Source organism: Lactuca saligna, chromosome 7 (genome assembly GCF_052625555.1).
Source record: "Lactuca saligna cultivar CGN05327 chromosome 7, ASM5262555v1, whole genome shotgun sequence".
Lineage (NCBI taxonomy): Eukaryota > Viridiplantae > Streptophyta > Magnoliopsida > Asterales > Asteraceae > Lactuca > Lactuca saligna.
The window spans coordinates 25,832,297-25,904,385 of NC_136423.1; the positions used below are offsets into that span (position 1 = coordinate 25,832,297).

The 72,089-nt window shown below is 36.6% G+C and overlaps 3 protein-coding genes across 3 annotated transcripts; 2 read left to right on the top strand and 1 right to left on the bottom strand.

Moving 5' to 3' along the window:
* The first annotated feature begins 22,626 nt into the window (after positions 1-22,626).
* On the top strand, positions 22,627-23,577 carry LOC145006755 (uncharacterized). The gene is made up of 3 exons (XM_078965810.1): positions 22,627-22,666; positions 23,018-23,143; positions 23,339-23,577. Exons 1-3 carry the CDS (start codon positions 22,627-22,629, stop codon positions 23,575-23,577), a joined length of 405 nt encoding a protein of 134 aa, XP_078821936.1.
* A 26,681-nt stretch (positions 23,578-50,258) lies between these two features.
* Positions 50,259-52,057, bottom strand: LOC145006002 (uncharacterized). Its single transcript, XM_078965101.1, has 4 exons — positions 51,821-52,057; positions 50,930-51,061; positions 50,709-50,828; positions 50,259-50,479 (listed from the first exon to the last, which is right to left on the bottom strand). The coding sequence occupies exons 1-4, from the start codon at positions 51,855-51,857 to the stop codon at positions 50,418-50,420; spliced, it is 351 nt and encodes a 116-aa protein (XP_078821227.1). The 5' UTR covers positions 51,858-52,057; the 3' UTR covers positions 50,259-50,417.
* Positions 52,058-52,464: 407 nt separating this feature from the next.
* Positions 52,465-53,969, top strand: LOC145003905 (uncharacterized). Its single transcript, XM_078962810.1, has 4 exons — positions 52,465-52,658; positions 52,990-53,118; positions 53,226-53,345; positions 53,706-53,969. Exons 1-4 carry the CDS (start codon positions 52,622-52,624, stop codon positions 53,801-53,803), a joined length of 384 nt encoding a protein of 127 aa, XP_078818936.1. The 5' UTR covers positions 52,465-52,621; the 3' UTR covers positions 53,804-53,969.
* Positions 53,970-72,089: the final 18,120 nt, after the last annotated feature.

Below are 72,089 nucleotides of genomic sequence, written 5' to 3' on the forward strand. Positions count from 1 at the left end.
TTTCGAGAACTTGGCCTCTGGCCTAATAATAAGGTGCGTGGTTGTTCTTTATGGACATTGATTTTTTCTCCTTAGTCAATTTTTCCCTTCTCGGTTGTTCCATCTTCCTGTTTCATGTATCGACGGGATCTTTCCATCATATCTTTCCTGGACGTTGGTTGCTCACCGACTAGCTTTTTGAACAAAGGTCGCGGTCGTAACCCGTATGTGAAGGCAACGATCACCATGTTATATGATTTCTTCGGAGTATTAAGGGTGACTTTATTGAATCTACAAATGAAAGCACTTAGAGGCGCATCCTCCCGTCGTCGATATCTCAAAATAGCTTGGCATCCACTATATATCATCTTTGTTTGATAAAATGCCCAACGAACTCTTCTTTGAGATGGTTGAAATCGCGGATGCTCTCTGTTGGTAAGCTTTTATACGATAATATCAATGCTCCTGATAGGGTGGTTGGGAAGAAGATGCACCAATGCTTTTCATCTAAGTAATAGGCGTCCGTCTTCCACTTATAGCTTTCGATGAGATCATCGAGATCTCCTATCCCATCATACTTTGGGATTTCTGGTATATGCACTCCGACTGGTAACCGGTCCTCACATATACTCCTTACCAAAGGTGAGTTGTTCGATCTCAAAACCTGACCGTTGTTAGTGTTTCTAGTCGGGCTGTCTTGCCTATTGTTACTTACCGGATGCATGGTTTGATGGGGGTACGTCATTGGCTATCCCTTTGGCATGGTTTGCAGAGCATAGTTTGGGTGATGTTGTAACACCCGTTTATTTATTAGTTAAATAAATAAATAAATGATCGGATAGTACCCCTAAAATCGATAATTATTTAGCAAGGTGTTGATCTCGAGGAGTTATTTGTCACACTTTTAGAGATTGCGGGTTAAAAGTGTAAACCCGGATTTAAGTTGTAAATATTTATGAAGACAGGGGCTCCGTGGTAATTATTAGGAATTTATGGGACTTCAATTAAAGAGATTATGGGGATAGGGGCCATTCGGTACATTTTGTACCTAAGTTGTAATGGATTTTTAATGTTGGGGTTTAATGGGTAAATATAGGATTTGATTGGAAAAGGATCCTATGGGGAGGGACTAAACTTGTTTAATGAGAAAAGTTTTGAGTGGAGCGGGATTTAAACCCGATGAATCCTTCCTTTCCGTTTAATGCATCTCTACCAAAACCCTAAACCCTCTCGTATGTAGCAGCCGTCATCCCCCCCCCCCTTATGCCCCCTCACCGGAGCCGTCGCCACCATCACGTTCCCGAGCAGCCAACGACCACCAGGCGAGCGTCCTTTTTCCCCCATTCTCCTTCTTCAGTCACTGTTAGTTGAGGCTTCGCCCACTCGCTACTCAGTAGACCGAAGCTACCACCGCTGTGAGTTCAAGTTCGATCACCACCACCGTCGTTGAAGACAAAGGAGCCACGAGTCGATGAGTGTTAGTCGGAAGATCAAGGATTGTGCTGCTGCGGTTTGCTATTTGGGTCGCCAATTTCCTCCGTCTCTGTTTCTTTTCGCTATTGTGCCGCCATTTCACTTGGTCGATGTCTTGCCGGTGACTCGCTCTAGCCAAAACCATCGAGACCAGTCGAGCCACCACTGTGAATCGTTGCTACAACTTTTTGTGAGTTCGTGTGGGTGTGATCCTGCTTCAAGATTCGGGTGTGGGGGAGCTGTTCGACTGGGAACCCAAAGGAACCTCCGCCACCACCACGAGGTGGTGGCTGACGACGTAAAACTAGCTGTCATTGCCATGCGCCACCAAATGGATGGTTAGCTTCCCTCTCCAAGCTGAAGGCGTGATGATACGTGTGGGTGTTGATTGGATTGCTCAAAAAGGACATCACCACCACCTTAAGATGGTGGATACCACCTCAAGGATTGCCATAGTGGTTGTGTATGTTGATGTATGGGTTAATTATGTATGTGTGTTTATTTCATTAGTGTGTATTTGGCCAGAGTTCTAAGTACAAGCCACCACAGCCACCACCGTGGGGTGGTGGTTGCCACCATACACCACCATGTGTGTGTGTCTTAGTGGTTGTGTGTGTTTAGTCGAGATTAGCATTGTAAGATGTAATTGAAAATCGAAATAATGAAATGAACCTCTAACCACCACCGTGAGGTGGTGGCTACCGCCTCCTACCGCCACCGGCCGTCGTGTCGGGTGGCGGTGTGCTTAGTTGTGTTGGGATTGCTAGTTTGGGGATGTTTGGACAACGGACCAAAACCCTAATGGGCCTTGAAACCCTAATGGGCCCACTGAAGCTTAATGGACTCTAATGGACCCAATAAAGCCCTAATTGATCTAAAAGCCCAACAAATTAATAAATGGGCTAGTATTGGGTTGGAAAACCCTAATGCCATCAAAACCCTAATTTTGAGGAATTAATCGGGACACACGAGAATTAATTGTTAAATCTTAAATAATAATTAATAATCATTGGCAAACTAGCGTAAGACATAATGGACTTAATGGATTAAGTTCTTAATGGGTTAATAAAGAAACATTGAACCTTAATCATCATTTCATGTGAAAACTCTAATTTGGGATTATGGGCTTGGACTTGTTGGGACCCACATTTGGGCCATTGGAATGTAATTGTGTGATTAAGCCCAATCACACCGTATAACTTATTTAGAAGAATGGACTTAATGGATTAAATCCTTAGAGGAATAATTCCTTAATGGGTTAAGTAGGAAACTTAACCCTAATGGGCATTTTATGTGAAACTCTAACTTCACTTGGGTTTATTGTTGGGCCTTTCTTTTGGGCCTTAATGATTGGATTATTAATGGGCCATCCAAGAATAATTATATGGGCTAAAATAATTTAATGGGCCTAGGGTAAGTCCCATGTAAGGGGCTTGGGCCCAATTTGGAAAATTGGGCCATGTGTTGGGCTTTGATTCATAGTTGACTTTGGGCCTACGGATTGGGCCTTGGGCTTGAATAAGCCAAGATTGGGGTAATGTAATTATCCAAAGTAAGTGTTTATGGTTATGTATTAGGACCCAATTATTAATTGGGTGTTATTTTGGTGTTGACAGTTCGTGAATCTGTCAGCTAGCAGTTGGGGTCGAGTCTGTGGGACTTCAACAAGTGTGGGATTGTGTCTTCGGGACTTCAGCAGTGTGAGGTGAGTTACCTTCTAGTAGTAGTGGGTCTAAGGCCACAATGTCGGCCCACTAGTAGGAAGTATACGATTAGATGATTGTCTTTGTGATATTCATCTAGGGTTGCTACTACCTGTGTTATATTTATGTGTTTGTATGATATAATGTTATTTGCTAGTGATAGTAGGGGAGATAGTCCCTAGGTTACCGGTCGATAGGGCCGAAGGGGCAGTCAAGCCCAGCCATGTTAAATATATTATGTGATACGTGTTATGTGGTAGTGGTAGGGGTGAAATATTCCCCAGTATCCGGTCGAGAGGACCGAAGGGGAGACCAGCACCCAGATATGCTAGTCAGTATCCGGTCGAGAGGACTGAAGGGGAGACCAGCACCCAGATATGCTAGTCAGTATCCGGTCGAGAGGACCGAAGGGGTAGGTCGGGCACCCAGATATGCCTGACAATATATGTATGTTATGTGATTATATGGTATGTGGTATGATAGGGGAACTCTCTAAGCTTCGTGCTTACGGTTTTCAGTTTTGGTTTCAGGTACTTCGTGTCTAAAGGAAAGGAGTCGGTTTGATCGCAGCGCATCACACTATGGTTTTCCGTACATGGGATCTTTGGGATTACACTCTGATATTGTTTTATGATAACATGTTTAATTATTTCTACTTTGGTTTTGACATGACATGATATTACAAATGTTTTATTACACTATTGGTTTTATAATGACTTATTTAAAAATAATTTTTTTTAGCCTGTATTTTTGGGATGTTACAAGTTGGTATCAGAGCCTTGGTTTGAGGGATTCAGACATATTTCCGGATGTGTCTGAACTCAAACTAAGGGCTTGGTATGAAAATTTTCAAAAGTAAAACCATTTTATAAAAAGGAGTTTGAAAAGAATCTGAAAAGAGAAAGGTGATGGGTTTTGGTCATAAGACATCCTATGTGCTCATATAAACCCTAATGCTTGGATCTAGGTTTCTCTATTGTACATGCTTTGAATCCAAGACTATAAACCCTAATTCTATCATACATATAATCATATTAACATGAGAATAAGTTTATAGTGTTACCTTGATTGTTATGTAGCAATAACAATCCCAAATCTCCTTGTATTGACTTTGGAATGCTTAGAGTCACAAGTGTCACTCCTCTAATGGCTCACAAACACCATAAGCAAGAGGATGAAGAGGAGAGAGGATGGAGGCTGCCAAAAACGTGTAGAAACCCTTACAAGAAGCTTAGCCACGTTTTTGAGCCTTAAGGGGTCTTTATATAGTTGGGCTATTAGGGTTATCTAATAAGGAAACCCTAATTTGGATGCTTAAGCCCTAAGCAACCCATAGACTCCTTTTATTAAGCCCATGGACGATTTCCTTATGGGTTTCCCATTAGAATTCGTCCATCCCTTAATACAAGGCAATCCATGGCCCAAATTGCAATTATCTTATAATTACAATTCCAGTCCCTTAAGTTTAATTAATCTCTTTTAGTCATAAAACTAATTACCAATTAATTATTGACTAATATTAATTAAACAATATGATTTCTCCTTTAATATATTATTCCCATAATATATTAATAAATCATATTTAATCCTTACTCTCCATAATTCATCCTATCAAGTTGCTTTGGTGAAGGCAACCCAAAAGGACCATGCACCATCGGGTCAAGTACATACCAAAATACTTATGGACTTAGACACTAATCCAACAGTCTCCCACTTGAATAAGTCTAACAACTATTCTGCGTATGACTTCAGATCCCGATCTGCAATCGTAGCTTTCCAAAGCCGCTGTCAACTCTGATCATATCAGATACGCGTGTCCTTAGATAAAGGATCATATATTCCTCCATTCTTGATATCGTCTGAGATATGATTTCTAATCATTCTCTTTGTACTACTTCTCGATTTCTGATTTATGACGACAGACTAATTGAACAAATCAAATTAGCCCTAGCCCGGCCGAGCATTTACGTATGTCATCACTAAACCATCGAGGGGCCCAAAGATATCGCTTTTATCCTTCTTTGGATAAATGGAACGGATAAACTTTGATACAATGCTTGCTTGCACTCACTAACCAAATCACACACAACAATATGTTTTATAACACCAAGTTACTGGTGTGTTTACACATTATCAATGTGCAACCGATTAGCAAGATACAACTCACACATCTCGGTTTGAAGAATATAAGATGTTATCATCTCACTAATCACTCGAGATAGTGATCCAAGTGAGCGTGGGTTTAATCCAATGCTCAAATCATATTCATAAGCACTCATTAACGTTGCAGCAAACATTTGCTTATGTCTAATACTCTTTTAGACAATCCACACACCAATTCACGACAGTCTTCATTCATACCTACTTCCAACATATGAACGACTGTGGCCCGTTCGAATAATTCGATTATTCTTAATAAACTCAATTATTCTGGAGGTCAAAACATGCAAGGTGAAACACAAGAATAATACTAATCCTATATGGCCTCAAACCTTTGAGTATAAACAAAACACGTTTTATTTATCACCATATCGATTACTCATTATTTGTCGTTTCGGGTAATCAACTTCTTACTTGAATTCCAACACTTATCCCATGCTCCTAGCATGCACACAATGTTTACCTATGGTTCTTACTTTTGTGAAATAGACAAATTTAACACAGTTCCAATCATTCTCATTTTACAACTCCAAATCCATTTTCTTAAGTGTAAGAATATCAAATTCTTGTTACTTATAGAATATATTAGATTCTAACACTTTATGCAACGATCCTTTCGTAATGTCACTGCACCAAAGTCACAAAGACTATTGCCAATGATATTACAAAGTCCTCTATCGGAGATTGTTACAAGACAATTCCTTAGATATGATGTCTCTCTCTCAAAGTACATTCCTTTGAACATCCTTTTGCATAAAAGTTTCTAATCTAGTCATAGATTTTCAATATTTACTTCCCAATATGGACACGCTTCCATGTTTTCCATATGACAACTAATTTCTTAATAGAATCTTATCTATTCGTAATGATGTCGATATTGTCCATCCAATATGGAAACATTTCCATAATTTCCAATACTATACTTCCAACTACTCACAAGCGACCAATCCTCGTCGAACTTTGGATTGTCCTTTGATAGTTGTTTAATTATTTTAGTCAAAACCAATTCTAGTCCCTTTTCCCTCTAAATGCACTAGACATTTGGAAAATTTTAGAATGGTCAAACATTAAAGCATTTGCAATCGATCCTATACCCGAAGCGTATGGGACACGACGCACAATGTTTTATTTTCTATGTTCTCAAAATTCGAATTGTGAAGAGGAATGCCGTAATCATAATCGAAACTTTAAGAACACACTATGTACCTTTGACTAAATTTATCAACATTTCACAACCTAATCCTTTAGATTTGAAATGAAGCATAATATTCTCTCCCTTAATTATAGCAAAACAACCTTTCAACTCTTACAACTTTGCAAAGTATGACTCTTGTTTTCTATAATTAATATTGCCAACTATGCAATACTTGCCTTAATAATCATACAATCATAACATTTATGCTCCCACTATCATGATGATTATTATAAAACATAACACTTATGCTCCGACTAGCTTCGACATGTATTAATAAACATCTTAACTTTCAGAAAAACAATACTTATTGAATTTCTCAAGTTCATGTTTCTAATACTTAGTGCTTTGATAGTCTTTTATCAAGGCTTCTTGAACTTATACACTTTTGCCTTAGATAGTTCATATGTGTGTCTTAACAATTAAGACTAATTGCCAAACCTCACAATTCAAATTATGGAGAGGGATGCCGTAACCATGATTGAATTCGAGAATGCAATTTTACAATCACTATCTTTTAAAATCTTTCTTAGTGAAAGCATTTCCTCACAGTCATTTTCATGAAGGAGGAAATCTTATGACACTTAGATTTAAACGGTGTATGTGTTCCTATCCATGTGAATTTGTTAAAACTAAAGTTTACGACAAATTCAAACTCATATGGATCGAACTTCCTTAATCTTGATTTCTTGCCTTATGGTAGCACAGCTGCCCACCACGTCTTCCAATTAGTTAAGTAGCTCACCTTTTCCTATCAATGTACTTTCCATTGATCAAGGTCCTTGCCTTTTATGCATTCAAATGAGAACTCATAGGACTCACATGCATAATTAACTCGATTGGATTGGCACAAAAACAAAATAATGCCTTCACGATAGGTTGTAAACCTCAACTCGTGTGCTAGTGATGATTGATAAGGTTTATTTGATTTGTTCTTGAAACCTTTCAAGACCATTAAGACTCCCACTGACTCCTTGACATATAAGATCCTCTTGTCAATAAACATTTGTTGACAACCAAATATTCAAGAGTTACTGTAGCTTTTATCAAAACATTTCATAAATTTGTCTTAGTTGGTCTCTGTCTTATCCACGACATCACAACTTTCCACAATTGATGAATGTTATAAACCTTCTTAATACTATTCACTCAATGTCACAATCTTGACTTTAAGACTTGTTTTGGAACGAAGTATGATTGACTTCTTGATTTGACCATTTCTTCAATCTTTGATTCCTCTTCTTGGACATACAATTGTACCAAGACTCACTTAGAGGATCAATTGAGATATGGTTCTTAATCATTAAGACCTATCATAAAGCATAAAAGTTACTCTCCCTTCTTCTTAGAATGGAGAAACTCTTATCTTTCTGCCTACTTGATTCTTCTTATTCGTTTTGCTATTGATCTAAACCCTTTAATCAATTCAAAATTACACTTAATCTTGTAAGTGTAATCATATTTACTAAGCCTTTAGTAAATCATGACGAATATCTTTGTTACTCTTATGGTGAACTTGATCAACACACAACTTTGTGTACTCGATCTCCTAGTCCTTCACTTGACACTTTGTCAATGAATTAGTCCAATTTCCAAATACAAAATTTCTCATTTATTGTGCATCCACGTTGCATGATTCCAGGTTTCTGTCCAATTGAAACTTGGGCGATGAGAAACTCTCCCTATTTGGTAAATTCTTGACATTTCCATAAATAACATAACTAAGAATCACATCCATTCGTTGTAGAAATATTCAAACATCAATTTTCATAACGATTTCATTGCAAGGAAATAAACAAATAAATAAGTCAAACAAAATTTATTTTATTTATAAAAGCAGCGGAAAAACATTTGTCCTTACAATGCAAAATCTATTGAAAACTATGTAAAAAGAAAATTTCTAACAACTCTATCATAACTATCTAAGCTCAAAATCCAATCTTCAAGTCCATGAGATCGAGATCCATCACTTGTGATTAGATTCATCTTGCTCTCTTATCAAGCTTCCTTTCTTTTCACCGATCCTTCAAAACATTCAAATGCAATCTTATCACATCATGTATTAAGAATCAATGAATAGGAACTTAATGGAGTTAGATAGTGGATTCTTACCTAAAGCGTAGTCATACTTTTGACTCTCCCATCTCTTAGATCTCTTAGGTAAATAGGGCAACTTCGTCTCCAATGCCCCTTCTCTTGGCAATAAAAGCAAATTGACTTCTTTGGAACAATACATGGAACTACTTCAGACATCGCCTTTCTCAAACTTTTCGATCATTGCATGTCTTTCATTGCCATTATCTATATCCATAGAGGTCTTGAAGGCAGATTCACCAATCAACTTTGCTTTTCTATTGCGCCAAACCATTGCTGATTCAGCAGCAATAAGCATATAGGTGAGATCTATAAGGTCACGTCATAGCTCATCATATAGTACTCTCTTACGAACTCACTATACGAGTTAGGAAGTGACTGAAGAACCCAATCAACAGCCATCGCTTCACTGACAACGGATCCCATCATTCTTAATCTATTAATGTGTGACTTCATCCCTAAGACGTGTGCACACACCGACTTTCCTTCTTTATGTTCACTTGCCAAAAGGGCTTGAGTGATCTTGAACTTTTCAAGCCTTTGAACTTGTGGGTTAGGGAGAATAATTGGAGGAGGAGGAGGAAGTGAAGCATGATTTCTTGTTCCTCGATCGAATCATGGAATATCATCTTCATGTGGAATGCTTGTTCCACGGGATTGAGAAGACCATAGTTGTCGAACTTTGACATCGGGAGAAAAATGAATTCAAGTTAGTTGATTGATTGAGTCCTTGGTAAATCACCCAAATGAAATTCCAAGGCTAGGACCCAACACAATATCCTACAACTCGGGAGAGGGATGCCGTAACCCAAATGCAGAACATTTGAAGGTAAGTCAATGACGATTCACTAATTTCCACCATGAAAAACGAAAAAGAATTTTAAGTTTTAAATCTATGAAAACTCCTAGATCCATTGAGATTCATTGAACATTTCAATGGCATGTTTAAATCTCGATATGCCCCTCTAGTTTGTGACTGGGATGCCGAGGATCACAAAGCGGGTGTGAATAACCATGCAAACTACATGGTGCCCTCACATGTTACAATCACCTATTCGATGTGCCGGTAAACCACACACGCTCCACCGAACTATGACAAACATTGAGTCACCCTTTGCTACCTTTGCTTAGAACCATTTAGTGTGCCGGTAAACCACACACGCTCCACTAACGTCTTCGCAAGGGCACAAAGTGTAATTTCATGGAATTGCATCAATTCACTTTTGCCTAAGTAACTAAGATTGGGAATTTGAAAAACATTTAGTTACTTTGTATTTCATTATACTTATAATGGAAGGTTTCGTCCTATCCTACCCGTTCGGCTAACGACCCTCCACTAGTCAAGAGTGTGGTGGGTAAGAGTGGATACCCATTCAATCGCCATTTTATAGGCAATTTCCTTAAACACCCCTTATAGACCAGCTTCGTGAATGAGGCCTACTAACGGTAAGACTGACTTTTAGTTATACATATATATAATGTTAGACTTTTAATGTTATATATAGTATAGGGTGTATTTTATAACTTTTAAAATACTGTGTGGTTAACTTTAACAATTACACCTTTAATTCTATTAAATAGTTAACCTAAACTTTTATGGATTTATTAAACCTCTTTTAATTATACTCCTTAATTAATTAATAAAACCATAAGGGTGTGATTTGAACTTTTCAAAACATTACTAGAGTTTTAGAATTTAACATTTCTAATTAAACCTTTTAATCAACTTTTAAATTCCAAAACTTGAGGGCAAGTTTTGAAACCTTTTTCAAAACATTAGGGTTTTAACTATTTAAATTTCTAAACAACAAAACTTTTGGGGTTCAAATTTAAACTATAAAACCTAAAGGGATTAATTTGAAACTATTCCAAACTTTGTCAAGAATATTCTAGATCACATAATTCAAATAAGGCAATTAACTATAATTGGTGGTTATCTAATTTGATCTAGTTCAAATTCTTGCAAGATAATGATCAAATAATTTCCATAACTTCACATATATCAAATAAGGTAACAAGTATCTAATTAGATGACCAAAATCTTTTATTTTGACAAGGATAATCATAAGGGATTAATAAAATTCGAATTTTATTAAGTTTAAACAATTATGGTAATTATCCTAAGTCATAATAGGTAAAAATCCCGAAAATCCGCCTGTCTGACGAGTTGACTCGTCGAGTCAACCTTGGACTCGTCGAGTCTGCATGGACTCGGCAAGTTCAGCCATGGACTCGGCGAGTCCAGCCTCCAGAATCCAAAAAATCGAATTTTCCAGTTATATCAAGCATCAATACAATAGAAACCAATCTAGGCTTTGATACCACTGTTGGGTTTTGGTCATAAGACATCCTATGTGCTCATACAAACCCTAATGCTTGGATCTAGGTTTCTCTATTGTACATGCTTTGAATCCAAGACTATAAACCCTAATTCTATCATACATATAATCATATTAACATGAGAATAAGTTTATAGTGTTACCTTGATTGTTATGTAGCAATAACAATCCCAAATCTCCTTGTATTGACTTTGGAATGCTTAGAGTCACAAGTGTCACTCCTCTAATGGCTCACAAACACCATAAGCAAGAGGATGAAGAGGAGAGAGGATGGAGGCTGCCAAAAACGTGTAGAAACCCTTACAAGAAGCTTAGCCACGTTTTTGAGCCTTAAGGGGTCTTTATATAGTTGGGCTATTAGGGTTATCTAATAAGGAAACCCTAATTTGGATGCTTAAGCCCTAAGCAACCCATAGACTCCTTTTATTAAGCCCATGGACGATTTCCTTATGGGTTTCCCATTAGAATTCGTCCATCCCTTAATACAAGGCAATCCATGGCCCAAATTGCAATTATCTTATAATTACAATTCCAGTCCCTTAAGTTTAATTAATCTCTTTTAGTCATAAAACTAATTACCAATTAATTATTGACTAATATTAATTAAACAATATGATTTCTCCTTTAATATATTATTCCCATAATATATTAATAAATCATATTTAATCCTTACTCTCCATAATTCATCCTATCAAGTTGCTTTGGTGAAGGCAACCCAAAAGGACCATGCACCATCGGGTCAAGTACATACCAAAATACTTATGGACTTAGACACTAATCCAACAAAAGGAACTTTGAGAAGAACAAAGTGTGTGATGCGTGCAATCAGCCGAGCTCAAGTAAGTTTTCTCCAAGATACCCATACATGTAATGATATGTTATGTTACGATATGATTATGAGAATTGCATGCTAGATTAGGGCTAAGGACCTAAGAGGATGCCTTATATGCCTATTATATGTGCTTGTAGACTTGCATGCTAGTACTGATCAGTCAGTGATAGGATAGCATGTTTAGGTTATGTCTGATTGTATGAGCCTTTAATTGCATGTACAGATTCCTGATTAGAGGATAAAATGATTTGATTGGAATATGATGGTTAGATTTTCCACTGTCTGAATGTTTCTTGCTTTGTGCTTTGTGGGACCCTTAGTAACGTGAGTTAGCTATTAAGTGAATATGCTAAGTCACATGTGGCACAGGCTGGATAATCTCAGAGTGATAGATTTGACCCTATTGCGCAGCTCTCGTTTGAGTCTAACCGTTATAGGGATGAGTCTGTTACTTGAAGGATTATCTGATCTTTGTTGCATGTGGCTACATTCATGAGGTAGCTAGTTGACATTACTGGGAATCTTTCGGCAACTGAGGATTGGGTGAGTTCGGGAACCTAGGGAAGCCTAGGATATATCTCAGTGAGTTAGTAGTGAGGCTCAGTTAGACTTGGGTGTACCAGTTGAGGAAGTGACTTGGAGAATCCGGGAGGATTGCTGAGGAAAGTATGGATAGGTGTGGAAGGTAGTATTGGGCCCGTACTACTGAAAGCACAGAATCCATACATGAATCAGTGAGAGTCTTGGAGAATCTAAGAAGCTGCAGGGAAGATTTTGTGACCCAATTTGGGGACAAAGGATGTTCCAGTTGTTAAAGCTTAGCCATTGGCAAGCGAGCTAGTTCGCGTGATAGGGTGTCAGACCCTGAAGGATATGATTTCCAAGAGTTGCAGATGCGAGATTGATTTGGAGCACCCTAGAAAGAGAGGTGCATGTCAGGTGCGTATAGTAGAGGGTCCTGGGAAGAGACCCACGACTCCTGAACATCAGGTGAAAGGTCACCAGGGCCTGAGTCAGTGAAGCGCGTACGAGAAAGTACAGAAGGGAGTTTGTCACTCCAAGGGTTTAGGCTGCTACAGGGTAGCAGGATCGGTCATATCAGCAGAAGGTGACCAGTATTTCCCCAGACGTTGTGAGTATGTCATATTCTATCGCTACTAGATGGATGTTGGGGATACGTATCGCATTAGAATTGTGAGTGAGTTTGGATAAGGCAAACCTCGTGTCGGTTTTCTGTTAGTGTTTCGGTTACCAGGGATCATATATGCCATCCAGCATGCCGAAAGGTCCTTGATGAACCCAAAAAGGGATGCGTCTTGCGGAGTGGGTTCCGCACATACCGTTATCACTTCGGATCTTTGTCGGGATCTATGCAGGAGTATTATTTAGAGGATACTCGATCAGGGTTGGAGTGATTCTTATCCAATAAAGTCAGCGTTCAGAGGTTCTATCATTGTTCAGGTATGGTCAGTAATTTTTTTATGGATGAACTTTTGAGTTCAAGGCACTACCGTTGCTAGGATAGAACTGGTGACAGGAAGAGGGTAGTGTAAGTCACGGGTGTTAGATGCATAAGTGGTTGGTCACTGGATGTTCAAGAGAATTGTGTTTTCGCATGGGCTGTGTTTGATTAGAGTTCAGTGGTACTGCAAGATTGGCAGTGGGAACGAGGATTCATCAGCTAGAGTGAAGATTAAGGTCTTCAATTGATAGCATGTTAAATGGATTGAGGTGTTAGACTGGATCAGATTTCAAGAGTACTCATCGAGATTTCCGAGGATGTGAGATCTCAAGGTTTAATCGGTGATTAAAACGCTAGCATTGGCAGGCACAGGTTGTCATCAGTGGGATATTAGAAAGTGAGAAGGATTGGAAATCCTTCAATTCTTGCGTGCCGTGAAGACTTAGTCGAATCTAAGTAGGGAGAGACTTTTATAAAGTTCTCCAAATGTGAGTTCTGGTTGCGCGGGGTGCAATATCTTGGGCACCTTGTCAACTAGAAGGGGTATTCTAGTTGATCCGGCCAAGATAGAGGCTGTGATGCAGTGGGAGATTCCGAGGTCTCCATCTGAGATTCGGAGTTTCTTGGGTCTAGCAGGTTACTAGTGGAGATTTACATGGGGCTTCTCCGAGATTGCGGTTCCTTTGACCCAACTGATCAAGAAGTCAGTGGCCTTTCATTGAGGGCCTGAATAGCAGACAACCTTCAATACTCCCAGACAGCGGTTGTGCGAGGCACCGATTCTCACCCTGCCAGAGGGTGTAGATGATTTTGTGGTTTACGGTGATGCTTTGATCGGGCATGGGTACGGTACTGATTCAATGGGATCACGTGATAGCAGGTTCGGGAACCAGGTTAGAGTTCCAGTTAGGATTCAAGTTCAGTTCTTTGTTAGGTCGAGTGCATGTTCGATCGGTATGGAAAGTGTTGTAAGTCTGCGGGTGTAGCCATAGCATTCACTAGCAGCTAGATAGTGATAGAATGTTGTAAGTCTGCGGGTGTAGCCGTAGCATTCACTATGTTGATAGATGGCATGAGTGTGTTGTTAGAACGCGAAAGGAACAGTAGTACCCACCAGTTCGGGTGCGGCAGTGAGGATATGGAAATCCCCATATTGGATTTCGGTATTACCCAGATGGATTAGATCTGGTTGAACCAGTGATAGGACTGTAGGAGCGCCACTACAGTTATGGGATCAGGAAAGCAATGGATCGTATGAGATTGCTTGTGATGTAAGGCTACCATGGGTTAGGTAACAGTTACTTTTAGTCTTGGATTGGATGATGATAGGATGCGATGCATGGGCCCGATCGGGTAGATCAGGGAGTTGTTTGAGCCATTGCGTCATGATTTCTAGTGGCAACTAATTCCAGAGAAGGATTTCGTTCAGAAGTTGTGTGAGGCGACTAAGTAGTGAGTCCATTGGCTCCGCAGTCGGGTGTAAACCCACTATTTCAGAGGATTGGCAAGCGAATTGAGACCCAGGAGGTCTCGGTATCTTTTGGTAAGCAGTTATGTAGCAGCATATACTACTTCAGGCAGTTTAGTGTTCGGGCAGTTTCAGCGTTTGGGCATTGATAGTATGTGTGTTTTACTTGCATATGCGCACGGAATAGGTGGTTTATTGGGGAGTGACAAGTCACTTACAGCGGGATTAGTTGAGCCTTAGCCGAGAATAAGAGATATGCATAGGTAATAGGGTTTGTCACCTAGGTTTATGGCGGGAACCACATGTTATCAGAAGTTAAGTAGTCAGTTGAGGGATAAACAAACTGGATTCATCGATAATGATTCAGTATGAGTGGTCAGTTAGGGATACATATCAAATCGAGATAGCAGAATTCAGACGAAGTAGACGAGATCTTGTTGCGAGGAATTCATTCACCTGTGGATTTTAGGGCTTTATGACGATTGGTCATGGCTACACTGGGAGGGCTAGGGTGTGCCCTAGTTGGTGACCCTGCTACTAGAGTGGTTTGGCGAGTAAGGAATGGTAAGAAATGATTTCGAGGACGAAATCTAATTTAATTGGGGGAGAGTTGTAACACCCGTTTATTTATTAGTTAAATAAATAAATAAATGATCGGATAGTAACCCTAAAATCGATAATTATTTAGCAAGGTGTTGATCTCGAGGAGTTATTTGTCACACTTTTAGAGATTGGGGGTTAAAAGTGTAAACCCGGATTTAAGTTGTAAATATTTATGAAGACAGGGGCTCCGTGGTAATTATTAGGAATTTATGGGACTTCAATTAAAGAGATTATGGGGATAGGGGCCGTTCGGTACATTTCGTACCTAAGTTGTAATGGATTTTTAATGTTGGGGTTTAATGGGTAAATATAGGATTTGATTGGAAAAGGATCCTATGGGGAGGGACTAAACTTGTTTAATGAGAAAATTTTGAGTGGAGCGGGATTTAAACCCGATGACTCCTTCCTTCCCGTTTAATGCATCTCTACCAAAACCCTAAACCCTCTCGTATGTAGCAGCTGTCATCCCCCCCCCCCTTATGGCCCCCTCACCGGAGCCGTCGCCACCATCACGTTCCCGAGTAGCCAACGACCACCAGGCGAGCATCCTTTTTCCCCCATTCTCCTTCTTCAGTCACTGTCAGTTGAGGCTTCGCCCACTCGCTAATTAGTAGACCGAAGCTACCACCGTTGTGAGTTCAAGTTCGATCACCACCACCGCCGTTGAAGACAAAGGAGCCACGAGTCGATGCGGGTTAGTCGGAAGATCAAGGATTGTGCTGCTGCGGTTTGCTATTTGGGTCGCCAATTTCCTCCGTCTCTGTTTCTTTTCGCTATTGTGCCGCCATTGCACTTGGTCGATGTCTCGCCGGTGACTCGCTCTAGCCAAAACCACCGAGACCAGTCGAGCCACCACTGTGAATCGTTGCTACAACTTTTCGTGAGTTCGTGTGGGTGTGATCCTGCTTCAAGATCCGGGTGTGGGGGAGCTGTTCGACTGGGAACCCAAAGGAACCTCCACCACCACCACGAGGTGGTGGCTGACGACGTAAAACTAGCTGTCATTGCCATGCGCCACCAAATGGATGGTTGGCTTCCCTCTCCAAGCTGAAGGCGTGATGATACGTGTGGGTGTTGATTGGATTGCTCAAAAAGGACATCACCACCACCTTAAGATGGTGGCTGCCACCTCAAGGATTGCCATAGCGGTTGTGTATGCTGATGTATGGGTTAATTATGTATGTGTGTTTATTTCATTAGTGTGTATTTGGCCGGAGTTCTAATTACAAGCCACCACAGCCACCACCGTGGGGTGGTGGTTGCCACCATACACCACCATGTGTGTGTGTGTCTTAGTGGTTGTGTGTGTTTAGTCGAGATTAGCATTGTAAGATGTAATTGAAAATCGAAATAATGAAATGAACCTCTAACCACCACCGTGAGGTGGTGGCTACCACCTCCTACCACCACCGGCCGTCGTGTCGGGTGGCGGTGTGCTTAGTTGTGTTGGGATTGCTAGTTTGGGGATGTTTGGATAAGGAACCAAAACCCTAATGGGCCTTGAAACCCTAATGGGCCCACTGAAGCTTAATGGACTCTAATGGACCCAAGAAAGCCCTAATTGATCTAAAAGCCCAACAAATTAATAAATGGGCTAGTATTGGGTTGGAAAACCCTAATGCCATCAAAACCCTAATTTTGAGGAATTAATCGGGAACACACGAGAATTAATTGTTAAATCTTAAATAATAATTAATAATCATTGGCAAACTAGCGTAAGACATAATGGACTTAATGGATTAAGTTCTTAATGGGTTAAGAAAGAAACATTGAACCTTAATCATCATTTCATGTGAAAACTCTAATTTGGGATTATGGGCTTGGACTTGTTGGGACCCACATTTAGGCCATTGGAATGTAATTGTGTGATTAAGCCCAATCACACCGTATGACTTATTTAGAAGAATGGACTTAATGGATTAAGTCCTTAGAGGAATAATTCCTTAATGGGTTAAGTAGGAAACTTAACCCTAATCGGCATTTTATGTGAAACTCTAACTTCACTTGGGTTTATTGTTGGGCCTTTCTTTTGGGCCTTAATGATTGGATTATTAATGGGCCATCCAAGAATAATTATATGGGCTAAAATAATTTAATGGGCCTAGGGTAAGTCCCATGTAAGGGGCTTGGGCCCAATTTGGAAAATTGGGCCATGTGTTGGGCTTTGATTCATAGTTGACTTTGGGCCTACGAATTGGGCCTTGGGTTTGAATAAGCCAAGATTGGGGTAATGTAATTATCCAAAGTAAGTGTTTATGGTTATGTATTAGGACCCAATTATTAATTGGGTGTTATTTTGGTGTTGACAGTTCGTGAATCTGTCAGCTAGCAGCTGGGGTCGAGTCTGCGGGACTTCAACAAGTGTGGGATTGTGTCTTCGGAACTTCAGCAGTGTGAGGTGAGTTACCTTCTAGTAGTAGTGGGTCTAAGGCCACTATGCCGGCCCACTAGTAGGAAGTATATGATTAGATGATTGTCTTTGTGATATTCATCTAGGGTTGCTACTACCTGTGTTATATTTATGTGTTTGTATGATATAATGTTATTTGCTAGTGATAGTAGGGGATTTAGTCCCCAGGTTACCGGTCGATAGGGCCGAAGGGGCAGTCAAGCCCAGCCATGTTAAATATATTATGTGATACGTGTTATGTGGTAGTGGTAGGGGTGAAATATTCCCCAGTATCCGGTCGAGAGGACCGAAGGGGAGACCAGCACCCAGATATGCTAGTCAGTATCCGGTCGAGAGGACCGAAGGGGAGACCAGCACCCAGATATGCTAGTCAGTATCCGGTCGAGAGGACCGAAGGGGTAGGTCGGGCACCCAGATATGCCTGACAATATATATATATATATATATGTTATGTGATTATATGGTATGTGGTATGATGGGGGAACTCACTAAGCTTCGTGCTTACGGTTTTCAGTTTTGGTTTCAGGTACTTTGTGTCTAAAGGAAAGGAGTCGGTTTGATCGCAGCGCATCACACTATGGTTTTCCGCACATGGGATCTTTGGGATTACACTCTGATATTGTTTTATGATAACATGTTTAATTATTTTTACTTTGGTTTTGACATGACATGATATTACAAATGTTTTATTACACTATTGGTTTTATAATGACTTATTTAAAAATAATTTTTTTTAGCCTGTATTTTTGGGATGTTACAGATGTTGAGGGGGAAATATGCTTGGTAATGCGTGTATGGGAATGATGGAGGCAGTATTATGTATGGCGTTGTGGTTGGCTAGGTGGTTATAGTATTTGTAAAATGTTGTTGTAACAATGGTGACAGTGCTTGTAGTGCAAGATTGTCGTTTCTAGAGGTCCACCGGGTTGGTTTACCAAATATGTTTCACCCTGTTGTACTCGAACTGCTAGCTGTTTCCACTATGATTAAGATTGCCTTCCTGGCCTTTTTGGTTTTTTCTTCAGTCTGGTCATTCTCCTCTCATTTAGGTTGAGCATTCGGTTGAGTAGTGAGTAGCATAGGTTGTTTTGACGAAGATTCCATCACGAGCCTTGTAGTTAGTGTTGTTATGGTTCACGATTCTAGCTGATTTCGGTTTATGTAACATCCTAGGTTTCAGGTATTTTCAAATCCTCCCTTTGGTTTTAAATTATGTCATTTAGTTCCTTAGATTTTAAAGATGTAGCCCTGAGAAGCCCTAGTGGAAAAATAGTAATTTTGGAGCAGGAGTTGTACGCTGAGCGTACATGTGAGTACGCTAAGCGTACTAGGGCGTAGCCTAGTACGCTTGGCGTACTAATTTCCAAGTGAAACCCTGATTTTTAAGGTTTGAAGGGTATTTAAACACCTTTATGGATCATTTAGCCTCATCCTTTTAGCCTCCAAGCCCTTGTGTCGTTTTTAGCAAATCCTAACCCCATAAAAGAGTATTTTGAGCTAAAAGTGTGTTCTTTGTGTGCTTAAGGAGGAAGCGATTGCATCAAGGAGATTAGAAGTGGAAGCAAGCTTGTGGATCTTGGATCATAACCTTCTTAGGAAGCTGCAAAAGGTAAAAAGTTGCTACCTTTATGCTTTTTTGCTTGTATCTCATCTTGATAGCTTTATGTTTCTCTTCTTGTCCTAAAAGTCCCAATGTTATGCATGTTTGGTTTTGGACGTTTTGGGTTGTCCTTTTACACCCTAGGAAGGGTTATAAACCATAAAAATGAGGTCCCTTTAGCTAGTTTGGCTCCATGCTTCTTGTAGAAGGTCTTAATGGATTAAGACCATGTATTAAGGACTTTTTGGACGTTTAAAGTCACAAAGTTGGAGACTTTATGACTCTGTGGTGCATTTGGACCATGGATCTAATGTTTGGGCTTAAGTGCTTAATCCATTAAGCAATTAATGAGGTTTTGGGCTCTGTGAGGGTACGCCCCGCGTAAAACGGAGTATGCCCCGCATTCTCGATCAACGTCCCCATAATGCAGTCAATGCGATGCTTACGTATGTTGAGCGTACCTCCAGAGTACGCCCTGCGTACTCGCATGGTTCAACCATTTTCGTGTTAACTCGACTGGGTTGAAATTAGTGGGTTTATGGAGTTTGACCATGTTTGACCAAGTTTGACCATGATTGATCAAGTTTGACTTTTAAGGGTATTTTGGGTATTATTGGGTTTTGATGGAATTGGTCACTTGGTGGTTGTAGGCATTTGACTTGAGACCTGAGATTCGGAGTCGGGCCTTATCAGTTATGTGTTACTTGTGAGGTGAGTTTCCTCACTGTACTTTTAGGTTAAAGGCACCAGGGTCGGCTCATTGGTTTGATAATCTTATATGGTTGATATGTTGAGTATGGAATAGATATGCATGCTAGGTTGATATGATAGTTTGGTAGATCTGTAGGAGTACATGTGATACTGTCTGTTTATCTTTATATGATATTATCTGTTATATGTCGACATAGTGTGTGGGTTGGGTTGTTAGGTTTTGAGCATTCTAACACTCCTATGTTGTACATGAAACCCTATATACCTTGGATCTATGTTTTCTCTATTATACATGCAAATATCAATTTTTCCAAGGTATCATCCTAACTAGCATATTATGGACTATACACAATATAAAATATAGTTGAATGACATACCTTTTGTTGTAGCTTGATTCCTTGGACCTTAAAGAGCTTAGTGCCCCAAGTGTTGCACCTCAAATGGTTCACAAAACACCACCAACAATTGGAATAACTTGAGAGAAGATTATATTGCTTCACAAATCGGCTTACCCTCATGCATATGCCTTAAGTGTCGATTTTAGGAACCATGGGGTTTTTTATATAGTGTAGACATTAGGGTTACACCATGTAACTCATAACTTTCCACATTCTTCATGATCCATGGGTTTTATCCTCCATGGAGTATTTATGGGTCACCACATGGGTTTAGCCCAACATGAAGAATTATGGATCATAAGCCCACTATATAAGAATGAATGATTTACCAAACCAATCCCTATTTATTTAATTATTCTCTTTTGATCAGAAAATTAATTCCAAACTAATTCTTGATCAATACTAATTAAATAATATGATTCCATATTAATATATTAGAACTTATAATATATTAATAAATCATAAATATACTATTCTCACAAAAGTCTATCCAAATTGTTCTGATACCATGCAACCCAAATGGACCATGCTACTCTCCGATCAAGTACTTACCAATAATAGTTATGGGCTTAGACACCTAATCCAACATGGGTTGAGGTTATATTGCTCCGTGTTGTAGCCAAGAAACCCTGGAGCATACTAGATATGAGATGAGGGCCAGGGAGGGCATGCCAGACTCATATTGAGGGCTCATGAGCATTCCAGATACGAGCTGAGAATGGAGAAAGGCATACCAGATTCGTACTGAGGGCTTAGTGGTAGTCAATCCGAGGACTGATCAGGCCGGGGAGCAAGCTAAACATAAGCTCTAGGCCTAGGTAGCTAGCAAGACGTATGTTGTAGGCTCATGGGTAATCCAGTCTGTTAGTTGTGGACCCATTGCATGCTATTATTATGTTGTGCTATTTTGTTGTGTATTGGTATTTAGGGGGAACTCACTAAGCTTTGGGCTTACAGTATTGGATTATGTTTCAGGTACCTCAGAGGATCGCGAAAAGGCGAATGTGTGATCGTGCAGTTCCTCATGTTTTGTTTCATGATTTTTGGGATTACTCTGATATTGACATGTTTTTGGAAAACTATTTGTAAACAATGGTGATTTTTGGGTTGTTGTAAAAGATTAAATTTTTCATGATTTTTATGGATGTTACAGTTTACCAACATCCTCTTCCTACCCAACCATCGCCATACGGAGTTGTAGAATTGCGTCGCGACTCCAAGCCTTTAGTGGATGTTTTGAGTGCTTTTTGTGATCATCATAAGACATGAAGCAAGAGAATGAGAGGAAATAAATAAATAATTTCCTATAGTATTCCCATGATTCAACCAATCCAAATGTTCTTGGTTTTAAAGATTTCAAATCGAAGGTTTTCAACCAGTTGCTCCCTCTCCATCTAGCGACACTACCACCGCCCCTAATATCAAGCAAAATTTTAGCAAGAGACATGAAGCAAAAGAAGAAGAATTGAATGAGGATGTGACTTCATGCTTTTATGGGGGAGAGAGAGAGAGAGAGAGAGAGAGAGAGAGAGAGAGAGAGAGAGAGAGAGAGAGAGAGAGAGAGAGAGAGAGAGAGAGAGAGAGAGAGAGAGAGAGAGAGAGAGATGTGAAGCTCTTTATCAACGCCAATTAAGAACGTGGGAGAAGTTGAAGCTTGTCTCCATTCTACAACCATGGGAGTTAGAGTGAGATTGGGGAAAAGTGGGCACCTAAAGTCGGAGGCGCGCTGCAGGGAGTGTGAAGAGCCGGAAACCATAAATAGGTAATTAGAGTGGTTGAAATTGAAAGAAAGAAAGATCCAGTGGCTCATAATGGACATGTAACTTTTGCACACCCTTATGTTTGGCTATTTCACATAATTTACATTAAAAAAAAATAGCTTAAACCAATTTGTTTTAAAATTGAATTAAAATCGCTGCCTTTAATATATAATATATAAGTACATAACTACTTTCCAGTTTTTACGAAGTCAGTTTACACAACTTCTCCGCTTCATTTTTTGCATTTCTTCTATCCTTCAATTTTTTTGCGACTTTTCTTTCGTTTTCCTTTCACTGAGACATTTCATAGACTGATTCTGGTTGACACATCTCTTTCTTTTCAAGAATTTGTAACAGAAACGATTCAGCGTTCACAAGAATCAACCCCGATTTCACTAGTATTCTCCCAGCAATCGAAGATTCAGAGGAGAGGTCATTCATAATGGGCTGTGTTAAATCATCGGCTTATGATGATGCTGGACGTAAGTATTCCGATTCTCCAAGCTCTATATATGCATTGGTTTTCGTCAATGATTTTTGATAACTTTAGAATGTGAAATAATGAGAATCTTATGTGATTTATATGTTTCAGCCAATCTTGGGGTATTTAAATTGGTTGCGTATACGTAGCATTATGTTGATTTGAGAGGGTGAACTGGTTAATTAGGGTTTTAGTTTTTTTTTTTTTTTTTTGGTCATAGTCAACGTTACAAATATTGGCTAGTCAATTTGAAGGATATTATATTCATTAATCTTTAATTACAAATTTTGGTCATTGATAATAAAGGGTATTGTATTCATTAATCTTTAATTATATTTTGGTGTTCTTCCAGTTGCCCATTTTAATCGAGTAAGAAAACCAAGGCCATGGAATCATGATGCTGACATTACTTTGGAACAACTCCGAGATATGCGCAATGTATTTTGGCGTAATATTCCCCGTTTCGGTGGCCAACTAGGTATTTTTCTGACCAGACCGAGCTGAACAAACTTTGTAGACAAAATTTTAATGATAAGGGTATTTACGTCCTTTTCCATTATTTCAACTGTTTTATTGCTACAAATAATTGCAAGGTTTATCATGTTGGTTCGGATTCATGTGAATGTCAAATACCGTACAATCTGATTACAAATTTTGTTTTGATGGTTTTTAGAGATCTGGCAAGCGCTTCGAAGGGCTGCAGAAAGTGACTTGCCGTATGCACAAGCAATTATTGATGAAAATCGCATTAGACTTGTGAATCGTGACATGTCAATTTGCTATGATGAATTAAATATTAGATATGAGTTACCTTTGTATGTTTTGAGTGAGCCTGAAAATTTACTTGATCGCCCTCGGCCAGATCGGGTCAGGCGACCAAGTATGATGGATCGTCTTCGTCGCCAAGCATAATGAGAATGGTGAAAAATGGTGGGTTTAATGTGAAGATTGTATGTGAATCATGTACATATATTTTGTTTTTGAGTTTTTTGATTCATGAAAATATGTAGTCAATAAAGGGTTTTTGTGACACCTAGATTGTGGATATGCGACATTTTGAGATGGTAACTATAGATTGACACATTTTTTTTTTCTAGCTACTTGAAAATTACAAATGTTAAATCAAATAACAATGCATATAATTATAGCAATAAATACGGAAAAATCAAAAAACTTTTTCTTTTAATTTTTTTTACTTATTAAACTAATTTTAATTTATTTTTAGTTGAAAGGACTTTTGAACACCCTCTTTTTTAGGGTGTAAGGAGTCCAACTCTCCCAACTCACATTACACATGAACCTTATACAAATATATATTTTTCTCTTTCCCTATCAATCATCTCTCTCTCTCTCTCTCTCTCTCTCTCTCTCTCTTTCTCTCACACACACACACAATTTACAATATATGGAAATCCATGTATTTCAACCATACACTTTGGTACAATTTATATTACATACAGTATAAGTGAGCGAAAGTCAAAGAGAATGGGAGCAGACGGTCGATGAAGCCACTCAATGCACACATTCATGGGGTACCACAAAGGACGGAACAACGTTCATGAAAGTACCACCGATACCTCCCTTGACCCGTAGCTCTTTCCACGCAACTATATGAACTGCAGCTCTTGCCCTTTTTAACCGGGTATAATATGTAATATTGGTTAAAATTAAGGGAAAATGTTATGAAATGAACAACTGACTATTTCATTTGTCCATTTTAGTCTCTCAACCTATTTTATCTACTTTTAGAGAAGTTTCCAAAAATGTATCGTTTTAACCTCTTTAATCGACTATAGCTCTTACCTTACTTATGTGATTTTTTTAAACTTAAAATCACATGGCTTTTATTAATCACACTTGACATTTTAGTCCCTTATAAGAACATATCAAATATGTATGAGAGGAAAATCAAGTTGGATATAATCTTCATCGTCAAGAAACATGAGGCATAGCCTGTTAATTCTAATTAAGTTTTAATACAAATCCTTAAGAGACTTGTTTGGGTGTATTTCTCTGTTCTAGGTTGAGGACCATTAGGGTCCAAGGCGGAGTCAGGCTTGTGTAGCTCTAGGCGGGTGGGACTCGTGAGTAAGTTTGCTCCGTGGTCTAGTTGAGTGGGACCCATGGGCAAGGCCCGTGTGATCATAGCAATGCAAGTGGGACTTGGTAACGACCATTGGGTTAAGATTTTGGATCTTGATTTTTAGGATTAAGTGGGTGGTCAGTGTGTGATGTGGAGGGGTTTATAGGTTGGGTAGCCTTGTTATTTGGACTCTTGGGAACATGTTGGTTGGACCAGGTGCGAGATTGGTAGTCCCGGCGATGGTTAGGAACCTTTATACCTCGGTCTAGCAAGGGGTTGTCGTTATCAGAAGGTATTGGGTGATATGCAAGTGCATATCCGTGGATCTTGGGTTATGAGTTAAGCATTGGGTTGGTTTTGGTTGAAATCTCGAGTCAGGTATTGCAAGTGTTTTGTGCGGGATTTTCATTTCATTTGAATAAGGATTAGGGTATTTATATGCCGAGGCATCGGTCGAAGGGTTCAAGGGTAATGAATGGATTCAGTTTTGATGATAGACCAATCTCTCGTAATTGTCTCTTGGATTAGTTTTAATGGTGAAGGGCATCCAGATAAGTCAGGGAAGTCTTATTGTTGTGGAGCTTCTGTGTGGAGTAGCTTGTTATTCGGAGAAAATGTTAAGTCATTTGCAGTTGGGATTGGATAATCTCATAGTAAATTAGTTGACCTTATTGTGCAACTCTCGTCTGAGTCTAACCGTTACAGGGATAAGTCTCCTACTTGAAGGATTATTTGAGCCTCCGATCAAGTGTAAGTGTTATGTTAGGATAATTGCTGTGTGGTTATGTCTTCTATTGGGAATCTCAAGTATTAGAAGTTGAGTAGTCGGTTAGGAAATTAAGTGGGATGGATTCAGCAATGGTTCAGTGTGGGTGGTCTGCCAGGGAGTCAGGCCATCTCGAGACTTAAGGTCTTAGTATTAGTTGATATGGTTATTTTGCAATGGGTTATTTTCAGGAAGTGAAAGGATTCGTTCATTTGAGGGTTGGGGAGCCCTGTAGGGGATGGTTTCAGCTTCCTTGGGGAAGGTTGGGATATGCTCGAGGTAGTGTCCATTTTGCTCAGGTTGATTGGCGTGTCGGGAATGGTAAGGAATGATTTCGAGGATGCAATCTAATTTAAGTGGGAAAGAGTTGTAACACCCAATTTCATATCATTTTCATTTCGGGGTGGTGATTAAGGATTGGGTATTAGCAGGTCTAGAATCCTTCAAGAAGTTAGTTTTCGGCTCATTTAAAGGTGGATGATGTATATTGGATGATTCAGGTATTCATTTGGTGTTTGGAGTAAAAGGGGTATTTTGGTAATTTTTCAACTTAGGGTTTGAAGGGAAGTCCGAGTGTATGGTAAGTCACATATAAGTTGATTAAAGCATAGAGCTTCTTGTTACCTCTTTGTGTATATATGGATCGTTGGAATCAGATGTGTATTGAAGAAGTTATGGCCTTCGGAATGTGTAGGGTTTGAAGGGAAGTCCGAGTACGTGAGGTGTACCTGGCAAGTACGCAGGGCGTACAGGTGTGAAGGGTGGTACTCAAGGCGTAGTGCAGGGTATGCATAGCATACTGTGAAGGTTGTATCGGGGGTGTGGAACCTCATACGTGATGGGTTTTGAGCACTATAACAATCCTATAATGCACATACAAACCTAATGCTTTGGATCTAAGTTTTCTCAAGTTATACATGCAATTTTCATATTATCCAAAGCATGAACCTCGACTAGCATACAATTTTGAGATTTACAACATAAAACAAGTTAGATGAATACCTCATTGTTGTAGCTTGTAGAACTTGGCGTTTCAAGAGCTTAGTACCTTATGACACCTCAAATAACGCACAAACACCAAAAGCAAGAGGAGGCTTGTGAGAGAGAGGTTAGGAAACACCAAAATTAGCTAGGGTTTCACTTTTGAAGTGATTGGCCGATTTTGGGAAGGCTGGGGGTTCGATTTATAGTGTGGAATCCTTAGGGTTTCTAACGTAAAACTATAATTTACTTAAGCCTTTAATTATTTCAATAATCCATATGATAGGCCCTTTAGACTAACTCTCCATGAACTCTCACATAGATTTAGTTCATCCCTAGTCAACATGGATCATTGGCCCAACCTATACGTATTACTGATTTACCTAATCAGTCCCTATAAATTTAATCAATCTCATTTGATCACTAAATTAATTCCAAATTAATTCTTAATCAATACCAATTATATAATATGATTTCTCAATTAATATATTATTCTTATAATATATTAACAAATCACAAATAACATCTTTCTCAAATATCCATCCTTTCAAATTGCTCTGGTGAAGGCAACCCAAAAGGATCATGCTACTATCAGGTCAAGTACATACCAATTATAGTTATGGGATTAGACACCTATTCTAATAGTATCCCACTTGGATAAGTCTAATAACTATAAATGCCAATGTAACTTCAAAATCCGATTAGCAATCGTAGCTCTTAAAAGCCGTTTTCGAACTCTGACCTGGTAAATAATGCGTCCTTCAGATAAGGGATTATGTATTCCTCCATTCTACAAGATATCATATGGACTGAGACATGGATTATAATCATTCTCTTTGTCCATGTGTTGTTTTCCGATTTCCGACTTCTGATGACTGACAATTAGGCCACAATTTAACACATCAACTTAGTCCAAGCTTGGCCAAGCGCTTAGAGTGTCATCACTTAATCATCGAGAGGCCAATAGATATCGCTTTTATCCTACATTGGATAAAAGGAACGGATAAACGTCAACTCATATACTTGCTCAATTTACTCATCAAATCAGACACAATAATATGTTTTATAACACCAAGTTACTGGTGCGTTTACGTATCATCAATGTGCAACCGACTTGTAAACTGCAACCCATATGTCTCTGTTCCAAGAATATAAGATATTATCATCTCACAATCACTCGTGATAAAATCCATGAACTGATTCAGATGAGCGTGGGTTTAATCTAATACTCAAATCCTATTTCAGGAGCACTCATGAACACTACAGCAAACTTTTGGTATGTCTAAACACTTAGACAATCTACAGTCGGATTCATGACGGTCTTGCCTCATTACTTACTTCCAAAGTATGATTGATTGTGGATGTTTATATAATCTTATTATTCGGGAAGTAAAACATGCAAAGTGAAACACAAGAATAATCCAGTCCAATATGCTCTCAACACTTTTGAATATAAATAAAAACACTTATTATTCAATCACCAAATTGATTACAGATTATTCAGTATATAATGTTTTGACTAACCAACTTAATACTCGAATTAAAACAATAGTTATCCCATGCTCCAAGCATGCGCACTATGTTTACCTACGGTCCTTACTTTGTGAAATAGATCAACTGAACACATTTCCAATGATGCTCATTTCACAATTCCAAATCCTTATCATAAGTGTAAGAATACCAAATTCTTCCACTATTAGAATGTGTTAGATTCTAAGCTATCATGCAATGATCCCTTTTGTAATGTTAAGGCACCAAAGTCACAGAGACTTTGCCAATTACAAAACTTTCCATTAGAGATTGATAATTAAACAATTCCATGGATGCGAAGTCTCAAATTTAAAGTACGTTCCTTTGAACATCCTTCTTGCCTAAAAGTTTCTAACCTACACATAGATTCTTAATATTCAACTCCCATTATGGAAACATTTCCATATTTGCCATATGATGATTCATTCTTAATAGAATCCTATCCATTCTTAATAATGTCAATATGGTCCATTCATTACCATACTTTCAACTGCCCACAAGTGACCAATCCTTAGCGAACCTTAGATCGTCCTTGATAGTTGTTCAACTACTTAAGTCATATCCGGTTTTGGTTCTTCTTCCCTCTTAATGCGCTAGGCATTTGAAAAATCAAAACAGGCGAATATTATAGCATATGAAATCGATCCTATACCTGAAGCATATGGGATACGATTCATAATATCTTACATAAAGACATGATACTAGAACAATCTCTTGCTATAATATTTCATATATAGAATTTCTTATGTTGAAACATTTCAACATGACATTTATGACCAAGTCTATTAAAATTTCAATCTAAACTTTTAGATTAGATATGAAGTATGATTACATCTCCCTTAAATCCTTCTATAGACAAACAACTTTTCAAACTTTGCACATTTTCAAATTAAAACTTTGTTTCCTATAAATAACATTGCTAACTTGCAATACTCATCATAACGATTATGCACCCACTAGCATAGTAATTATTCTTACTAGCATAACAATTATGCTTCCACTAGCTTTTACATCTACCTAGAAATCAGCTAGACTTCTAGAAATCAATACTTATTGACTTTCTTACCAAATTTCATATTTTTTTGATACAAGATGCTTCGATAAGACTTTATCTAGGCTTCTCAACCTTATACACCTTTCATTAGAAAGCTCATATGTGTGTCAAAACTATTTCAGAACTTATAGCAATAAGTCCCAAATGTTTAAACCTTTTACCATTTCTCACAATTCAAATTATGAAGAGGGATGTTGTAATCATAATCGAATATGAGAACGTAATTTACACAATTGTTATCTCCTCAAAATCTACTTAGTGAAAATGTTTCCTCGCAATCATTTTCATGAAGCGGAGAGAAACCTTATGTCACTTGGATTTTATGGTGTATGTGTTCCTATCCATGTGAATCTGTCATTTCCAAACATTATCAAGGTGCTTTGCCTTATCCAATCTTGCTTTCTTGCCTTCTGGCAACACAAGGGCCTACCATTGCTTCCAGATTGTTAAGCAGCTCACCTATACTAGTCAATGTACTTTCATTGATCAAGGTGCTTTGCCTTATCCAATCAGATGAGAACACATAAGACTCACATGCATAGTTATCTTAACTAGAATGGGCACAGAAACGAGAGTATGTCAACACAGTAGGTTACAAGCCTCAAGTCGTGTGCTAGTGATAAACAATATGTTTATTCTTGATTAGTTCTTGAAGCTATTCAAGACTATTAAGACTCACACTGACCTCTCGACATATAATATTCCCTTATCAAGAAACATTCCTTGACAAAAAAATATTCAAGAGTTAGTGTGGGTTCTTATCTTGCAGAAACACTTCATACAATTGGTCATTGTTTTATCCAAAACATCACAACTGCCAATTCCAAATGTACAACATTAAGAAATATTTCTACTCCAAATTTGATGAGTGTTATAAACCTTCTTAAGTTTATGTCACTCGAGGCACAATCTAAGACTTGATTTTTGGAACGAAGTACAACTCATCTTTCTTGATTTAACCATTTCAACAATTCCCAATTCCTCTTCTTAGTCATACTTATGGACTAAGGTGTCCTTAGAGGATCAATTGTGACATGGTTCCATAATCATAAGGATGATCATAAAACGCGATACTCAAGTACTCTCCTTTCCTTTCAGATTGGAAAAACTTTTATCTTTTTGCCTAATTGATTCTTCTTATTCGTTCTGCTATTCATTGAAACTTTTTCAGTGATTCATAATCACACTTAATCTTGTAAGCATAACCATATTTACTAAACTTTTAGTAAATCATTATCACACCCCCAAACCAGAATGGCGGAAACATTCGGGGGTGGGTGACTTCACGTAGTACCACAACAGTTGAATATCGTAAAGAAAGTAACACAACCATCATATATATAACAAAAACTTACATTTTTGCATAATACATGTTTCAAAAGAATATTAAAAATATGATGATTTAAAATGTTTTAATAATAGATGCCTTAGCGTTCCTTCTCCAAAAGCTGGTAGTTACCTATATTACTGATTCCCTAAAAAATACAAGTAGTTTCGAAAAAGTGTCAACAATAAAGTTGGTCAGTTCATAAGCGTTTTTGTACTGAAAAATGTATGTCTTTTAGAAGAAAATAGGTGAATGTGGTTTCCAGAAAATCCAATATTTTCTACATGTAGTTTGAAAAAGTCCCAAAAGTTGGGGGCGTTAATATCTTTCGTGCTCAAATGATGAAGGTGAATTTATACTCAAAATAATGTAAATACAGAATGCATTCATGAGTCTCGTAAATCAAACTTATTTTTATACTTCCGTGTGAGTTTTATAACTATGCTATTGACACAGACTGCCTGTAACAACGTTCTTCAGGCGTTGTAGTGTTATGACATTTGTCACCCCTGACCTGCCGGTCTAACTTTAGCTAACAGTTTAGGTGCGGGATTTCCAATCCCGTATAGATCTATACATAAGTATCACGCTCTCCCTCCAAGAGATTATGGTTTATAATACAGGACTTGAAATGCATACTTAAGAGTACGTTGAAGTTGAATATCTCACAACACTTAGTATAAATAGATTTACGAAAAGAAAGTCTTTATTTCATTGCGGATGAAAGTATTTCATTTTTCACAATGTTTACGTAAGAATGTAATGAATAACCCGCAAACTATATCCATTATAGTTTTATTGAAAGTGTATTCCATTTGGTGATAATAATTCGATGAAATACTAACTTTTCATGCAAAGTAAAATGTTGATATCGAAGCATTTTAATAATATAGATGTTGTATTTAAATCTATATAAAGCGATATGTTTTCTCGTATTGCACTTGTATTCCCCCCTCCCCCCCCCCCCCCCCCCCCCCGCAAACATGAAAAAGATGTGAAAAGTAGGGGTATGAACTCACTTGTTTGGTTTGAAGAGAGTGAGACTAGAATCGAGCAGAACCTCGACTGCGGAAAGCTGCGTCTTTGGATTCTTCGGGGATCTCAGTAGCGTAAAACCTTCATCGGGGCTCGGGTATGGAATCGAGGGTGTCGGGATAGTTCTCTGGAGCTTAATATAGTGTAAGAGTGAGAGGAGAGTTGATAAATGTGTGCCAAAACCCGGGGCGCATGCACTCTATTTATAGTGTTGAAACACCCTGTACGCTGGGCGTACTCTAGGGGCACGTTGGGCATACTCTGAAGTCGTCATCGCTTACGACTCGAGCCTAGTTAGACTGTTAGCTGATGGGACGTGACACTGCGTCTGAGTACGTTAGGCGTACACTAAATTATGTTGGGCGTAATTTGTATTTCCAACTTCTAAATTCCGTAACTGCCGCGTACGAGCTCCGTTTTCCGCGTTCTTTATATCCACGCGTAGGTGAGACTATGATCTACAACTTTCATTTATACTTCGTCGGCTAGTTTTGACTTTATTTTTAATAGTATATTTTTAGTAGGTCGCGACTGCTAAACTCCGTTAAAAATCTATAAATTCTTTATCCAACGTCCGTTTTCGTATGTATTTTTACCACTGTACTCCTATTATGGAGACCTTCAACTCTCGTTTAGGTTGCGTTGCTAAAAATTGTTCGATCTTTAATTCTAGTTTTTAGCTGTCTACCGCTATTATAAAACTTAGAAAATTCGTAACTTCTTCATACGAAGTCCAATTTGGGCGTTCTTTTTATGCACGTTCACGGTTTAACGTAATCTACGACTTTCATTTAGATACCTAAGGCTAAAATGCATCTTATTGGAATTTCACTTTTTACGTTTAACAATGTTTTACCGAGTGTGTCGTGGATTTTCGAGTGGTCATAACCTTTTCGTTATAACTCGGATTTGAATGTTCTTTTATGTTTTTGGAAACCTTGGCACGATATCTAACATTTGATGCATCCCAATTTAGATTTTAGAACACTTTATTTTTGAAGTTAATTTTGTTGATTCCAAATAGTTCGTTATATTTGAATTTTGAGTGTTACATTGATTTGGAAAAATATAGGGTTGTCACAATCATGACCAATAGTCTTATCATTCTTTATGGTGGACTTAACCAGTACACAAGAATGTGTACTAGATCTCCTAGTCCATTACCTGACTCACATCTACATGTGAACAATAAATTACTCTTAATTTCCGAAAGATGAAAATTCCCATTCATCACACAATACAAGTCGTATGATTCCAAGTTTCTGTCCAATTGAAACTTGGGTGATAAGAACATTTCCTTATTTGATAAATTATGACATTACCACTAACGATAGAATCAAATCTATTGCTAAAAATATATAAACACCAATTTTCATAAATGTCATTGCAAGGAAATATAAAATATGACAAAATCAAATTTTTTCTTTATTTATAAAACGCGGAAAATTTGTCGTTACAATGCAATTACAAATGAAAACTATGTTACCAAATATCCCTAATCAATCTATCATAACTCCTAAACAGCAGCTCAAAAATCTGATCATCGAACCAAGCGATTGAAATCCATCTCTTTGTGACCAGACTCAGCTCACTCTTCCTTTAAGCTTCCTTTCTTTTCTTCGATCCTACAAAACATCAAAGTGCAATTTTATCACATCATGTATTAAGAATCTGTAAATAGGAACTTAATACAGTTAGATAGTGGACGTACTTGAAGCAGAGTCATACATTTTTGACTTTACCATCCTTGCGATCTTCAGGTACATACGGCAGCTTCGCATCCAATACCCCTTATTTTGGTAATAGAAACAAACAGACTCTTTCGAAATGGCGTATGGGATTATCTCAGACTCGGCCTTCCTCTTATGATCAAACTTTTCAATCAAGGCTGATTTTTCTCCCTTGGGAGAAGAAACCATTTCTGGACTATCCTATTTACCATTGTTAGGGTCCATGGAAATTTGGGATGAAGATCTTCCAATCAAATTTGCTTGACTAATACACCAAATCATTGCTGATTCAACATCAGTTAGCAAATATGTAAGATCAATAAGGGTCACGTTGTGATTTGTCATATGGTAGTCATTAACAAACTGACCATACAACTTGGGAAGTGATTGAAGAACCAAGTCAATAGCCAACTTCCTCTGGAAAACGACGCCCAACATTCCCAGCCTGTTAATATGCAACTTCATCTCCAAAACGTGAGCACATACAGACTTTCCATGTTTGTGTTTGCTTGCCAATAGGGCTTGGGTAACCTTGAACTTTTCTAGTCGACGAACATGTGGGTCAGGGGGAATTATTAGAGGAGGTGGAGGAAGTAAAGTATGATTTCTAGTTCCTCGATCAAAACGTGGAACATCGTCATCATGAGGAAACCTTTTTTCTAAAAGATTCGGGAAGACCATAGTTGTTTGAAAAAGACATCTACAGGGGAGAAATTCAAGTTAGTCGATTCAATCCTTAATATAACTCCCAAATAAAATATTAAGGCTAGGACCCAACACAATAATTTTACAATTTGGGAGAGGGATGCCGTAATCCAATGGTAAATTATTTGTAGGTAGGTAAATGACGATCTACTAATTCCACCACGATAACAAAATTTTAAATGAATTAGGTTTTTTAAATGAAACTCCTAGATCTTTTAAGATTCATTGATCTTTTCAATGGCATGTTTAATCTTGATTATGCCTTTCAAGTTTGTGACTGGGATACCAAGGATCACAAACAAGGTGTGAATAACCATGCAAATTAGCTTGGTACTCTCGAAGTCATATAACACCTAATCAATGTGCCGGTTAACTACACTCACTCCATTGATCTATGATAACCTACGAGCTACCCATTGTCATCCTTCATTAATCCCATATTAGTGTGTCGGTTAACCACACATGCTCCACTAACGACCAATAAGGTGCAATGTGCAATTTCATGGGTTAGCATCAAATTCACATTTTTCCTAAAGTAACTAAGATTTGGGAACTTATAAAACATTTAGTTACTTTGTGTGATTATCATTATACTTTTAAATGAGAATCAATGTCCTATTCTACCCGTTCGGCTAACGACCCTCCACTAGTCAAGGAAGCGGTGGGAGAGAGTGGACACTCATTCAATCATCATTTTATAGGCAATTTCCTTATCCCCCCCCCCCCCCCCCCCGCCCCAATTTTATAGACCAGCTTCGTAAATGAGGCCTACTAACGGTAAGACTGACTTTTACTTATACATATATAAGATATTAAACTTTTAATTTTGTATACTATAAGGGTGTATTTTATACATTTAAAATACTAGATCGTTTAATCTATTAATAAATTAGACTCTTAATGTAACTAAATTAAAACCATGTCATTATACATTTATTAATTCTCTCCTTTAATTAAACACTTAATTAATTTAACAAAATCATAGGGGTGAAATCTGAACTATTCAAAATATCAAGGTTCTAAATTTAGATTTCAAAATTAAAGCTATTTAATCAAATTTAAATTACAAAACCACGAGGTCCTCTTTTGAAACTTTTCAAAATACTATGGTTTAAGAATTTAATATTTCAAAATTAAAACTTTTAATTAAATTTTAAATTCCAAAACTTGTCGGCAAGTTTTGAAACTTTTCAAAACCTTTTAGATCAAATTTAAGAACATTTAAATTAATCATATAATTTATCTATATCACAAAATTTGACCTAATATAATTTCATATAGAAAGATAATTCACATCAAATTCTACAAATAATTAACTTATCACATAAATAAGTAATTATCTCAAAATTTGACAAATATCCTTCAATTGGATGAGGATAATCATTACCTTATCATAAAAATGATTTTTATCAGTCAAAACAATTTGTGGTAATGATCCTAATCCATTACTGGCCAAAAAACCCCCAAAATCTGCCAACAGATGATCCAACTCGTCGAGTCAGGCAATGGACTCATCGAGTTCCTTCATAGGACTCGTCGAGTCCACCAGTTAAAGGGCAGATTTCAATTAACTTCTACTTTGAACAATTAACCAATGCATCAATATAATAGAAAACACCTTAGGCTCTAATACCACTGATGGGTTTTGAGCACTATAATAATCTTATGGTACGCATACAACTCTAATGCTTTGGATATAAGTTTTCTCAAGTTATACATGCAATTTTCATATTATCCAAAGCATGAACCTTAACTAGCATACAATTTTGAGATTTACAACATAAAACAAGTTAGACGAATACCTCTTTGTTGTAGCTTGTAGAACTTGTCCTTTTAAGAGCTTATTACATCAAATGTGATACCTCAAATACATCACAAACACCAAAAGCAAGAGAAGGCTTGTGAAAGAGAGGTTAGGAAACACCAAAATCGTCTAGGGTTTCACTTTTGAAGTGATTGGCCAATTTTGAGAAGGCTAGGGGTTCAATTAATAGTGTGGAATCCTTAGGGTTTCTTACATAAAACCCTAATTTACTTAAGCCTTTTAGTATTCCAATAATCCATATGATAGGCCCTTCGGATTAACTTTCCTCGTGCTCTCATATAGATTTAGTCCATCCATAGTCAACATGGATCATTGGCCTAAACTATAAGTATTGCTAATTTACCTAATCAGTCCCTGTAAATTTAATTAGTCTCTTTTGATCAATAAATTAATTCTTGATCAATACCAATTAAATAATATGATTTCTCAATTAATATATTATTCTTATAATATATTAATAAATCACAAATAACCTCATTCTCAAATATCCATCCTATCAACTTGCTCTGGTGAAGCCAACCCAAAAGGACCATGCTACCATCAGGTCAAGTACATACCAATTATAGTTATGGGCTTAGACACCTAATTTAACAGTACGTTGGGCATATGAGGTGTATGCGGGGCATACGAGGGTTAGAGGAAAACCCTAATATTTGGTATTAGACCCAATATAAACACATTTAGTCCTTAGGGTTGGCCTCTTTACCAGCCTCCAAATCTCAAAACCCTAGAAATTGATCTTAACCTTCATGATGGTGTTTGAGCTCATGGTGTCCATTTTTGGTGTGTTTGGTCTATTTCCAAGAAAATGGAGCTTGGTGCAAGGATGGGGATAAAGGAAGAGCTTATAGATCTGGATTATGGGCTTCATTTCCTACTTGTTTGAGGTAAAAAAAAAACTATAAACTTGATCATGGATGTTTTAGATCTATCATTTATGAGTTTTTTGTTAATTTTGATCGCAAGAATGAGATCTAGTGATTTGGTACCACTCAAGGAGCTATGACTTGCCACTCTTGGTGTTTCTGGGTGCTTAATGCATAAAGTTGCCTCCTTTAGGGTTTGGAATCCCCCATGTTTGAGTTGGTGTCCATTTGGTGAAAGTTTAATGCTTTAAGTTGATGTTGGGTTCTTTTGAAGCATGCAAAGTCAACAAGTCAATGACTTTATGGGTCTAGACGTCCTTTAAGAAGTAGATCCATGTTTTGGACTCCTGATCATGAACATTAAGTGCTTAATGGAAAAGTTGGCTTAATAGAGGAGTATGTTACGCGTATAAGCCTGTACACGCAACATATAAGCCATCAATCATGTACACGCAATGTATACCTGAGTACGCCCTCTATACTCAGTCAAAATATGTTTTGCATCTATGGGCCTTGGTTTGGGCCATTTCTTAGACCTAGTTGCATTGGGCGTTAGTGGGTCATCTGAAAGCAAGATTTTAGACTAAGGAAATTATTGGGCTTTAGGGTAAGGCCCATTGGAGGGGTTTGGCCCCAATTTGGAAAATTGGGCCATAAGTAGGCTACAAGTGGGCCTTGGGAATTAGTTAGTGTTGGGCCTTTTATATTGTGGAGTTGGGTCTTAGTCTTGGATCAAATTAGGCCAGGGGTAAAATGGTCATTTCAACCCAAGTATGGAGTATTGGATATTGATTGGGTATTATTTTGATATTTACAGCTCAGGGAATCTGTCAGCCATCAGCCAGAGATCATATGTGTGTTCTGGCAGTGTGAAGTGAGTCTCCTTACTGGGTTTAGTGGGTCAAAAGCACCAATGCCAGCCCACGGTTTTATGTTAGGATGTTAGATGCATGTTCGACTCTTACGCGTGTTATATGATGATATGTTTATCGAGCAAGGCTCGATGTCAAGCGAGGCCTGAGGGGAATATTGTATGTTAATTAGTTGTATGTGTCTTATGATTACCGAGTGACGCCCGATGACTGTATGGTATGTTATAGTCTTTGTGATTATTGCATGTGCTAGTATGGTTATATGATTATATGGTTATATAGTAATGTTTGTATCGGGTAAGGCTCGATGACGGGCGAGACCCGATGACTGGAACATATGCTAGTGTTTATGATCATTTTATGTGTTAGCATGATTATGTGATATGTGTATAGTGGGCGAGGCCCGGTGACAGGCGAGGCCTAAGAATAACAGATCGGCAATCCAAGTGGGGCTCAATGTCGGGAAGGGCCCGAGGCCGAGTTGGAGATTGAAGATGATCATCGACCCCAAAACCAATACAAAATAATATGTTTTCATGTTTGATGATCCTCATGAGTAACAGCTCCGTCCCATTTGACCTCAAATTAAACATCTTCTCCATTTCGAAAAGTGACTTTTGGAACAAAGTTGATTTAACAATGAAATCAATTTTGTTCCATTCTTTTTGATCAACTGCCAATGTCTTGTCTTTAAGATTGAAAGTTTCAAGTTTTTATGTGGGAGATTGAAGATGATCATCGACCCCAAAACCAATACAAGGGTTTCAAAGAGCTCCCTCCAAATATCATAATTCATGCGATCTAGGTTTAGGACTAAGAGACAGAGTGACATTCTTAATGTTGGTTGTAGAAAAAGATTTAGATGAATCACCTGACATTATTGAAAAGAAGAGGAAGACAAGAAAAAAAAACATGTTGACGGGAGGAAAAAGCAAGACGTCAATAGATGGAAAGGATCGGCTAAGGTTAGGCTAATACCATTTAACCAAATAATTTCCCATGAAAACGTATTGTCTTTCATTAAAACATATACTGCCATCACTCGCCAAAAAACAAACCAACGAAAAATTAAAAAATTAAAAAACTAAACTTCTGATCACCTCCTCTAAGAAATCAGAAAACTCAACTAGAAAAAGTGATTGGAAAATCTAAAATCTCACCGGGAAAACAAACCACAAAAGGACAAAGGAAGGTGTTCGTTGGATCAATTTCCCTCGTGTCGTTAAACAATTGGTGATGTGGGAACATCTCTTACTGTTAATAGTAGCAATTTACAATTTTGCTTCCTTACATTAGTAGGTTTTTATTAAGTTTCATTCAAGTCGTTTTACATTGAATTTAACAGAAAGTTCTAATGATGTTAATTGTTAAGGGAAGGGGCTAACCAATAGATTTTAAAAGGATTAGGATTTTCCATATCAATTTTTCAAAAATTGAATTAAAATCGTATGCCCCCACAAGGACCAAAAGTGTAATAATAATAATAATAACAATATGAAGGCATAATATATTAATTTATTAAATAAAAAAAAAAGTCCAACCCAACAACAAGTCGAGCTCATATTGAACATTCAGTATCATGTGAGCGCCATATAAGATGACAACTCATTATAAATAGAAATCATTTTGACCAAATCAGCTCTATATCTCACGTTTTCAAGTTAGTTTTTGTTCTCATTTTAATATAAATCTATATAATTAACTAGATTATAACTCATGGAAACCACGGTTCGCAAATTAAAATAATGTATTGACTAAAAATAATAATTATTATTCATAAACTTGTAAATCATTTATTTATTTACAAAGTTTGATGTGCTAAGTGTGTGATACACGAGTTCATAACTTAAAATAACAAATTCATAATAACAAAATAATATGTTTTCATGTTTGATGATCCTTATGAGTAATAGCTTGGTCCTCTTTGACCTCAAATTAAACATCTTTTCCATTTCGAAAAGTAACTTTTGGAACTAAATTTGATCTTTTAAATGCAAATTTGTAAGATTTTGATAGAAATGCAGAGCTTCAATGTTCTATTATTATAAAACATTTTGGTTTATATAGGAAATTAGGCTTGAATCTTTTGTTTTATTTCGCGTTGTTTAATTCATTTGGTCTAATTATAGATAAGTCTTATCCGTTACTCTATCACACTTGGTAGAAAATATGATATTAGTGTTAAAATAAAACTAAAAATCTCATGATCAAAATTAATAGACTTTTCAATATACAATGATATAATAAAATTTAAATGAAATTACAATGCTATAATAAGAATAAACAAAATTATATTTCACTAATAATAAAAAAAGAAGTGATCATTATTGTTATTTCTTGTATTTTGCCTTTTTTTTTTTTTTTTTTTTGCTTTTTTTTCTGTTTCATGTATTAATAGAATCAGTCATTTCTTCTTCTCCAGCCTCATCTTCTAACCATCGAACAATAAAATATGTTATGACATTTAAGTTTGTATAATCAAGAATGAGAAGTTGATAAAATCAAACCCAACACTTGCTAGAATAATTGGACATGGTACACGACAAATATTAATAGGCAGATAAATTGAATGAAGAAAGGTTTAGCATTGGTATTAAATCAAAATTTGTGTGTATAACAAAGATGTGAATAAGAATATTTAAGTAAATAAATGAATAACCTCAGAAAAAAAGTACCAGGATGCATCTTACTTACCCTTGATTATACTTATGGAGAAATATTAATCCTCACTCGTCGTTATAAAGTAAATCTTTGTTTTCACCACCTTTGAAAATTACAATGCAATAGACTGTACATTTTTTATGTAAAATGTTACTGTATAAAGAAATAAATCTTTGTTTTCACCATCTAATATGTTACACATGACTTTCACTGCTTATAACTTGTTAACAATGTAATATAAAAAGTAGTAAAGGATTTAAAGTAATATGATATAATTTATTAACAATCCAAAACATCAAAGAAAAAAAAAAGCAAACTAAGGAAGCTCAAACAATTCGTAGAAGTAGTCGTAAAGTAAAAATATACCAGTTAAAAACATTTTGCAATTCAGAGCAATAGTTATAAAGTAAAAGAATCATTAAATAACAATTTTCAATTCATAGAAATAATTATAAAGATAAGAAACGCTTAATTATAGCAAAAATACTTATACTGCAAAGTTCAACTCCATATAATGAAGAGTGTATCAAAATTGTCCGTAATTATTTTTTCAATTTCGGTATAAGGAGCTTCTTTTGGTCTTCAATTGAGGAGGATATTCTAGGGGTTTGGATCTAAACAAGTTTTCGATGGCTTCAACGTCAACAGTGAATGGGGTGAGATTGTTGCCCGTTTGAGGGCTAGCGTATCCTTATAGTAAAAACGATTGCAGCATGTTAGTTATAAGATTTTAAACATAATATAAAAAGTTTAAACATATGAGGTTATTCATATTAAAACAATAAAACTTCACTAATTTGGTTTCTTGACAACCAAAAAATGAAGGACCATCATTCAACGAATCTGATTTTGGTGCCTGTATAGTGTATAGTAAATACAAAGTTTAATATTAGTAAGTAGAGTAAATGTCAATATTAAGCATTTAAAAAATTATATTGGGAATTTCAGATATAAAAAAATATATTTTGTAAGTTAAACACTAAGAGTAACTTATTACATAAACATACATACATATATATTTACACAATCATATAATGAAAGTAAGACGAATTATATGTGCTCTTGTTAGGTTAATTTAATAATTTACTTTAAACTGTCTTTATAATATCATCTAATTTAAAGTACATTGCCCTAAACAAACCTTTTAAAGTAGAGTGTTATAATTGAGTAACATTTTGAAACTATAAAGGTTAATATAACAACTATTTTAAATAAAAAATGTATGTGTGCGTTTGTGAGGTCTCTGTTTACAAAATTTAACAAAAACGATATTGTTTGGTTATGAGCAAAACATCAATCCTATGGTGCACATGCAAACCATAAAACTTTGGATCTAGGTTTTCTAATTGTACATGCAATAATCATCCAAAGCTTGTAAACCCTAAATCTACCATACCAAAATCGAAATCAACATAAATAACAAGTAAGAATGTTACCTTTCAAATAAAGCTTGAAGATCCTTTCCTTGAGAGCTTAGTATCACAAATGTAATACCTCTAATCGATCACAAACACCACAAGCAATTTAAGAATCTTAGAGAGAGAAGGTGGGATGATTTTGGCTCTAGGGATCCTTCTAGGGTTTCTTGTAGCCAAAAATATGATGTCAAAGGGGTCTTTATATAGGTGAGGGATTAGGGTTTCAGTCAAATACGTAATCTGGTTGCTTAAGCTCTAAGCATCCCATAGGAACTTTCTAGAACCCTAGCCTCGGACGAAATTCTTATGGGCTTCCATAAGATTCTGTCAACCTCTTACCTAAGAGGTCCTCAACTCATTAGTGCAATTATCACATAATTAAAATAGCAGTCCCTTTAATTCAATTAACCTCTTTTGACCACAAAATTAATTCTTGACCAATGTTAATTAAATAATATGATTTCTCTTTTAATATATTATTCTCATAATATATTAATAGATCACTTTTATCCTCTTTCTCCATTATTCTTCTAGTCAAGTTGCTTTGGTGAAGGCAACCCAAAAGGACCATGCTACAATCGGGTTAAGTACATACCAAATATAGTTATGGGCTTAGACACCTAATCCAACAGATACATTAAATAACCAATTAACAGATATAACCAATGCACTTATAATTTTATTGCCATAATGGAAACTTACTTTTGATTTTTACATTTTTGCATTATATCAAGCACATATCTAATCAAAACCAAAAGGTAAAGAAAAACACAAGTAGAACAAGACCGAAAAAAATAAATTATAGTTAAACTTGGTACTTGTATATTGTATTCATCAAGGGAAAATATTACAGAGTAAGTATAGATTACACATTTACACAAAGGACCCTCTAATATAAACATTTATCTAACATTCCCCCTCAAGATAAGGTCGGGGACGGACTCTTAGCTTGGACTTCAAAGTGGGAAACCGATCGGAAGGCAGCAGCTTTGTGAACATGTCGGCTATTTGGTCTTGTGTAGAAATGTGTTGAACGGACAATTTCCCTGGAGCAACCTTTTCTCTGACAAAATGAAAATCAACATCTACATGCTTTGTTTGTGCATGGAAGATAGGACTGGCAGATAAATACATGGCTCCCAAGTTATTACACCACAAAATCGGAGCGGATTTGATTGGTACTCGGAGTTCTCGTAAGAGAGTCTCGAGCCAAGTTACTTCAGCAACTGTATCTGCTAATGCCTTGTATTCGGATTCTGTGGAATGACCGAGATACAATCTTCTATTTTCTTGTAGACCATGAAATGAGATTGTGACCAAGGTATATCGCCAATCCCCCGGTGGATCAATGGTCATCCGTGAAACCAACCCAATCGGCGTCTGAAATGGCACTCATAGAGTTAAACTCGACATTGGTATAGGCATAAAGCACTGAAGGAAAGGAATAAGACAGGAAGAGACCGTGATTGGACGTGCCACATAGGTAACAAAGGATTTGTTTCACCGCAGACCAATGATTGATGGTGGGTGAGTGTATAAATTGACAAACTTTCTTGATTGCAAAGGTCATATCAGGCCGAGATAAGGTAACATACCGAAGGGCGCCAACCATTTTTATGTATTTAACCGGATCATCGAATGGGGTGCTATCCCCAATGGAGAGAGTGGAACTGGTGGTGCACGGGGCGGGAACCGGATTAACTTTTAAGAGGTTTGCTTTGGTTATCAGTTCTTGTATGTATTTTTGTTGAGAGAGAATTATGTCAGATCCATGTTGAACTACCTAATACCAAGAAAGTATGACAACGAACCCATGTCTTTAACAGCAAAGGAGGTGCCCAAGCTCTGAATGACATGATTAATGACTTTGTTGTTGCTCCTTATCAAAATAATGTCATCAACATACATAAGCATGTAAAGGAGTGTACTATGAGTCGGGTAGATAAATAGAGATGGATCTGTTTTGGAGCCTTGGAAACTGCGAGCAAGGAGAGCTGATGAAACCAAGCTCTCGGTGCCTGCTTGAGACCGTAACGCACACATGATTCGGTTTGTAAGGGTCTACAAAGCCTTGAGATTGTTATAAATACACTGTTTATTTTAGGTCACCATGTAAAAAGGCATTTCGGACAACAAGTTGTTGGAGAGGCCACTATTTTGTAACCGCAAGAGAGAGAGAGAGAACAACTCCGATGGTAGTGGATTTCACCACCAGACTAAATGTCTTTATGTAGTCAATTCCTGGTTTCTATTTGAAACCTTTTGCAACAAGACGTGCTTTGTAGCACTGAATCGTCCCATGTTGGTCTCGCTTGATCTTGTAGACCCATTTGCAACCTACAATATTATAACCAGGAATACGAGGAACTAATGACCAGATATCGTTCCGTAGCAGTTCCGAGTATTCATCAGCCATGGCCTTACGCCAATGACAATCTTTGTTAGCCTTAGTAAAAGTGGAGAGTTATGGGGTAGTACTGGTGTGGAATGGTGAGGGATCAAAGGTTTTGGTTTGTTTTGGCTTTTGGCGAAGATGAGCAGGTCAGGGAGGATGAGTATGGTCGGTGTGGATGCTATTGGGTTGGGTTTCAGGGTTGTCGGAGATGTTTTGAGGGCTGTCGGGGGTGTTTTGAGGGCTGTTGGGACTGTTTTAAGGGCTATCGGGGTTGTTTTGTGTGACATACCCAAATTTCACGGCCAGAAAAGACCGATTTGTTTATGCTTTGTTTTAAAATCAGAGTAATTGTTTAAAGAAAACTGTTGCGGAATTTGTTCCCAAAACAAAATGTGATAAAAATTTATCAAAGCATTTCTTTAAAGAAATGTATTTTCATTAAATAACAAAATCTTGGGATTTAATGTTCCGATACATACCAAAAGCATAAACAGTATAAAATAGACCTTACAACAGTTATTTATAACTACTAATCTATAATCCAAAATCTCTCGTCATGTCAACCAATTTATGCTCTTGTGCCACTACCTGTGATACAAAGAAAACTGAGTGGGTCAGGTTTGGAAAACCTGGTGAGTACATAGGGATTTCAATCCCACAATGTTATAACACACACACACACACAGATATATATATATATATAATTTAGAATTCGCACAATATAAAATTTTCTCTATGTGTGTGTGTGTGTGTGTATATATATATATATATATATATATATATATAACCAGCTCTTACCCCACCCCGTCAATCCTCTCAACGAGACTATCCATACCCCTGGACCTCAAATTCTAACTCTTACTCGTGGATTTAATCCATGTTCTCGAGTCCATAACTGTGCCCATTCCATACTCTCGGATAAGAGACAATTGGTCCATGTCTAAATCCATACTCCCAGACTAATGACAAATTTTATGTCTTGTCCATACTCCTGGACTAAGGACAACTGACTATGTCTTAATCCATACTCCCGCATCAATGACAACTGACTAAGTCTTAATACATACTCCCGGATTAATGACAATTAACTAAGTCCAATCCATACTCTCGGACTAGGGACGAATATCCATGTCTAATCCATGCTTCCGGATCAATGACATATTTCAAAGTTCTATTCTCCGTATATATCTCGCCCGTACTCATAAAGAGATACTACCCCATACCCATTATAACAAACCTTAGGATTACTCTTTAACCTAAGTTATCATAAAAGAAATCGGGTATGTTTTTTAACACATAACTCAGACATCATCAAATAACTCACACAAAACATATATTTAATACACTCAAACAATACTTGTATTAAAATCATGTTCACGAAAGGGACTATGCACTCACCTGATAAGACGATGCTCGAACAACACTATGGCTCTTAAAATAATAATCTTTGATAAAACTGGGATATCTTCCAAAAACCGAGCTTCTCGCGGGCATAGTTTCGGCTCGACAACTCTATTTCTCAGGATCTTCGGGGCTTTAGGACTTGCTTCGGGTGTCGGGATGATATCGGGGCTTCGGGGGGTATTTCTTGCCAAATAGAAGGAAGAAAAGGGGGTGAAAGAATGGAAATTAGCAAATAAGATTGGTAGCCCTCGATTCGTATTTATAGGGTGTTGAGCATCGGATTACGTTGGGCGTAATCTTAGAGTACGTGGGCGTACTTCCTCTACAAGCATTACGTTGGGCGTACTGGCTCGTCGACATGTACGTTGGGTGTACTCTTTAAGTACGTTGGGCGTACTAAGCGGATCAGATCGGATGTGTCATGGTCTCGGACCCGAGACACTCAAGTGGTGGAGTAGGGCAACATGGCCCAACCCAGACCATGACCATGAGTACGATGGGCGTACTCCTGTACATTGGGCGTACTTCACATTTCCAAACTTCAAAAATTTGTATATTTTGCATACGAACTCCATTTTTGACGTTCTTTATCTCCACGTATAGGTGAGACTATGCTCTACAACTTTCATTTAGACTCTGTTGGCTAATTTTAAATTTATTTTTATTATTATATTTTTAACAGCCCGGGACAGGAAAAAGTCCGTTAAAAATTCATAACTCCTCCATCCGACGTCCGATTTCATCTGTATTTTTACCGTTGTACTACTATTAACGAGATCTTCGATTCTCGTTTAGATTGTGTTGGGTAGAAATCACTTGATCTCATATTCGAACTTTGGCCTACATACCGCTAAGTCGAAACTTTGAAAAATCATAACTTCCTCATACGAAGTCAGATTTAGACATTCTTTTTATGCACGCTCTCGGTTTAACATATTCTACGACATTCGTTTAGATTACTAAGGCTAAATATCACTTTATCGTAAATTCACTATTTACATCACGTAGTTTCGTACCGGTTCTATCACGAAACTTTGACATGTCATAACCTCTTCGTTATAACACGGATTTCGGCATTCTTTATATATCCTAAATCCTTGTCACAACCTATTTAAGATCATTTATTCTAAATAATCTTTTATCAAAAAGTCACTTTTGATGCTTATCGTTTCTAAATTGACTAGCCTGGATCTACGGGTGTTACATTTTGAGGGCGGGTGGGATTGGTTTGACGGGTGATGGGATTGCTTTGGGGTTCATTTTCATTGTTTTGAGATGTGGCAAAGCGATCAAATGTGGAAATTTGATGTGAAGGGTTAGGTGCGTTGTGGAGACACGAGTAGGTTTGAGTTGGAATGGTAATGGGTGTAGTGGGGATAGGTGTAGGAATAGGTGTGGATGTTGGATAGGATGACATATAGGGTTTTGATGATGTGGTGGGTGAGTTGAGTGATGGTGTAGAAAAGGGAAATTAATGTTCATTGAAGCGAACATGACGAGCAATGTAGATACGCTTGGATGGAGGGTCAAAGCATCAATAGTCGTGATGGAGAGTGCTATAGCCAAGAAAAATGAAAGAGAAAGATCGAGAATCAATTTTATTGGAATTATACGATTGAAGATAAGGATAGCAATGGCATCCGAAGACACGAAGGAAAGAGAAATCGGGTTTGAGTTTGAAGTGAATTTCAAACAGAGAGATGGTGGAGTTGGATCGAAAGGGCATACGATTTATGAGGTAGACTGCTGCTTCAAAGGCAAAGTGCCAAAAACACTGAGGAGCATGAGATTTTGTCATGAGGGTGAGATTGGTTTCGACAATGTAAGGGTGACGCCTTTCAACAATTCCATTTTGTTCGCTAGTATGATGGCACAAAGACGGTGAATGACACCGACTGAGGAGAAAAAGTCGAATAGTTTCCAAAACTCCCATCCCCAATCAGTTTGAATGGATTTGAGTTTAGTAGAGAATTGGCTTTCAGCCACTTTTACAAAGTGTGTAAAAACATTAAAGACATCATATTTATGTTTTAAAGGAAACAACCACATGAATTTGGAAAAATGATCAACACATAAAAGAAAATAAGAATGGCCATCAAAGGAGGGCACAGGTGCGGGACCACAAACATCAAAAAAAAAAAAAAAAAAAAAAAAAAAAAAAAAAAAAAAAAGGGTCTATAACATGAGTACTTTTATAAGAATAAGATTGCAAATTAATTTTGGAAGACTTGCTAATAGAACAAGCATTACAATGAAAATCAAAATTCTTATTGGAAACAGGTAAACAATATTTAGAAAACATAGATTGAAACATCTGAGAGTGAGGATGCCCGAGACGTTGATGCCATGTGGTTGTGCTTTCACGAGTTGTAGAGAAAGCAACTTTGGGACGTGGAAGATTTGCGGAAAGCTTTATTGAATAAAAGAAGCATGAAATTCAAAATAGACATGATTATCAAGGCAAAAATTTTGGACAGAAAGAAGATGTTTCTTGATCTTGGCGACATGAAGGATGTTATCTAGGTGAAAAGTTTTGGTAGGTGAGTAAAGTTTTGAAAAACCAATCTGAAGGATGGGAAGGGCCTTACCATTGCCAACATGATGATTGTCATCACCATAGTAAGATGTGGTTGAAGTGAAACCTGTTATGTCCGATGCCACATGATTGCTAGAGCCTGTTTTTGAAAGCCAAGATGTAGAGGTGGTGGTTGAACGATTATATGTATAGTTTGTGGATGGTTGTTGTCTTCCTCGAATCGTAGATGGATCATGGTTTGGGCATTGGGATGGAATATGACCAATCCCACACCTATTACAAGTACCATACATTATGTTTTGGTTAGAAGCCTAATTGAATTGATTTGAATTTCGTTGTCCTCCTCCTTGATTATGATTTCCATGTCCACCGTGGTTACGAGACCCACCTTGGTTTCTGTTCTTACTAGGAGATCCAGAGTTGTTTGTGTAGTACGCTTGAGGAGTCTGTGTAGATGATGTAGTAGGTGTAGGTTGGAATTGAAATCCAAGATTAGACACAAGATTTATATGGCTTGAATTGTATCTGTCAGAAGAGAAGCTCCAGTGGTTGTGTTGACAGCAAAGGCCTGAGCTAAAGGAACCTCGGAAATTGGATTCTGAAACAGAAACTCATGATCAGCCAAGAGTGTAGGGAGTTCGGAAAAGACGGTGGTAAACTGTCTGGAAAGAAGATTTTATTTGACTATGTTGTACTTATCCCGAAGACCTGCAACAACTAACATAACAATATCTTTGTCTGACATGGGCTGCCCAATGTTAGCAAGAGCAGTGGCATACTCTTGTGCTCTAGTAAGATAGGTAGCAGAAGTCTCATCACCCTTCATTTGTATCTTCAACAATTGTGTTTTTAACATAAATTCCCTTGATGACGTGTTAGGGGAATAAGTATGTTTAAGGCTTAGCCAGAGATCACGAGAAATTGTACCTTGGACATGTTGGAATGATGCTTCTGATACGGTTGACATGAGGAGCATACGAACATGTGCATCATTTGAGATCCAGATTGAATGACTAGGATTGGATGTTGTAGTAACGGGATCTCCTTCTTTACCTGGTGTTGTGACCAGAGGTGCAAGGCATGAGATTGTGCCATCAACATAGCCAAAAAGATTGTTGGTGGGGAGAAATGGTTGAATCATAGCCTTCCAATGTCCATAATTTGTAGGAGAAAGGGTGAAACCAAACTCATGGGAGTTGTGAGATGTCTTTTTTGCTTAAGAGAATGTAGTGAGAGTAGTCATGATGAAGAGAAGTAACGGAAAAAGGTAGTGGGCAACAGTTGGTAGGAGGCAGCAGCAGCAGGGAGACAGGTGACGGTTGGATTAGGGTTAGGGTTACGATACGAGGTGTGGATTTTTAGAGAGATGATTATTGGCTCTAATACCAAGTTAAACTTGGTAATTATATATTGTATTCATCAAGGGAAAATATTAGAGAGTATATATAGACTAGACATTTACACAAAGGACCCTCTAATATAAACATTTATCTAACAAGTATGATGATATATTAGGTTTAGAACTGAAACTACATTGTTGTTTTATTATATAATACATTGCTGCCATTTGAATTAATAAAAACACATATAACACACAAACATACACAAAACACACACACACAACACACAAAATCGTAAATATCCTACATGATGAACAAAGTTAATTAATAAACACACATCATTTGGGTTTTTAAAGTCATTTAAAAAATAAAAAACAAATAATCAAGAGAGAAGAATCCTATTGACTTATCTTAGTGAATGGTGGAATTAGCTTGATATGATCGAAAGAAATATGGATGCTTGAAAGGAAAAATGTAAAACGGCAGGCTATGTTTTGTGACGAGACGTATATAATCTCATAAACATAAATGGATAATGAAAGAAATAGAGTGAAAAATGATCAACTTACCAAAAATTTGGTAACTATACAGCATGACTAAAAGGGATAATGAAGGAAAAAATTTAAAATGCAACCAATATATCCAGAAATTTTTAATTTTAATAACTATATAGTATCAATCACAATAAGAGAATTATTTCCAAAATTATCCTTAATTTTCTCTTGGGCAGAAAATGAATAAAAGATGTATAAGAAATTGCCATTTAACACAAAATTAGTCTAAAAAAATGACATGTGGCATGATTATAATTTTTTTGTTAGAGAGGTAGATAGATATCTTAATACGTTAAACCAAGTTTTTATTTAGCTCAACTCAATAAGCCATTTTGTACGAACTAAATGAAACATACATAATTCAGCTTATTAAGGTCTTTTTGTTCGATTTTGCTTTGAAAGGTGACAAATTTATTTCTACATCATTCATGCATAAACAAGGTCACATATCGATAGTATCCTTCTAAAAGTGACAAATTTCTTTCTATATATATCGTATATATCCATTATCCTTCAACCCAAAATGTCACATATCGATAATATCTATTTTTATTCACATTTTTAACAAGAATATTAAAACAAAATCAAACATAACATGGCAAAAAAGATATCTATACATGATCTACAAACTTCATGTTAAAACCGCGATGTCGCCAAAATGTTCTCATCTCTAATCGTTGACCAAATTCGTTGGCTCACTCAAAACATACTTCGGTAACTCGTATCTCGCACCTAAAAATAATAAAAGCCCACCGTTTATTACACACTAAAAGTAAAAGACTGTGAACACTGTGATTGATGTCAGTAGGACAATAATTTCAACTTTTGTCTCATCCAAAAAAGTAGGACAACGTGTATTGTCAGTGCAAAAAGACAAAAATGCCCACCTCATCTTATTATAAAAATAGTCATACAAAGTTTGTCCAGTTCTGTCCCATGTAACAAACGCAGTCTAACTCACCTTTCTCATCATAGCAAACCGTCAAGTCCGGCTCGTGAACGATAATTCCCGCACTATCAACTATTGTTTGTGCTAAGTGTAACTCCGCCTCCGCGGCTGCTCGAAGTGCATCCCAAATCTCTAATAAATAATAAAGAAATATAACAAAAATACCAAAAAATATATTAAAGAAATAGCAATGTGCTTTCATATATTTTTTAAAAATTAGAGATGAAAATTACCTCTTTTGCCACCATAAAATGGAGTGGTGTCCCAAAACTCATCACGCATTTTGTTAAGCTGGTCACGATTGATTGATTCAGTGTGGCTCCAAGGCATTGGCTTTGTGATTGTGATTTGTCTACTACTACGTCCTACAAGAAATAGCAATGTACTTTTAGATATTTGTGTATTATAGCATTGTAATTTTATTTCTTTGTGTGACAATATTGTACCTTTCGTTTTCTTTCTTATTAAGGCATCGTACTTTGAAATATTTATGGAATAAGATCATTGTACTTTCAATTTTATTTTTATTGTAACGTAGAATATAGATCAAGTCCATCAATAACAATCACATAAAATAATGAATTATTATAATTTATAAACCAAGTAACACAATCAACCTAAATTACCAAAAGATATTTGCATCAACAATTTGTAGATAAACTAGTTATTGTACATATTTTTTGAGAATAAACAAAACTAGACAATCATTGGATCAAATTTTCATTAGTGATGACAATTTCCAATATGGCCTTAGAACAAGATAAATCATCGATTTGATATGAATTTGAAGAACCCCAAAATACCAAGAAATTAAATGCAAAAATCCACCCAATGCCAAAATCAGATTCATGGTATTAAAACAATTACCCTACAAAAACAGCCATTAGCGACACCAAGAGTTCAGAAAGCCCCTTAAAGATCAAACACAACAAAACCCTAATTAACCACTCAACCGACCCAAATCACTTCATGTTTAGCAGCAATTTTAAATACTGATTTCGAAAATGCAAGAATCGATCAAACACATATAACCCACATCACGATTAAATCCTTTCACATCCTGAAATCTACGAAGGATTTGTAAAAAAATCCCATGAAAGAACTTGGAGAGTTAGAATACTTACGATCACTACTGTTATTCGATGACTTAGCACAACCCATTGTGATTGATCTCTCTATGAATGTTCGTGTGCGAGTTGTATTGAAATGTTGCTTGATTCTTGTAAACGCACAAAAGTTTCTGCTAAAATTTCTTGAAAAGAAAGATGAGTCTGCCAGAATCTGTTTATGAACCCTAATGAATCGATAGTTGGTTGGTGAACGATGTATGCAGAGAAGGGAGAAGAAAGGAAAATGGTAGTTGCTGCAAATATTTGATAATGTGAACGATGCAAAAGTGTATGAATGACGCTAAAATGGGTCGGATCCCTTGACCCATAAACATTTTTTTTTAATTATTATTTACCATAGAATATGAACAAATGTAATATTCTTCAGAAAATAACATGAAAATACAAAATTAAAGAAAAAAAAAAGTATCAAAATTACAAAATTGGTCATAAAATCGATTCCATATTTTTTTTTAAATTATCAAAAATGTAAATTAATAAATATAAATTAATTTTTGTTATACATGCCCGCGAAATATTTGCAACTCAATCCCCCATCTCTCTCTTCAAACTAACAACTTTCAAGTATTTGCAGAGTGAGTTCGTTACTATTAGACTCATCGGTTTCTTCCATTTTCTTCTAACACCGATTACTGATTCAAATCATTTCATCATTCTTCATAAACAGATGCTGGTAGTCGTAGACCCACTTCAATTTTCCATGAATTTTTAGCAGAAACTCTTCTGCGTTCTCAAGAATCAAACACCATTTCACTACGCCTCGCATCAGAAGATTCACAACAGCGATCATTCGTAATGGGTTGTGCTAAATCATCGGAAGCTGATGAACGCCGTAAGTATTCCAATTTTTCAAGCATCCAATCGCTTTTCTTTAAACTTTTTGATGATTTTATGACGTGAAATGATGGCAATATGTATCTCAATCGACTCTTGCTTATTTGTTTTGGGTATTTGAATATGTTGACAAAAAAGAAGTGATTAATGTGATTCGATTTTGGCATTCTTCGTTTTTTGGGAGGTTCTTGAAATTCTTAAACAAAATTGTCTTCTTCCATTTCATTATTCCGTAATTAAACCTAATTCTCTTCAATCATTTGATCCTTCTAACTTGAATCGATGAAATAGAAAGGGTTTTCCGATCAAATTTTCCGGTGTTCTTGCAGAAGGTGGTGGTAACAGACTAAGAAGACCCAGGCCATGGCGACACGAGGGCAATCGGGTTTCATGGAGTGAGCTTCACGAGATGCGCACCACCTTCTGGCGTAATGCCCCACGTTACGCCGGCCGAGCAGGTAGTTTCCGGCCACCATTGATCGGAATGCTAAACCCTTTTTCATTTTCCCGCTTTAATTAATAAACAAACTAAGTAATAAGTTATTTCGTTTTTTGTGTTTTCCAGCAATTTGGGAAGCCCTTGAAGCAGCAGCTGAGTGCGACTTAACCTATGCACAAAGAATTCTCGACAGTAATGGCATTAGATATCCAAATGGTGACATGACACTTTGCATTGATGATGAAGGTATATTCACATATATTTCTAAATTAATTATAAAAACATATTCTTTTCGTGGTTTTTTATGTAATTTCATATTTGTTAGCTAGTTTTTCAACTAGTTTATCAAATCTTATTTTTTATCAGCTAGTTTTTTATTTAACAGCTAGTTTTTCAACTATCAGTTAATTTTTCAGCTAACAGTTAGTTTTTTCAACTAGTACGCCAAACATAACATAATATAAACCAGATATAGGAACAATTTTTTTTTTCGACCAATAATATGAAACTAGATGAGTATTGTTTGTGCAAAAGACATAAATATTCTTGTGATCTTTATCATGGAAAGTAACCTTACACAGATAGCTGACTTTTATCTTGTTACAGGTACAAGGTATGAGTTACCGCCATACCTTTTGAGTGAGCCGACAAATATGGACCGTGGTGCTGCGAACATGATTGGTCGCATTTTGAGAAGGAGGTAATCGTGATAAATGATAGTTTTAGCATGAAGATTGTATATCATGTGTATACATTTTGTTAGTTTTCGTTTGGCTATTTTTTTATGAAAAATGTTTGATGTATATGGTAGCATACTACGGATTTGTGATATCTTGAGACGATGAATATTGGATATATAATGCTATTACACTTGGGTCATACTTTATCGGTTGGATTCGGTTATAAAAATATAACCTAGTTTTAAGTTTTGTTTAGGGATTATGGTTTTGATTTCGGTTATATTATAAAAATGTACCATGGATATTTTACATTTGACTATTTGAGTATAAAATATTAAAACCTAAGGTTGCGTTTAGTTATGGAAAAACAATTTTCATTTTCCGTTTTTTGTTTTTCCTTTTCGATTTTCGTTTTCCGTTTTCATTTTTCATTGAAAAATTTAGAGAACGCGTTTAGTTAAACTTATTCATTTTTCATTTTCAGTTTTAGAAAATTAGAAAACGTGTTTAAATGTCTATTTTTCTATCGGTTTTCATTTTTAAAAAACGGTAGTGGTAGTAGGGTGGGGGTGGGGGCGGTGATGGTAGCGGGTCGGCGGCGGTGGTGGTGATGACAGGCGATGGTGGTGGCGGCGTCAATTTTATCAGTGGTGGTGATGGTGGTGGTGCTAGTGACGGGTTAGTGGTGGTGGTGGTGATGGTAGGTCGATGATTGTTGTGGTGGTGTTCGGTGGGTGGGGGTGCGAGTGTGTGTTTGTGTGTGTTTGTGGGGGTAGGTGTAGGTTTGTGTGTGTGTGGGTGTGTGTGTCTGTGAGGGTGGGGTAGGTGTGGGTGTGTGTGTGGGTGTGTGGGTATGTACGTGTGTGTATGTATGGGTGGGTATGTATGTGTGTGTGTTTGTGGGTTGGGGTGTGTGTGTGTGTGTTTGTGGGTGGGTGTGTGTGGGTGGGTGGGTGTGTATGTATGTGTATGTGTGTGTGTGTGTAGGGGGGGGGGGGGTGGGTGGGTATGTATGTGTAAGTGTGTGTGTTTGTAGGTGTGTGTGTGTGTAGGTTGGTGTGTGCATGTGTATGTTGGTGGGTGTGTGTGGGTAGGTATGTATGTGTGTGTGTTTGTGGGTGTGTGTGTGTGGATGGGTATGTATGTGTGTGTGTGGGTTGGTGTGTGTGTGTGTGTGCGGGTGGGTGTGTGTGTGGGTGGGTATGTATGTGTGTGTGGGGGTTGGTGTGTGTGTGTGGGTTGGTGTATGTGTTTATGTGTGTGTGTTTGTGGGTTGATGTGTGTGTGTGTGCGGGTGTGTGAGGAGGGGTGGGTATGTATGTGTGTGTGGGTGGGTGAGGGGTGTTAAGGTGGGGGTAGGTAGAAGTGGATGAGGTGAAGTGGGTGTGTGTTTATAGAAAAATTTTGGAATTAGAAAAATATGGAAAACAATGATTATCAGTTTTCCAAAATTTTCCAACTTGTTTGTAATTTTAGAAAACGGAAAATTTTCATTTTCCGTGAAAAATTTAGAAAAATAGATGAACTAAACGCGTTTTCAAAATTCTCATTTTTCTTGGAAAATTTTTCCGAAAAACAGCTCATTTTTCCGAAACTAAACGCACCCTAACATTTTTCTATGAAATACGGAACAAGAAGATGTCATATATGGAAATATGCCACAAGAAAATGTCATATATTGATAGGATGATATAATTTGTTCACACTTCCGATAAGAATATCGTAGCAAAATTAAACAAAATGTATTTACATGATTTACAATCTTTGTACTAAAATTCGTGTTATCCCTATTCTTGTCATCTACAGGCAGCGATCAAATTATTCTTTCTTATTTACCCACGTGCGTAAGTTAAAAAAAATAAAAATAAAAATAAAAAATAAAAAAACGATATAAATAACTGGAAAAACTAGTGTTTTTAGAATTCAACTCGAGATATAATTAGGTTTGTAATTCTAATATTTAATAAATATTAGGTGTGAGACCCGTATATTATACGGGTTGATTTAAAAATAATTAAACTGAAAGTATAAAAATGAAATATTTTTAATGTATAATTTTAAAATAAGAAAGAAAAAAACCATATTTATTACAATTTAATATCATATATATGATATTTAATACTTTACATATATAAGTATATGATTTTAATTAAAAATTAAAACAAACCAAAAATTGACAAGTGGATAATATTTATCTTAAAATTACCACAAAATGACAAGTGTTAAAATTCATAAGAAATTGACAAGTGGTAAAAAAAACCTTCATTTATTAAGGAAAATACTTTTTGATTTTTTGTTATCAAAAATAATCACAAAAATGTCTTTATATATATGTTACTCTCGTCATAAGTCTTTTTTTTTTAGAGAAAACCAATGCCTTTACATTATATATATGTTAAAGTCTTTTTTTAGGAGAAAACCAACTACTTTACATATATTTGTTAGTGTAGATAATTTAGCCCATAATATAGTGTAGTGTATAACCCATTTATTGTGTCATCATATAGGCCCAGCCCATGTATGGTGTGCTTATATTGCTTGTACTTTATCATTTGAACGTAATGAGAATAATTCCCTATATCTCTCAATAATATTTATATATTTTATTAAAAATGTTTAATCACCTATTTATGTAACAAGTTTTCACGTTCTTTTTTCCAATTTATACATATTTGTAAAATATGTGCAATTAGTTAAATGATCAATTTATGTAACAAGTTTTCACGTTATTTTTTCCAATTTATACACATTTATAAAATACTTAGTTGTATTTTAACAAATAGAAGTATAAGCATATGATAATAATATATCATTATATCTCACAATTATGGATAAATCTTTGCATCCTCATTTGAAAGAGACTCAAATCTTGGATTCTCCCATGAACGATTTTACAATAATACTTTTCAACTACATCCTTAAAGTATAAAAGTAAACAATTTCTTCCTAAGAAATATGGCACAACCAATTGTATATATATCATATACATCCATTTTCCATCAACACAAATGTCATATACCAATATTATCATCCCAAACACAAAAACCCATATTTTATTCACAATTTCATCAAAGATTTCAAATCAAAATTAGACAAATTGCAATTAACAAAATTCATTCACACGATCTACAATCTTTGTATCAACACTGCTACATCACCCGTTTCTCAATTTCTCATATCCACCCTTCGATGAGATTACTTGACTCACTCAAAACATACAATGGCAACTTGTATCTTGTACCTACAAACAAAATTACAAAATCAATGAAGAACAAAAATAGCAACGACTTTTTGTTATTAGTATAATTTATAGCATCCTACTTTTTTCTCAAAGAAATAAACTTACCCCTATTATCAAAACTCGCCCTTAAGTCCGTAACATGAGAGATAATCCCCGAACTATCAACTATTGCTTGTGCAATGTGTATTGGGGCCTCGGATGCCCTTCAAAGTGCATCCCAAATCTCTACAAAAACAGCAACATACTTTTATTTATTTCTTTATTTATTTATTATATAACATCCTACTTTTTTTATGAAATTAATCAACAAAATTACCTTGTCGCCCTCCATAAACTTGAACATGTTGCCAAAACTCATTGCGAATTGCAAGAAGCTGTTCACGGGTTATTTCTTCATGGTAGTTCCATGGGTCAGGTTTCTTTATTCGGATACCTAGTAATGGAGTTACTAGAAAATGTAAACAAAAGTTATTAAGTAACACAATTGCTCAAATTACATTTTAGAACTGATTACACAAAATGGTCTTAAATATTCAATAATGAAGATTTCTACTGAATTTTATCTTAAGGGTATTGTTGATTCAACTTAGAACTTACAGAATGCAATGATACGAAAATGAAAAAAGAAAACCATCGAAGATGAACAAATGAGAGAATACCGTTTCTCTGAACATCTAATTAACCACTGAATTGAGTCGAATCATTTCATGTTCATCGAAAAGTTCAGATTCCCGGAAGCACAAATGTAAGAATGGATCGAAACATAGTAATTAAACCCACGATTCATCTTTTCACATACGAAAATCTTAAGAAAAATTGCAGAAAACCCATGAAATAACTTGGAAAGTTGGAATACTCACCTTGGTGATTCGATTTAACACAACCCATGATAATTGCTCTTGGGAATATGATTCAAGTTGTATCAAAATGGAAGATGATTCTTATGAACGCATGAGTTTCTGTTAAATGATTGTGAAAAGAAGAAAAATGGAATACTGAATTTGATTCTTAGTGAGAGGAAAATGGAAGAAATGGGATTTCATTCCACTCTGCAAGTATTTGAGTGAAGGTTGTTGGAGTGTGAGGCGCGAATATTTTCGGAAGTTAAAAAGATGAAACAAATAACAAACTTTCGTTTTCTTTTACATTATTTACAACAAACTTTTATTTGTTTTACATTTGGACAAATTTTAATTTGTTTTAATAATTGGGAGAATTTCATATATGTCCTCCATCAAACTTGTGACAACCTGAAATTTCCATTCTAAATCAAACCATTTCAATCCAATAGAAGTAGAGCAGTTACAATGAAAATTCAGACTTAGAATATAAGTTTGGTAGTTTTAGGGTTTTACACCAAAAAGGGGTATTAGGAGAGTGGTTGCACTAGGATTTTGTGCAACACTATAAATTCCATTACCCTAGAATCATTAGAATCCATTCCGAGAATAGAAATATTTTCTGCCAAAAATCTCAGGACTATAAATAGAATTCTGAACCAAATTGGTTCATTAGTTGAATTCCATTTAGAGAATAGCCCATTTCTCTCTCACGGATATTCGGGTTTTCATCCCAGATTGTGAGTCTACTTCCCTAGATGTGTTTTAATACTTGTTATATGCTTAATAACATTATTTACATGTCCAAAACACAAGATCCGGGAGTTTACCGCCCAAGAACGTTCTTGGGGAGTAAACTCCAAAATCAAGCCTAAAGGCCACCTAGTCCCATTTCCGTGTTAGGAATCTAACTAAGGACTTTATGTATGAACATTAGAGGCTAGAAACACTTCAAAATCATAAAGTTCTAGGAGTTTACGGCCAAGAAAAGCTCTTGGCCCGTAAACCCCTTTTTGAAGGGCTAAAAGTGCCCTAATGACCCCCAAAGGCTTGGAATCTATTTTTGGCAATTACCTTAATGTGTTTAGGACCTGAGAAACATGAGAAAAGCACAAGTATTGAAGATTTTATGGCCAAGAATGGTTCTTGGGCCGTAAACTCCCATAAAGGGGTCAAATGACACCCTAAACACTTCCTAAGGCCAAGAGACTTTTAGGGCAAGTACCTAGATGAGTTTTGGACTAGTTAAAATTCTTAGAACCTCATGTGTGAGGGAGTTTACGGCCCAAAGAGTTCTATGGCCGTAAACTCCATCAAATGGTCCCATTTAGTGCCATAAACCTTCTTTAATCCAATGGTTGAAGCCTAGACTTGTTCCTAGAAATGTTGGAGACTTGAAAGGACAATAAGAACCCTCCCAAGGGAGTTTACGGCCGTAAACTCCAAGGGAAAAGGGGTCTTTGGGCCGTAAACTCCCCAAAGGAGTCAATATGGTGCCCAAACACTTGTATATGCCTTGAAACAATTCCTACTAAGGTTGTAGTAATTGAAAGTACCATCCCAAGCCTTGGTTGGGAGTTTACGGCCAGGAACTTACTTCCTTGGGCCGTAAACTCTAATGAATATGGTCTTTTGACCTTAAACTCACATTAGGGGCATTGCACTCCTTTGTTGCAACCCTTTAGCCTCCTAGCACTTGACCAAAAGTGTTATCCTCGCGCTTAAATGTTATTACTTGTATAATTAGTGTTATAATCACTAATTATTTATATACATATGTTTTCATATGTAATTAGGATCATTGTGTGTGTCTAAGTCTCCACTTGACACCAAGCACTTGTCCGATCCTTCCGTACGATAACAGTCCGTTCAATTCCAGTCACTTACCACAGGTGAGTTCATACCCCTTAACTAATGTTTTAAACTCTTTTTAAATGTTTTATGGGGGGGGGGGGGGGGATACAAGTAGAATCATGCTACTTATTATGTCAATCACATGTGATTAACAAGTAGGATTATATTACTTATTACATCAATCACATGTAATTAATATACAGCATTCAAATGATTTGGCTACTCATTAGCCGTTTTACCAAACAGTTTCCTTCAAATGACTTTTTATATCATTTTATACGTTTTAAACTCCTTTTTACACTGTACAGCTTACTCCGTACATTTCCTTTCAAACTTATTTACAACTGTGTTTCAAACAAATGTTTCCTTATACTTATACTGTTTTATTAAACTTATGCCTTCAAATTGTTTTATAGATTGACACCAAGTCAATCTTTTCTTAAAATAATACTTATATTTCAAATGTCTTACAAATCTTATTTATGCTTTTATATTATAAATTGCATGCCTCTATATGTATACTTATATAAGAAATGTTTAAAAGACTTAGGAAGACTATCCACCCTATTTCCTTTTCGCGCCTTGAGATGTGGTCTGGTGGGATTTTGGGTATTCGTCCGAAGGTCGTTTAAATATTAGTTATATATCATGTACACATATATAGTCATAAAAGGTCCTTCCAGTTCATCCTATGCCCTTGGGTAGCAAGGGTATACATCCATGTCCATACGTACACTTAGATTACTAGAAAGCTACCATACGGGTAGTTCAGGAAGATACTAGAACCATTGCTAGAACGCGATATCATTCAATGAGTCAGTTCATTCATGAGTCAATACTTTCTAGAACTTTTCAGTACATTACATATATAGCTATACTAGGACGAGAACATATACAACTATACTAGAATGATTACATTACTATACTTGCTAGATAGAGAGAACACACATTACAGCTAGCACACGTAGAACATTACAGTACACTACTGTACTATTACATGATCGCTCTTACTTGAGTACAATTACATGATCACACTTACATATACATAGAACAGACGTCATTAGGTGCTATAGCACGGAACCAGTTCAGGATCTAACTATACTGATGAATCACACCACAATTGTGATAGTTATATCGAGTATACATGATCATTCGGTAATGTGGATGCTTACGGCTTGCGTTCATGCAGGGGTCGTGGGTAGGTCCCAAAATCCCTTTGATAGGGGAGCGTATAGTCTGGGATCTAGACATCACATTATACCTTATCCCTCAAATAAGGCAGTTGAGTACCGATGTAGTTATTTTTATTAAATACTACAGTACTTGGAAGTATTACCCTAGATTTAAGGTAATAAGTACGGTTGTAGTTGGACACTACACCATAGTACTAGATTGATTTTCCATTACATATTTTTAGTGATAACCTCACTTAAACATTATTGTACAAACTATATTTTTGAATAATGATAGTTATACTTTGGAAAATACATCCTCTTACAAGAGACACACACATTCAGAACAGTTAGGTCTTGGTAGAAGACTACATTCAAAACAGTTAGGTCTTGGTAGAAGACTCCTTTTGTTATTAATAGGAATCATAGGGATTCTAGGGTTTTTCAAACACTTACAGTTCATATACACTTTCAATACTTTTAAGTACATATACTTACATTTTCTCACATACAAATTAAGACACTAAATACTTATGATCTCACCAGCTTTAAAGCTGATACTCGCTTTCAAAATTACTTGTATCCTCAGGTCATCATAGACAGGTACCGATGCAAGGAGAAAGGAAGATGGAGCTTGTTCAAGACTTATCTTTCATTTTGATTTATGCTTTAGTGTTTATCAAAATTTGACAGAACACATTTGTATAATAATTATATTATTAATGCAATGGATGATGTTGTTACTTGTTTACTACTTTACATTGTTGTTGATATTATACATGACGTCCTCCGCCCCAGAACGTTTCCGCCGTTCCTGGTTTTGGGGTGTGACAGATTGGTATCAGAGCATTGTTTATAGTGAATTAAGTATATCAACCCATAAAAGATATACTAACTATAAATACATAAGGGATTAAAAATACTCTGACCAAGAGTTTATACTTTAAATAGTAAAATATTTAAATAAGTATACGTGCTGCATTCATACTAAAATCAGTTTCATTAGGATAGTACAAAAGAATTACAATTGTTGGACAACATAAGTGGGCTTAGAGACATATGGTCAAAACTGGGAAGATATAGCCTGATCACCTATATTATCCGAGGGTTGACTAGCATGTGCCTAAGTTTAAGTGTGTGGTTGCAACAATGCTAAAATCTTACCAACCCTACCACAATGAGAACAATAGAACATAACATTAAAATTCAAATACTATAGGTGTATTTGGTGTTACTATAAGTACTTTATACTTGAGAATTAAAACGGGATCTTCATTACTAAGTTGATAGTTGCTAAGTGGATACACTAAGGCTACATGTAATTAGGATGTTATAGACTTAGAATTAGTGATAATTTTGCCTTACCCCTATTCTGTGTGAATTTGGAATTAAGGTCACTTATTCGAAGGTCTATCATGTTTAGATTACACATAGCTGGTATGCACTTCACAAATAGCGATGTAACTAATGAAGATTTTCTAAATAATTATCTAGATAGTTTGTCTAATAATTATTCTCTTACCCTAAATTCTCGCATAGAAATCATAACTGGACTCCATCCCCTTGACAACCAGTATCTTCCGAATGAAGTCATAGCTGGTTGGTTATGATGAAGACCTTTCATCTGATGCTAACTCTGAACCAGAGTTTGAAAACCTACCCCGAGCAGCTCCCTTTCCCATTTCCTAACCCTCGTCCGGCTTTTCATGGCCCGACCCTGAGTGAGTGGAATGCTTGGAAATATGGAGCCAAGGACAAGATCAGCCTATGCTATTTGATGGCGACCGAAGTTTTTACGACTTGAGCAATGAGGGCTTAGCAGATATAGTCTTGCCAATCTTGGTCCGCAGAGTGGCCCGAAATGAGATTCAAGGCAGGACAGCCCTACATCAGATTACAGAAGTTGTCGCCTATGCTAGAATGCATACCCTCCACACCATTCGTCTAGAAGATGCACATGAGAGATCAAAGAGAAACCAGGAGACCCTGCTGCAAGCACTGGCCGAATCACGAGCCGCAGTCATAGAGCTCCGGGTACGCCAGATGATGCATGAAAGACACCTACTTGACATGGAACGTCAATTAGTTGAACTACGAGTTCACCAGAGGGATGACCATCGCCAATTGTAGACGCTTTACTTTATTTCCCTTATAAAAAGGAATCGTGTTTTCTGTCTATGCCCGATGTGGCATTTTCTATGAAATTATCCTGTACTGTAAGTACTTTAGTTAGGTCTTTATGCTGTCAAGACTACCTTCTCTGGATATGATGTAAGACCTTCATAAGGTCATTTTCCAGAATCTTTACATCTTGAATATCACAGATATTGACAGCCGGCTAACTTCTGTGTCATTCTTCATTCAAGTACTCTTGTCATTCATTCATAAGAGTCTATCTGAATCATGCTTTAGTCAAATCATTGGACTATAGCGATTTATCTCCAGAGGCATTTCCAAGTCTCTTTTAGTGGTTGGATCTTGTTATTCACCAACCCACGATACCTCAGCTCGAACGACAACCATCTTGAGACCATTCTATGAACTTACTTCCATTCTGTACTAGGACTGCATCATAGGGATGTAGGTCGTACTCTTTACATGAACAATCTAAGTACATCAGGGTCAACCAGAATCACTCACAAATTCCTTATTTTCGTATTACAGAATCATGTTGTCATCCAAAAACGATTAGCCGAACACCGAAATCCCTACCCTCCATATCGACACCGCTACATTACAAGCTGCAGTAGCAGCTGCTGTGACAACTTTCCTTACACACATCAACTCCGGCAACACCAATAAGACTGGAGAAGGACTCAAGAGTTTAGATGGTAATACCAAACCGGGAAACCAAAAAACAGTAACAGTCACTGGCTCGCAAAGCCGAAAGACAGAGAACAAGAAACGAAAGCGTCAAGACCAGAAAGAATGCAAGAAATCCCGTAAGCAAGATATACAACCGCAACAAGTGGAAACCCCTGCCATCCCAATGTCGAGCAGGCCATACGAGGGAAAACTCCCTAAGTGTGATAAATGTAGTTTCCATCATCATGGGACTTGCCATGAGATGCAATGTTGCAATTGCCTAAACATAGGGCATCATGCTCGTGACTGTGGAGCACCGAAACAACCCATCACTCAAGTCCCTTTCATTGAGACTAACCCTGCGCGCAAGACGAGTTATAGCGTAGAACGATTTAAGAAGCAATTTTCAAAGTGGAGTAATGAGGAGGGCACTCGTGTCCACGTAGCACTAGCTAAGCACCGTAATTCCGTCACCAAAACTAGTCCTAGCCAGACATGCCACCAATGTGGTGAGACAGGGCACTTCAAGAAAGATTGCCCGATAACGCAGAATTCTAGCGCAGATGGGAAGATTCTCAGGATCACAGCTACAAGAGAGCCTGCTCAGGAACCACGTTAATGTAATTAAGGCGTTTCGTTGTAACAGACTTAAAAACTATCTAGAACTAGTGCAACTAGAGTCTTACCTTTTGCGAGATCTTATCTGTATAAGGACTCTCGTGCTGCGTATACTTGTCTTTTGTAGTATATCTTATTCGCAGCAATAGTCTTGTGGTAAACCTAAAGTACTGTAACTCTATTCATGGTTGCACGGTTGTGTTTTGTCTGTAAACGTCTTATGTTCAAATCTAATGTCTTTAAGTTTCGGTATGATTTCGACATTATCATACGACTCAATTCAATTTGATCCTCACGAAAACAGCTTCATACGTACACCCCTTTTTTCTAGATCACTTTTCCAGCGAAACTGTCACATCAGAACACCGAGGTACTCATGCCAGGAGTACCTATTAGTTATTTCTTTCCAAAGAAATCCCCGAAGTACCACTCGTGCAGTACGTCAAGTTTAATCCAGGGATTCATGCGGTTGATCTAGCACTGAAGAATATATGCATAAGAGTGATATATAATCAAGGTTCTACAGGTTTAGAATTGATGATTCCACTTTAAATTCTTTTTCCCCAATGGGATGTGAACTTAAAGAAGAACCACTTATTCGACTACCTTTTCAACCTTAATTATATATGACTCGTATACACGAAAGGGTGACTATGAAACTGGGTATGAATTCTAATATGAACTTCAGGATGGAGAACTGCCTAAGTACGAGTAATCACATCGTCATGAGAACAAGCATAGAACCCAGTACGACTCCCGAAAACAGGTCGCCCTATAGTTTAAACACCCACGGAGATACAAGAACAGTTTGGACAACTTAGCGAACTACACATAAATAGAATTAGAAGACTAGGTTTCTCACCCTAGAGAACCCCGGTCATATTCTTCCATAGATCGACGGATCGCATTGCATGTACCTCGATTATTGAGGACCCCATCGAGATTTTTCATTAGAAATCGTTATCTCTGTCGCGCGTAGACAAAATGGTTGAGCAATCGCAATGAAAGAAACTACTTCCAGGAATGAATCCGGGATCCGAATATCACCAGTTCGAGTGTTAGGGAAAGATGTCCAGAAGACTATCTCCTGAACTCGATACGGACACTTCAAGTCCGTAGTGATACCCTTCGGATAGGACCAATGCGCCCATAGCTTTTATAAGCTAAACGAGTAGGGTACGTCTTTCTTACCTGGATCAGTTCGTCATTTCTCCTTGTAATGACTTACTTATCTACCCCTGTAGTAAGAACGAACCCATGGGAAAACATCTCCTCCTGAGAAACTTTTAACAATGTTCTCAAAGCACGAGTTTTGAAATTGAAGAGTCAAATTTCTAAGACCCACTATTAGTAGTGTGGGAAATTTTGAGTACTCTTTCGATTTGTCAAAACCGCTGAGCATTTATCGACATCAGAGACGCCGACATCCCTTCGCCAAACTCTAGGTCTTACCGACCTACCGCCTTAGTTCATTCAGAACTCCTCGCAAACTACAGAAACTCGTACGACTTTGACCCAACAAGGGGTGGCCTTTGACTGGGAAGTTACGCAAGAAAAGGAACCTTTGAGATTCCAAGTGAGTGACCAAGTTCTTTAGAATAACTCACTCTGGGAATGGCTTTATATGCTTCGTAAAGCATGGAAAGCTAAATCCAAGTTAGACAGGACCTCCGAGATTCTTATCAGAATCGGTCCTGTGCCTCGCACAAACTAGATCTACTCCGCGAACTCAGTAACATACTTTCTACTCTTCGCATCGCGATCGTGAAACTATACCTTTCCGTTAGGACTCTTGCAAGCCCACTCGTCGAGATCCTCGCTTTCGTATTAGAACCGTGGTGACCCTCGACCGAGAGGTCAAGCGGACGAAGCAACGTCGTCGCCAGTTAGTGAAGGTTCGTTGGAATGCCAACCAAGAGCCCAATTTCACTTAAGTGCGCTAGAACCAATCAATTAGGAAGTTTTCTCCTCACGTCTCGATCATTCGCGCATACTTCCTTGCCTAAATTCTAATTTTGGGACGAAATTCCCTTTAACAGGGGGATGATGTGACAACCTGAAATTTCCATTCTAAATCAAACCATTTCAATCCAATAGAAGTAGAGCAGTTACAATAAAAATTCAGACTTAGAATATAAGTTTGGCAGTTTTAGGGTTTTACACCAAAAAGGGGTATTAGGAGAGTGGTTGCACTAGGATTTTGTGCAACACTGTAAATTCCATTACCCTAGAATCATTAGAATCCATTCCGAGAATAGAAATATTTTCTGCCAAAAATCTCAGGACTATAAATAGAATTCTGAACCAAATTGGTTCATTAGTTGAATTCCATTTAGAGAAAAGCCCATTTCTCTCTCACGGATCTTCGGGTTTTCATCCCAGATTGTGAGTCTACTTCCCTAGATGTGTTTTAATACTTGTTATATGCTTAATAACATTATTTACATGTCCAAAACACAAGATCCGAGAGTTTACCGCCCAAGAACGTTCTTGGGGAGTAAACTCCAAAATCAAGCCTAAAGGCCACCTAGTCCCATTTCCGTGTTAGGCATCTAACTAAGGACTTTATGTATGAACATTAGAGGCTAGAAACACTTCAAAATCATAAAGTTCTAGGAGTTTACGGCCAAGAAAAGCTCTTGGGCCGTAAACCCCTTTTTGAAGGGCTAAAAGTGCCCTAATGACCCCCAAAGGCTTAGACTCTATTTTTGGCAATTACCTTAATGTGTTTAGGACCTAAGAAACATGAGAAAAGCACAAGTATTGAAGAGTTTACGGCCAAGAATGGTTCTTGGGCCGTAAACTCCCATAAAGGGGTCAAATGACACCCTAAACACTTCCTAAGGCCAAGAGACTTTTAGGGCAAGTACCTAGATGAGTTTTGGACTAGTTAAAATTCTTAGAACCTCATGTGTGAGGGAGTTTACGGCCCAAAGAGTTCTATGGCCGTAAACTCCATCAAATGGTCCCATTTAGTGCCATAAACCTTCTTTAATCCAATGGTTGAAGCCTAGACTTGTTCCTAGAAATGTTGGAGACTTGAAAGGACAATAAGAACCCTCCCAAGGGAGTTTACGGCCGTAAACTCCAAGGGAAAAGGGGTCTTTGGGCCGTAAACTCCCCAAAGGAGTCAATATGGTGCCCAAACACTTGTATATGCCTTGAAATAATTCCCACTAAGGTTGTAGTAATTGAAAGTACCATCCCAAGCCTTGGTTGGGAGTTTACGGCCAGGAACTTACTTCCTTGGGCCGTAAACTCTAATGAATATGGTCTTTTGACCTTAAACTCACATTAGGGGCATTGCACTCCTTTGTTGCAACCCTTTAGCCTCCTAGCACTTGACCAAAAGTGTTATCCTCGCGCTTAAATGTTATTACTTGTATAATTAGTGTTATAATCACTAATTATTTATATACATATGTTTTCATATGTAATTAGGATCATTGTGTGTGTCTAAGTCTCCACTTGACACCAAGCACTTGTCCGATCCTTCCGTACGATAACAGTCCGTTCAATTCCAGTCACTTACCACAGGTGAGTTCATACCCCTTAACTAATGTTTTAAACTCTTTTTAAATGTTTTATGGGGGGGGGGGGGGATACAAGTAGAATCATGCTACTTATTATGTCAATCACATGTGATTAGCAAGTAGGATTATATTACTTATTACATCAATCACATGTAATTAATATACAGCATTCAAATGATTTGGCTACTCATTAGCCGTTTTACCAAACAGTTTCCTTCAAATGACTTTTTATATCATTTTATACGTTTTAAACTCCTTTTTACACTGTACAGCTTACTCCGTACATTTCCTTTCAAACTTATTTACAACTGTGTTTCAAACAAATGTTTCCTTATACTTATACTGTTTTATTAAACTTATGCCTTCAAATTGTTTTATAGATTGACACCAAGTCAATCTTTTCTTAAAATAATACTTATATTTCAAATGTCTTACAAATCTTATTTATGCTTTTATATTATAAATTGCATGCCTCTATATGTATACTTATATAAGAAATGTTTAAAAGACTTAGGAAGACTATCCACCCTATTTCCTTTTCGCGCCTTGAGATGTGGTCTGGTGGGATTTTGGGTATTCGTCCGAAGGTCGTTTAAATATTAGTTATATATCATGTACACATATATAGTCATAAAAGGTCCTTCCAGTTCATCCTATGCCCTTGGGTAGCAAGGGTATACATCCATGTCCATACGTACACTTAGATTACTAGAAAGCTACCATACGGGTAGTTCAGGAAGATACTAGAACCATTGCTAGAACGCGATATCATTCAATGAGTCAGTTCATTCATGAGTCAATACTTTCTAGAACTTTTCAGTACATTACATATATAGCTATACTAGGACGAGAACATATACAACTATACTAGAATGATTACATTACTATACTTGCTAGATAGAGAGAACACACATTACAGCTAGCACACGTAGAACATTACAGTACACTACTGTACTATTACATGATCGCTCTTACTTGAGTACAATTACATGATCACACTTACATATACATAGAACAGACGTCATTAGGTGCTATAGCACGGAACCAGTTCAGGATCTAACTATACTGATGAATCACACCACAATTGTGATAGTTATATCGAGTATACATGATCATTCGGTAATGTGGATGCTTACGGCTTGCGTTCATGCAGGGGTCGTGGGTAGGTCCCAAAATCCCTTTGATAGGGGAGTGTATAGTCTGGGATCTAGACATCACATTATACCTTATCCCTCAAATAAGGCAGTTGAGTACCGATGTAGTTATTTTTATTAAATACTACAGTACTTGGAAGTATTACCCTAGATTTAAGGTAATAAGTACGGTTGTAGTTGGACACTACACCATAGTACTAGATTGATTTTCCATTACATATTTTTAGTGATAACCTCACTTAAACATTATTGTACAAACTATATTTTTGAATAATGATAGTTATACTTTGGAAAATACATCCTCTTACAAGAGACACACACATTCAGAACAGTTAGGTCTTGGTAGAAGACTACATTCAAAACAGTTAGGTCTTGGTAGAAGACTCCTTTTGTTATTAATAGGAATCATAGGGATTCTAGGGTTTTTCAAACACTTACAGTTCATATACACTTTCAATACTTTTAAGTACATATACTTACATTTTCTCACATACAAATTAAGACACTAAATACTTATGATCTCACCAGCTTTAAAGCTGATACTCGCTTTCAAAATTACTTGTATCCTCAGGTCATCATAGACAGGTACCGATGCAAGGAGAAAGGAAGATGAAGCTTGTTCAAGACTTATCTTTCATTTTGATTTATGCTTTAGTGTTTATCAAAATTTGACAGAACACATTTGTATAATAATTATATTATTAATGCAATGGATGATGTTGTTGCTTGTTTACTACTTTACATTGTTGTTGATATTATACATGACGTCCACCGCCCCAGAACGTTTCCGCCGTTCCTGGTTTTGGGGTGTGACAAAACTTTCTTTTTTTTATTCAAACCATCAAACTTTGTTGAACCTATTATTTTAAAGTAAAAATATTTGCACCTCCTTCTTTCATTTTTTCCATCTTTGTAATAGTTGCATAATGGACCCTCATCTTTGTAATATTTGAGTGGAATGAGTAGTAAATTAGGTTTTAGAAAGGGTTTTGTTAAATGGGGGAGGTTATAAATAATTAGAATACAAGTAAAGGGTAAGTTTTGGATAACTAAATAAAAGTTCGTTTATGCCACTTTTCAAGTTTAAATCGTATAATAATATTTTTATCGGAGAACCATTTTAAATAAAAAAAGACGTTAAAAAGTACGTCAGCTCGCCGGTGTTAATGGCAGAATCCGACGAGAACTCTCCGGAGAAGATGGTCGGATGCTATATTGTAGTTTGCTACTTTGTGAAAATGGGCTGAAGCCCACAAAATAATATAAAAAATAAAATGGGCTAAAGCCCACATTTTAGTTGTGTTATTTAAAAACAAGTTTTGTATTAATCTTTAAACTAATTAATCTTTATAATAATAAACAAAAGTTCCAAATTATCATTGGTCCATAAGCCTTTTATTGTTAATCATATTTTTTTTCCAAAAAAGTAAAAGTCTTAATCTATTACTTTTTTTTTTAATTATATTGCTTATTTTATAATAAAATTTAATTATCTTTTATTAAAGTTTAATTTACTCATGTGTACCACATTTTAGTTTACGCTTGTTACATTTCTGAACGTTTTTTTCAAGCGATTTATTAAGTACATAAAATTTTAAAAAGTTTCAAAAGAGTTTATAAATATAAGAATTCGTATTTTCAAGTTTTTATGGTTTTACATTCATATTTTCCTTTTTGAAAGGTTTTACGCGATAAAATATTAATACGATTTCAAAGACGTTTTCGCCGAAGTCAATTATATTCAATATATTCATTTCATATGTTTGGACTTTGGAATGAATAGATGAAAACATGTGACAAAGACAAATAATTCAAGGCATGTGAGGAACGCAAGATGAACAGTACACAAATTGGTTTACCATTGGAGTATTCAAATTAGTTTTACTATTGTAGTTAAAAGTAAAATCGTTATCCTGTATGTATGATAAAAGATTAAGGATGTGTTTGTTTTTTACCCGCAGATCTTTTTAGTTTATTCTGTCTGTGCGGCGCAAATCACGTGCAGACATTAGTTTTCGCAAACTGTTTATTTTTTTTAAGACTGCAAACCTAAAGATGTTTGCGCGTCGTCTTCTTGTCGTAGATGTGGACCAAAGTGTTCTAACATCTTCAGACATCTTCTAGGTTAAAAAAACATATATATCTTTATTTTTTTAAGTTTTTTTGAATTTATATTTATTCCAACTTTATTAGTGATAAACAATTTGAAAAAAAAAAAAAAAAAAAAAAAAAAAAAACTACAATACTTAAAAAAAGTTCAATGACAAAAACATGATATTTTTGAAAATTTTATAAATAAAAATTTATTACAATAATGGTCATTGAAGTTGTTTATATAAATATAAAAAAAAAATCATAATATATTCTTATATTTTTATACCAAATTTTATAAAACATTATGTGATACAGTATCGTCAATTTTTTAGAAAAATATTTATGATAGGATTTTAATTAATTTAATTGAAAAAATCGAAGTTTATTTCCATCCACTTGTGTATCAAATTCTTTGATCAACAATTACGATATTTAGGTATAACTTTACGACAAAAACTGTAGGTTTTTATCAAATATATACGTTAATTTGTATCATTTTTATTTTCACTTTTTGTACAATAACACATAAAATTTGATCTAGTTTTGTTAATTATTTATAATAAAGTCATAAAAATTTTAAAAAATCACTTTGTAGTTAGAACAATCAATTTATTTAGATTTTAGCTTATTTTAGTAACCCACAAATGTTAAAAAAACAAACAGTTTTCTTTTTCAGACTACAAACGTTTAGTCCACCACTTCTGTTGCAGAGGTCTACAGATGTGGTCCGCAGACTGCAGACATTTTGCTTCAGAAAAAACAAACAACACCTTAGTCTTACTCGATTGGAATCAAACCCTTTCGTATCATATTTAGAAGTCTCTTGCTTTATAATAGCTCATTTGATATGTCTTTTACTCGATCAGATTCAAAATTGTGTTGATATTAACTCAATCATATCTTTTTCCAGAAGTAACAATATATATATATATATATATATATATATATATATATATATATATATATATATATATATATATATATATATATATATATATAT

Excerpts from the sequence above, each read along its gene's own strand:
- LOC145006755 (XM_078965810.1), top strand. The coding sequence starts at position 22,627 with ATGGGCTGTGTTAAATCATCGGCTTATGATGATGCTGGAC. Across the intron at positions 22,667-23,017 it reads GGCTTATGATGATGCTGGAC|TTGCCCATTTTAATCGAGTA; the intron begins GTAAGTATTCCG and ends GTGTTCTTCCAG. Across the intron at positions 23,144-23,338 it reads CCGTTTCGGTGGCCAACTAG|AGATCTGGCAAGCGCTTCGA; the intron begins GTATTTTTCTGA and ends GATGGTTTTTAG.
- LOC145003905 (XM_078962810.1), top strand. The coding sequence starts at position 52,622 with ATGGGTTGTGCTAAATCATCGGAAGCTGATGAACGCC. Across the intron at positions 52,659-52,989 it reads ATCGGAAGCTGATGAACGCC|AAGGTGGTGGTAACAGACTA; the intron begins GTAAGTATTCCA and ends GTGTTCTTGCAG. Across the intron at positions 53,346-53,705 it reads ACTTTGCATTGATGATGAAG|GTACAAGGTATGAGTTACCG; the intron begins GTATATTCACAT and ends ATCTTGTTACAG.
- LOC145006002 (XM_078965101.1), bottom strand. The coding sequence starts at position 51,857 with ATGGGTTGTGCTAAGTCATCGAATAACAGTAGTGATC. Across the intron at positions 51,062-51,820 it reads ATCGAATAACAGTAGTGATC|GACGTAGTAGTAGACAAATC; the intron begins GTAAGTATTCTA and ends TATTTCTTGTAG. Across the intron at positions 50,829-50,929 it reads ATTTTATGGTGGCAAAAGAG|AGATTTGGGATGCACTTCGA; the intron begins GTAATTTTCATC and ends ATTATTTATTAG.